Genomic DNA, 72,089 nt, shown 5'->3' with positions numbered 1-72,089 from the left:
TGCTGAGATGTTATGGAGGCCCAGGATGCTTCAATAGCGGCCTTAAGCTCATCCAGAGTGTTGGGTCTTGCGTCTCTCAACTTTCTCTTCACAATATCCCACAGATTCTCTATGGGGTTCAGGTCAGGAGAGTTGGCAGGCCAATTGAGCACAGTAATACCATGGTCAGTAAACCATTTACCAGTGGTTTTGGCACTGTGAGCAGGTGCCAGGTCGTGCTGAAAAATGAAATCTTCATCTCCATAAAGCATTTCAGCCGATGGAAGCATGAAGTGCTCCAAAATCTCCTGATAGCTAGCTGCATTGACCCTGCCCTTGATGAAACACAGTGGACCAACACCAGCAGCTGACATGGCACCCCACACCATCACTGACTGTGGGTACTTGACACTGGACTTCAGGCATTTTGGCATTTCCTTCTCCCCAGTCTTCCTCCAGACTCTGGCACCTTGATTTCCGAATGACATGCAAAATTTGCTTTCATCAGAAAAAAGTACTTGGGACCACTTAGCAACAGTCCAGTGCTGCTTCTCTGTAGCTCAAAAGTGGCTTTACCTGGGGAATGCGGCACCTGTAGCCCATTTCCTGCACACGCCTGTGCACGGTGGCTCTGGATGTTTCCACACCAGACTCAGTCCACTGCTTCCTCAGGTTCCCCAAGGTCTGGAATCGGTCCTTCTCCACAATCTTCCTCAGGGTCCGGTCTCCTCTTCTCGTTGTACAGCGTTTTCTGCCACATTGTTTCCTTCCAACAGACTTACCATTGAGGTGCCTTGATACAGCACTCTGGGAACAGCCTATTTGTTGAGAAATTTCTTTCTGGGTCTTACCCTCTTGCTTGAGGGTGTCAATGATGGCCTTCTTGACATCTGTCAGGTCGCTAGTCTTACCCATGATGGGGGTTTTGAGTAATGAACCAGGCAGGGAGTTTATAAAAGCCTCAGGTATCTTTTGCATGTGTTTAGAGTTAATTAGTTGATTCAGAAGATTAGGGTAATAGGTCGTTTAGAGAACCTTTTCTTGATATGCTAATTTATTGAGACAGGTTTTTTGGGTTATCAGGAGTTGTATGCCAAAATCATCAGTATTAAAACAATAAAAGACCTGACAAATTTCAGTTGGTGGATAATGAATCTATAATATATGAAAGTTTAATTGTAATCATTACATTATGGTAAATAATGAAATTTAACACTATATGCTAATTTTTTGAGAAGGACCTGTATGTTAAATAAAAAAGGCTGCTGTGGCCTACATATTCCAAAGAAATATTGGTCTTGTCTTTATTAGGGGGTGCGTGGGCTGAGTAGTTGGTGCTGGGGGAAAAGAAGGAGGGTCCAAAGAATTGTGTGGGTGAAGCGAGTTTTACTCCTTCTTATGCAACACCTTCGACAATACCAGTGTCATGGCTTCCTCTAAGGAGTTTGCACTTGTTGAATGCTTTGTCTTCACTCTGCATCCAATTCATCCCAAACCATCTTGATAGGGTTGAGGTCAGGTGATTGTGGAGGTCATGTCATCTTATGCAGCAGTCCATAGCTCTCCGTCTTGGTCACATAGCCCCTACATGGCTGTGGTAGCCATGTGGGGTGCCTTGAATTTTAAATAAGTCACCAGAAAATCACCCCCACGGCATCATAACTTCTCCTCCATAATTTACATTGGCACCACACATGTAGAAATCATCCACTCACCTCTCCTGCGTCTCACAAAAACATAGCAGTTGGTATCAAAATTTACTCCTCAGACAAGAGTAAAGATTTCCACTAATCTAATGTCCTGTTTTTGTGTTTCTTGGCACAAACAAATCTCTTGTTTGTGCTACTCAGTAGTGATTTTTTTGCAGCAATCTACTATATAATTCTCTAAGGGTCACTTCCGTCTTTCTGTCTGTCCTTCTTTCTTTCTGTCACGGATATTCATAGGTCGCGGCCTCTGTCTGTCATGGAATCCAAGTCGCTGATTGGTCTCGCCAGCTGCCTGTCAGCAACGGCCACAGTCCGATTAGTCCCTCCCTACTCCCCTGCAGTCAGTGCCCGGCACCCGCTCCATACTCCCCGCAGCCAGTGCCCAGCGCCCGCTCCATACTCCCGCAGTCAGTGCCCGGTGCCCGCTCCATACTCCCCGCAGTCAGTGCCCGGCGCCTGCTCCATACTCCCCGCAGTCAGTGCCCAGCGCCCACTCCATACTCCCCTCCAGTCACTGCTCACACAGGGTTAATGCCAGCGGTAATGGACCGCGTTATGCCGCGGGTAACTCACTTCGTTACCACCGCTATTAACCCTGTGTGACCAAGTTTTTACTATTGAGGCTGCCTATGCAGCCTCAATAGTAAAAAGATCTAATGATAAAAATGATTAAAAAAAATAAAAAATCATCATATACTCCCCTTCCGGCGCCTTTCCCGCTCCTCGCGACGCTCTGGTAACCGGTCCATGCATTGCGATCTCGTGAGATGATGACATAGCAGTCTCGCGAGACCGCTACATCATCATCTCGCGAGACCGCAATGCACTCTTGAGACCAGAGCGTGCGAGGAGCGTCGGTAAACGCTTCCTGGATCCAGGGGCCAACGGAAGGTGAGTATATAACTATTTTTTATTTTAATTCTTTTTTTTTTAACAGGGATATGATGCCCACATTGCTATATACTACATGGGCTGTTCAATATACTACGTGGGCTGGGCAATATACTACGTGGGCTGGGCAATGTACTACGCGGGCTGTGCAATATACTACGCGGGCTGGGCAATATACTACGCGGGCTGGGCAATATACTACATGGGCTGTGCAATATACTACGCGCACTGGGCAATATACTACGTGGGCTGCGCAATATACTACTCGGGCTGTGCAATATACTACGTGACTGGGCAATATACTACGTGACTGGGCAATATACTACGTGACTGGGCAATATACTACGTGACTGGGCAATATACTACGTGGCTGTGCAATATACTATGTAGCTGGGCAATATACTACGTGACTGGGCAATATACTACGTGGCTGGGCAATATAGTACGTGACTGGACAATATAGTACGTGATTGGGCAATATACTATGTGGCTGGGCAATTTACTACGTGGCTGGGCAATATACTATGTGGCTGGGCAATATAGTACGTGACTGGGCAATATACTACGTGAACTGGCAATATACTATGTGGCTGGGCAATATAGTACGTGACTGGGCAATATAGTACGTGACTGGGCAATATACTACGTGGTTGGGCAATATACTACGTGGGCTGTGCAATATACTACGTGGACATGCATATTCTAGAATACCCGATGCGTTAGAATCGGGCCACCATCTAGTTCACCTTTAAAGGTCTGGTTCTCGCAGTCTCCTATGGACAGTTGATGTTGAGATGTGACTGCTACTTCATGTCTGTGCATTATTTAGGGATTTAATCTGAGGTGCTGTCAATTTCCAGTTTCTGAGGCTGATAACGGATGAACTTATCTTCTGCAGCAGAGGTAATTCATGGTTTTTGTTTTCTGGGTTGGTCCTCGTAAAAGCAGTTTCATCATAGTGATTGATGGCTTTTAAGACTGCACTTGTTGAGGGTTTAGCAGTTTTTCAGATTGACTCAGGTACAGATGGAGTGCCATTTCTTTTTACTTACTTCATTGATGGATTTTTATCAAATTCTGGTTTAGAACAGTAGGGCTCAGCACTGTATGGAATAGTTAACACTTCTGCAAAGCATACCTGATGGTCATAAACACTTTCTGAAGGCCGGTGATTCCTCAAATGAACACTTGTTGAGTCATATCTGTTTAGTGGAAGCCATTCCAGGTGACGACATGATGAATTCACTTGAGAAAGGGTGAACATTTGTCATCAAAGTAAAAAGGGGCTACTTTGAGGACTCTAAGGTTTAACACAAATTCTGGTTTGTTTCACACATTTCTTTACTCGTCTTTTATATGTGTTCCTTCATCGTTTTCCTGTCTTCAGTCTGAATCGACAATGTGCACATTATGATGAGAATAAAGAAAACTATTGAATGTACAGATGCATCCAAAGTATTGACCAGTTATATATACAGCTCTGGCAAAAATTAAGAGACCACTGAAAAATGTTCAGTTTGTCTGATTATTCTCTTTATAGGTATATTTTTGAGTAAAATGTAAATTGTTCTTTTATTCTATAAACTTCTGACGTGTCTGAATTTCCAAGCAAAAAATTTGGTCAAAATAAAAAAAACAAACAAACAGTGCTTTCAGACCTCAAATAATGCAAAGAACACAAGATCATAATCATTTAGAAACAACAATACTAATGTTTTAACTCGGGAAGAGTTCAGAAATCAATATTTTATGGAATAACCATGATTTTTAATCACAGCTTTCATGTGTCTTGGCATGCTTTCCACCAGTCTTTCACAGTGCTTCTGGTGCAAAAATGTAAGCTGTTCTTTGTTTGATGGCTTGTGACTATCCATCATCCTCTTGATTACATTCCAGAGGTTTTCAATGGTGTCCACATCTGGAGATTGGGCTGCCCATGACAGGGTTTTGATATGGTGGTCTCTTAATTTTTGCCAGAGCTATATATATATATATATATATATATATACATATATATATATATATATATATATATATATATATATATATATACACACACACTGATCAAAAAAATAAAGGGAACACTTAAACAACAGAATATAACTCCAAGTAAATCAAACTTCTGTGAAATCAAACTGTCCACTTGGGAAGCAACACTGTTTGACAATCAATTTCACATGCTGTTGTGCGAATGGAATAGACAACAGATGGAAATTATTGGCAATTATCAAGACACTCAATAAAGGAGTGGTTCTGTGGGTGGGCACCACAGACCACATCTCAGTACCAATGCTTTCTGGCTGATGTTTTGGCCACTTTTGAATGTTGGTTGTGCTTTCACACTCGTGGTAGCATGACATGGACTCGACAACCCACACAAGTGGCTCAGGTAGTGCAGCTCATCCAGGATGCACATCAATGCGAGCTGAGGCAAGAAGGTTTGCTGTGTCTGTTAGCGTGTCCAGAGGCTGGAGGCGCTACCAGGAGACAGGCCAGTTCACCAGGAGACGTGGAGGGGGCCGTAGGAGGGCAACAACCCAGCAGCAGGACCGCTACCTCAGCTTTTTTGCAAGGAGGAACAGGAGGAGCACTGTCAGAGCACTGCAAAATGACTTCCAGCAGGCCATAAATGTGCATGTGTCTGCACAAACGGTTAGAAACCGACTCCATGAGGATGGTCTGCGTGCTCGACGTCCACAGATAGGGGTTGTGCTCTTAGCCCAACACCATGCAGGTCGCTTGGCATTTGCCACAGAACACCAGGATTGGCAAATTCGCCACTGGCGCCCTGTGCTCTTCACAGATAAAAGCAGGTTCACACTGAGCACATGTGACAGACATGACAGAGTCTGGAGACGCAGTGGAGAGCAATCTGCTGCCTGCAACATCCTTCAGCATGACCAGTTTGGCAGTTGGTCAGTAATGGTGTGGGGTGGCATTTCTTTGGAGGGCCGCACAGCCCTCCATGTGCTCGCCAGAGGTAGCCTGACTGCCAATAGGAATGGAGATGAGATCCTCAGACCCTTTGTGAAACCATATGCTGGTGCGGTTGGCCCTGGGTTCCTCCTAATGCAGGACAATGCCAGACCTCATGTGGCTGGAGTGTGTCAGCAGTTCCTGCAAGATGAAGGCATTGAAGCTATGGACTGGCCTGCCCATTACCCAGACCTGAATCCGATTGAACACATCTGGGACATCATGTCTTGCACCATCCACCGTCACGTTGCACCACAGACTGTCCAGGAGTTGGCGGATGCTTTAGTCAAGGTCTGGGAAGAGATCCCTCAGGAGACCCTCCGTCGCCTCATCAGGAGCATGCCCAGGCGTTGTAGGGAGGTCATACAGGTACGTGGAGGCCACACACACTACTGAGCATCATTTCCTTGTCTTGAAGCATTTCCACTGAAGTTGGATCAGCCTGTAACTTCATTTTCCACTTTGATTCTGAGCATCATTCCAACTCCAGACTTCCGTGGGATATTAGTTGTGATTTACGTTAATAATTTTTAGGTTTTATTGTTCTCAACACATTCCACTATGTAATGAATAAAGATTTACAACTGGTATATTTCATTCAGTAATATCTAGGATGTCGGATTTTAGTGTTCCCTTTATTTTTTTGAGCAGTGTATATATATATATACAGTTAGGTCCATATATATTTGGACAGAGACAACATTTTTCTAATTTTGGTTATATATATTACCACAATGAATTTTAAACAAAACAATTCAGATGCAGTTGAAGTTCAGACTTTCAGCTTTCATTTGAGGGTATCCACATTAAAATTGGATGAAGGGTTTAGGAGTTTCAGCTTCTTAACATGTGCCACCCTGTTTTTAAAGGGACCAAAAGTAATTGGAAAATTGATTCCAAGGCTATTTCATGGACAGGTGTGGGCAATCCCTTCGTTATGTCATTCTCAATTAAGCAGATAAAAGGCCTGGAGTTGATTTGAAGTGTGGTGCTTGCATTTGGAAGGTTTTGCTGTGAAGTAAACATGCGGTCAAAGGAGCTCTCCATGCAGGTGAAACAAGCCATCCTTAAGCTGCGAAAACAGAAAAAACCCATCCGAGAAATTGCTACAATATTAGGAGTGGCAAAATCTACAGTTTGGTACATCCTGAGAAAGAAAGAAAGCACTGTGAACTCATCAATGCAAAAAGACCTGGGCGCCCACAGAAGACAACAGTGGTGGATGATCGCAGAATAATCTCCATGTTGAAGAGAAACCCTTTCACAACAGCCAACCAAGTGACCAACACTCTCCAGGAGGTCGGCGTATCAATATCCAAATCTACCATAAAGAGAAGACTGCATGAAAGTAAATACAGAGGGTTCACTGCACGGTGCAGCCACTCATAAGCATCAAGAATAAAAAGGCTAGACTGGACTTTGCTAAAAAACATCTAAAAAAGCCAGCACAATTGTGGAAGAACATTCTTTGGACAGATGAAACCAAGATCAACCTCTACCAGAATGATGGAAAGAGAAAGGTATGGCAAAGGCATGGTACAGCTCATGATCCAAGGCATGCCACATCATCTGTAAAACACGGGGGAGGCAGTGTGATGGCTTGGGCATGCATGGCTGCCAGTGGCACTGGGTCACTAGTCAGTGGCGTAACTACAAAGTTAGGGGCCCCGGTGCGAACTTCCAAATGGGGCCCCCCCCTGCAGCCCTGCCATACAACTCAATGTAACCCCCATAGAATAATGGCCACACATGATGCTCAATACTGTATAACGGCCACCACACATGATGCTCCATACTGTATAATGGCCACACATGATGCTGCATACTGTATAATGGCCACACATGATGCTGCATACTGTATAATGGCCACACATGATGCTCCATAGTGTATAATGGCCACACATGATGCTCCATAGTGTATAATGGCCACACATTGCTCCATACTGTATAATGGCCAGACAGTGCTCCATACTGTATAATGACCACCCACACATAGTGCTCCATAGTGTATAACGGCCACACAGTTCTCCATACTGTATAATGATCCCACATAATGCTCCATACTGTATAATGACCACAAATGATGCTCCATACTGTATAACGGCCACACATGATGCTCAATACTGTATAATGACCCCCCTCCTGTATGCATGGCTCATCTCCCTCCTATCCCATATACATAGCTCATATTACCCCTCCTGCATGCATGACTCATATCTCCCCATGTATGCATGGCTCATATTCCCCCCCTGTATGCATGGCTCATATTCCGCCCCTGTATGCATGGCTTATATTCCCCCCTGTATGCATGGCTCATATTCCCCCCCCCTGTATGCATGGCTCATATTCCCCCCTGCATGGCTCATATTCCCCCCTGCATGGCTCATATTCCCCCCTGCATGGCTCATATTCCCCCCTGCATGGCTCATATTCCCCCCTGCATGGCTTATATTCCCCCCTGCATGGCTTATATTCCCCCCTGCATGGCTCATATCCCCCCCTGCATGGCTCATATTCCCCCCTGCATGGCTCATATCCCCCCCTGCATGGCTTATATTCCCCCCTGCATGGCTTATATTCCCCCCTGTATGCAGGCTTATCTCTCCGCTCCTGCTCGGCGCGCCGGCTTATGTCCTCCTTCATCCCCCGTCCCCCCGGCCCTCATACTCACCTGTCCCACTGCACGGCCGTGCCGACATCCCTCGTGCTCTGTCCCGACTCCAGGCGGCGGCGCCGGCGCAGCACCTTCTTCCTGCTTGAGCGGTCATGTGACACCGTTCATTAAGATCATGAATATGCGCATATTCATGATCTTAATGAGCGGTGTCACGTCACCGCTCAAGCAGGAACGAGCTGCAGTGCAGACGCCGAGACCATCGCTGGAGCAGGGTGAGTATTCAAGGCAGCGGCAGCGGCGGCGGCGGCGGGGGGGGCGAGGCCCTGTAGCGGGGGAGGCACTGCCAGTCCAAGCCTGCCTGCCGGGCCCGGGCCCCTGACCTGCCGGGCCCAGTCGCACTGGCGACCGCTGCGACCGCGGTAGTTACGCCACTGTCACTAGTGTTTATTGATGATGTGACATGGGACAGAATTCTGAGGTATTCAGAGACATACTGTGTGCTCAGATCCAGCCAAATGCAGTCAAATTGATTGGTCGTCGTTTCATACTTCAGATGGACAATGACCCAAAACATAAAGCCAAAGCAACCCTGGAGTTTATTAAAGCAAAGAAGTGGAATATTCTTGAATGGCCAAGTCAGTCACCTGATCTCAACCCAATTGAGCATGCATTTCACTTGTTAAAGACTAAACTTCAGACAGAAATGCCCACAAACAAACAGCAACTGAAAACCACCACAGTGAAGGCCTGGCAGGGCACCAAAAGGAGGAAACCCAGAGTCTGATGATGTCCATGAGTTCAAGACTTCAGGCAGTCATTGCCAACAAAGGGTTTTCAACCAAGTACTAAAAATGAACATTTTATTTAAAATTATTGAATCTGTCCAATTACTTTTGGCCCCTTTAAAAACAGGGTGGCACATGTTAAGGAGCTGAAACTCCTAAACCCTTCATCCAATTTTTATGTGGATACCCTCAAATGAAAACTGAAAGTCTGAACTTGAACTGCATCTGAATTGTTTTGTTTAAAATTCACTGTGGTAATGGCTATAACCAAAATTAGAAAACTGTTGTCTCTGTCCAAATATATATGGACCTAACTGTATATATATACATATATATATATATATATATATATATATATAATATAACTTGAAAAATATCCCCTTCTGCAGGCAGGTGCTGGCGACGGTGGCATGATCACATATGTAATTTGTATGTAATTCATTTCTTTCATGCTATCCTTAAATTCATTAAAAAAAAATCCGTTTTAAAATGGTGCCGGCTGCGCCTGCGCAGTAGCAGCTATTGGTAATCCTATTACTGCTACTGTGCAGGCGCCGGCAGCACCATCTTGCTAGAGAACAAAAAACCTCCTCCAAGATGGCGCCGCCATAGTGTCCTGAATGCCGAGAAAAAGAGCCAGATACTTATCCATCATGTAATGCCATCAAGGAGACGTCTAAATGGCTCCGAATTTATTATGCAGCAAAACATCGACCCCAAACATACAGCCAATGTAATTAAAAACGATATTCAGCCAAAAAAAAGAACAAGGAGTCCCGGAAGTGATGATAAAACCACAAAGAGACCTGATCTCAACATCATTGGGTCTGTCTTGGATTACATGAGGAAATGGAAGGATTTGCACAAGCAACATCCACAGATATGTGGTTAGTTCGACAACATGTTTGGAACAACCTCTATGCCGAGTTCCTTCGAAGACTGTGAATGACAAAGGGCCATCACAGCAAACATTGATTTGATTTATATTTCTCTTTTGTTCATTCCATTTGTATTTTGTTAATTAATAAATATCAACTATGAACACTTCTACATTTGAAAGCATTCTTACTGAGCAGCAATTTTACACACCTGCCTAAAATTATTTCACAGTACTGTATATATAGTACAATATACAGCAGAGTATATAGTAGAATATACAGTAGTATATAGTACTGCAGGACATATATAATATATAAAATACACACTTGATAGTAACTGACTAGTGTTACACACATAGTGCAGAATACAGCACAATATCTACACTCCACAACATTGAAATTACAACACCAAGAAGGAAAAGTTATGGAATTATAGAAATCACAGGACAAATATACATGTTACTGATCTAGAATTGAATTGAAATTCTGCTTTCCAAATATCTCAATTTATTCAGTATGGAGTCTGAGTGTCATTTGCAGAAATCCCGGCACTTACCGCCTAGGCTGCTATCAGTGAGGTTATTAATGATTGTCTGAGGAATGTTCTGGTGCACTGTAAATCATCAAGATCCGCTGCTTGCAGCTCCTTGTACAATTGCCGACCAACCAGTATATAGTAGTAGATGATACAGTACACAGCATAGTGTATAGTACAGTAGTATATAGTACAGCACACAGTGCAGTGTATAATATAGTAGTATATAGTACAGTACATAACACAGTATGTAGTATATTGTATAGCAGTATATATTAGTACAGCACAGTGTATAGTTTAGTAGTATATAATACAGTACCCAGCACATTATATTGTATATAGTGTAGTATGATATACTACAGTGCCCAGTAGTTTATAGCACAGTACACACCACAGTATATTGTATATAGTATGGTAGTATATAGTACAGTACATAGCACAGTGTATAGTACATGGTATAGTAGTATATAGTACAGTACACAGCACAGTATATAGTATATGGTATAGTAGTATATAATATAGTACACAGCACAGTATATAGTACAGTAGTATACAGTACAGTACACAGCACAGTATATAGTATATACTACAGTACATAGCACAGTATATACAGTAGTACTGTATAATAGTATATAGTGCAGCAGTGTATAATATAGTAATATACTAGTACAGCACATTGCTTAGCATATAGTACAGTAAACAGCAGTCTATTGTATAGTATAAAGTACAGCACAGTGTATAGTCTAGTAATATAAAGTACAGTACACAGCACAGTGTGTAGTATATAGTACAGTACACAGTAGTTTATAGCACAGAACACAGCAGTGTATAATATATAGTACAGTTTCTATAGTATAGTACACAGCACAGTATATATTATAGTATTTAGTACACAGAACAGTGTATAGTATATAATACAGTATACAGCACAGTATATAGTGTAGTATATAGTACAGTGCACAGCACTGTATATAGTATAGTAGTATATAGTACAGGACAGTGTATAATAATTGGTATATTAGTATATAGTACAGTGCACAGAACAGTGTATAGTATATAGTGTATTATATAGTACACATCAAAGTATATAGTGTAGTAGTATATATTACAGTACACAGCACAGTATGTTGCATAGTGTAGTATATAATACAGTACACAGCACAGTATATAGTGTAGTATATAGTACAGTACACAGCACAGTATATAGTGTAGTAGCATATAGTACAGTACACAGCAGTGTAGTATATAGTACAGTACACAGCACAGTATATAGTGTAGTATATAGTACAGTACACAGCTCAGTGTAGTATATAGTTCAGTACACAGCACAGTATATTGTATAGTGTAGTAGTATATAGTACAGTACACAGCACAGTGCAGTATATAGTACAGTACACAGCACAGTATGTTGTATAGTGCAGTTTCATATAGTACAGTGCACCGCACAGTATATTGTATAGTGTAGCAGTATGTAGTACAGTGCACAGTAGTTTATAGCACAGTACACAGAACAATGTATAGTATATACTACAGTTGTATATAGTACAATTCACAGCACAGTATATAGTACAGTATATAGTATAGAAATACAGTGGGGCAAAAAAGTATTTAGTCAGTCAGCAATAGTGCAAGTTCCACCACTTAAAAAGATGAGAGGCGTCTGTAATTTACATCATAGGTAGACCTCAACTATGGGAGACAAACTGAAAAAAAAAATCCAGAAAATCACATTGTCTGTTTTTTTAACATTTTATTTGCATATTATGGTGGAAAATAAGTACCGTATATACTCGAGTATAAGCCGAGATTTTCAGCCCAAATTTTTGGGCTGAAAGTGCCCCTCTCGGCTTATACTCGAGTCACGGTAGCGGTGGGGTCGGCAGGTGAGGGGGTGAGGGCGCTGAGGTATACTTACCTAGTCCCAGCGATCCTCGCGCTGTCCCTGCCTTCCTCCCCGTCTTCTGTGCTGCAGCTTCTTCCCCTCTTCAGCGGTCACGTGGGACCGCTCATTACAGAAATGAATAGGCGGCTCCACCTCCCATAGGGGTGGAGCCGCCTATTCATTTCTCTAATCAGCGGTGCCGGTGACCGCTGACAGGAAGAGGCTGCAGCACAGAAGACGGGGAGGAAGGCAGGGACAGCGCGAGGATCGCTGGGACTAGGTGAGTATGTTATATTTACCTGTCCACGTTCCAGCCGCCGGGCGCCGCTCCATCTTCCCGGCGCCTCCATCTTCCCGGCGTCTGCGCTCTGACTGTTCAGGCAGAGGGCGCGATGACGCGTATAGTGTGCGCGGCGCCCTCTGCCTGATGAGTCAGAGCAGAGACGCAGGGAAGATGGAGGCGCCGGGACCGGACGCTGGGAGCTGCAATCAAGAGGTGAGTATGTGGTTTTTTTTCTTTTTTATTGCAGCAGCAGCAGCGGCCATGGCACAGATATATGTGCAGCATCTATGGGGCAGTATGAACGGCACACAGCACTATATGGGGCATCTGTGCAGCATCTATGGGGCAGTATGAACGGCACACAGCACTATATGGGGCATCTGTGCAGCATCTATGGGGCAGTATGAACGGCACACAGCACTATATGGGGCATCTGTGCAGCATCTATGGGGCAGTATGAACGGCACACAGCACTATATGGGGCATCTGTGCAGCATCTATGGGGCAATATGAACGGCACACAGCACCATATGGGGCATCTGTGCAGCATCTATGGGGCAATATGAACGGTGCAGAGCACTATATGGCACAGCTATGGGGAAATAATGATCTATTTTTATTTTTGAAATTCACCGGTAAATGCTGCATTTCCACCCTAGGCTTATACTCGAGTCAATAAGTTTTCCCAGTTTTTTGTGGCAAAATTAGGGGGGTCGGCTTATACTCGGGTCGGCTTATACTCGAGTATATACGGTATTTGGTCAGAAACAAACAATCAAGATTTCTGGCTCTCACAGACCTGTAACTTCTTCTTTAAGAGTCTCCTCTTTCCTCCACTCATTACCTGTAGTAATGGCACCTGTTTAAACTTGTTATCAGTATAAAAAGACACCTGTGCACACCCTCAAACAGTCTGACTCCAAACTCCACTATGGTGAAGACCAAAGAGCTGTCAAAGGACACCAGAAACAAAATTGTAGCCCTGCACCAGGCTGGGAAGACTGAATCTGCATTAGCCAACCAGCTTGGAGTGAAGAAATCAACAGTGGGAGCAATAATTAGAAAATGGAAGACATACAAGACCACTGATAATCTCCCTCGATCTGGGGCTCCACGCAAAATCCCACCCCGTGGGGTCAGAATGATCACAAGAACGGTGAGCAAAAATCCCAGAACTACTCGGGGGGACCTAGTGAATGAACTGCAGAGAGCTGGGACCAATGTAATAAGGCCTACCATAAGTAACACACTACGCCACCATGGACTCAGATCCTGCAGTGCCAGACGTGTCCCACTGCTTAAGCCAGTACATGTCCGGGCCCGTCTGAAGTTTGCTAGAGAGCATTTGGATGATCCAGAGGAGTTTTGGGAGAATGTCCTATGGTCTGATGAAACCAAACTGGAACTGTTTGGTAGAAACACAACTTGTCGTGTTTGGAGGAAAAAGAATACTGAGTTGCATCCATCAAACACCATACCTACTGTAAAGCATGGTGGTAGAAACATCATGCTTTGGGGCTGTTTCTCTGCAAAGGGGCCAGGACGACTGATCCGGGTACATGAAAGAATGAATGGGGCCATGTATCGTGAGATTTTGAGTGCAAACCTCTTTCCATCAGCAAGAACATTGAAGATGAAACGTGGCTGAGTCTTTCAACATGACAATGATCCAAAGCACACCACCAGGGCAACGAAGGAGTGGCTTCGTAAGAAGCATTTCAAGGTCCTGGAGTGGCCTAGCCAGTCTCCAGATCTCAACCCTATAGAAAACCTTTGGAGGGAGTTGAAAGTCCGTGTTGCCAAGCGAAAAGCCAAAAACATCACTGCTCTAGAGGAGATCTGCATGGAGGAATGGGCCAACATACCAACAACAGTGTGTGGCAACCTTGTGAAGACTTACAGAAAACGTTTGACCTCTGTCATTGCCAACAAAGGATATATTACAAAGTATTGAGATGAAATTTTGTTTCTGACTAAATACTTATTTTCCACCATAATATGCAAATAAAATGTTAAAAAAACAGACAATGTGATTTTCTGGATTTTTTTTTCTCAGTTTGTCTCCCATAGTTGAGGTCTACCTATGATGTAAATTACAGACGCCTCTCATCTTTTTAAGTGGTGGAACTTGCACTATTGCTGACTGACTAAATACTTTTTTGCCCCACTGTATATAGTACAGTACACAGCACTGTATATCGTATAAGAGTATATAGTACAGTACAGTGTATAGTAATTGATATATTAGTATATAGTACAGTACACAGAGCAGTGTATAGTATATAGTGTAGTATATAGTGCAGTACACATCACAGATTATTTTATATAGTACAGTGCACAGCACAGTATATAGTATAGTAGTGTATAGTACAGTACACAGCACAGTATAGTGAATAGTACAGTACACAGCAGTGTATAGTTGTATAAAATACAGTACACAGAACATTGTATATACTATAGTAGTATATACTAGTACAGCAGTGTACAGTATAGTAGTATATAGTCTTTTCAGGTCAGGGGGATCGAGACTTTACATCTAGGAGTGAGAGGAGGCAACTATAAAAAAAAAAATTGGCACAGTGGGAGGCCAATACTGTGATGTCTAGGGGCCTGAACGAGTCTCTTAGTTTTTCTTCATTTTTATGAGGTATTCCTTTATTGTTGTTTATGCTAGTCCTTTTGTGAGGAGAACCTTTCCCATCCACTCCACCCATCTTTGTGGGCATTTTTCTGGATCCTTTTTATTGGTTGTTTTTATCCTTAATTGATATGTCTTTATAATCTGTTGTTATGTTGTTCGTTATTTCAGTTTTAACATTTATCTTGAAGTCACCACTGATCTATTCTACGCCGTATCCTTGGCGGCTTGATTGGACCTTATATCATCTTTAATGACATCTGAATTCATTAATTGAATGTATTGAATTTATCATCCTTTGTTGTTATCTTGTGTATCTATTTAACATACAGTATATAGTGTCTCCTCATGAAATTTTGCGATTCTCATCTGCATACTTGTAATGTGTCACCATAGCAGCATACACCTAACTTTACTGATCTATTGTATATTTAATAATCGTTTACTGCATTGGTGTCTTTCATAATTAACTGGTGTGATGTTTCCGACATATTTCAGCGGTCGTGCGCATGCAGCCTACACATCCGCCTCTTTCTGTGTTGGTGCAGCGTCAGTCATACCTCCCACACATAACCGTGGGATTTTTGGACTTGTTCCTCCCCCCCGTGCATGTGCGGTGACGTTTGACGTTGACTTCTGACACAGGACCTGTCGGTTGTCATGCGCATGCACCAGCAGAGCCGTTTTCATTGATTGAGACTGTGATCGGTAACGTGACTGGCCACCAATGATATTTTAAGGTCCTTGTGACTTTCAGTTATACACATCCCCTTGAGAAAGCAAGTACTAAGAGAAGCGAAAACGCGCGTTGGGGACTCATTTGGATCCAACCCAGTGTCTGTTGCCTGCTATACATACTGGTAAGTGCTGCTCTTTATGCCCAATGGGCTCTTGTGGTGATCTTTACTTGTTTGACTGTATTATGTATTGTGAATAAAATATAATCTTTTATACCTACATACTACTTAATTCTCCTTACATATAGTAACATAGTAACATAGTTAGTAAGGCCGAAAAAAGACATTTGTCCATCCAGTTCAATCCTTCTTTGCATATATGATATGGAGTTGGTGTTTTCCATAGTTTTTGGGTTCTTTTGCACTATTCAGTACTAACGTTCCGATTGACCAACATTTTACCTGGTATTGTTGCTCTAATATATAGTACATTACACAGCACAGTGTAGTATATAGTACAGAGTACACAGCATAGTATATTGTATAGTGTAGTAGTATATAGTACAGTACACAGTAGTTTATAGCACAGTACACAGAACAGTGTATAGTATATACTACAGTTGCATATAGTACAATACACAGCACTGTATATAGTACAGTAGTACAGTAGTAGTACAGTATATAGTACAGAAATATATAGTACAGTACACAGCACTGTATATTGTATATCGTATAATAGTATATAGTACAGTGCAATGTATAGTAATTGATATATTAGTATATAGTACAGTACACAGAGCAGTGTATAGTATATAGTGTAGTATATAGTACAGTACACAACACAGAATATTTTATATAGTATATTGTACAGTGCACAGCACAGTATATAGTGTAGTATATAGTATAGTTGTGTAGTGTATAGTACACAGCACAGTATAGTGAATAGTACAGTACACAGCACAGTATAGTGAATAGTACAGTACACAGTACAGTATAGTGAATAGTATAGTACATAGCACAGTGTATAGTTGTATAAAATACAGTACACAGAACAGAATATTGTATATAGTATAGTAGTATATACTAGTATAGCACAGTGTATAGTATAGTAGCATATAGTACAGTACACAGCAGAGTGTATAGCAGTATATAGTACAGTATAGAGCACATTGTAAAGTATATAGTGTAGTATATAGTACACAACACAGCACAGTGTATTGTATATAGTATAGTAGTATATAGTACAGTGCACAGCAGTTTATGGCACAGTAAACAGCACAGTGTATACTATGTAGTACAGTTGTGTTCAAAAGTTTACATACCCCGGCAGAATTTTTGCTTTCTTGGCCTTTTTTCAGAGAATATGAATGACTAGATGGAGGCCCGCTGCTATCACATCGGGAGGGCGGTAATGTCATGATGGGGGCAGGCTTTGCAGCGTTGAGAATTGCTCTTCAAAAGTCTCATTTGCCCATTGTTGTCTTCGATGTTGTGCCTTTGCTTCATTTCCTTTCATTGTCATACTTTTTAGGAGGAGCCATGTTGGCATTGATATTTGCTTTTTAAAGGGGTTTTCCCACGAACGAAAGTTCATTTAAAAAATTGTCTGTGTCTGGCCAGTACAGAACATACAACTCCTAGGCAGGGGAGGAAGCAAAAGACAATACTGACATTTCAGCAGATCGCAGAGGATACATTTTGTGAGGTAAAATATTGTTTAAAAACAGTCAGTGAAATGTTTTACTTGACAAAATGAATCCTCTGTGATCCCCTGCTGTAATGTCAGTAATGTCTTTTGCTTCCTCCCCTGCCCAGGAGATGTGGTATGTTCTGTACATGGCCAGACATAGACAATTTTTAAAATGAACTTTCATTTGTGGGAAAACCCCTTTAATGTGACCAGCTTCCCCTGCCTGTAGACACGTCGCGCATCTGCCGCCGGGATCAGCCGAATAAATCAGACTGCTGCCATCTTTGTGCAGACAGATATCGGCGATCACATTAACACTGCGGATGCGCTCCTCCTGTACAAAGATGGCGGCGGTCAGTGAATCATTCGGCTGATCCCGGCAGCAGCGTGTTCGCGACGGTGTTCCGCTGGTAGTACCGCGCAAGAGTCTGCGTACGGCGTATACAGTGTGTGTGTTGCGTATAGCATATACAGTGTGTGTGTGTGTTGCGTACGGTATATACAGTGTGTGTGTGTGGTGCGTACGGCGTATACAGTATGTGTTGCATACAGCATATACAGTGTGTGTGTGTGTGGTGCATACGGCATATAGTGTGTGTGTGTGGTGCGACGGTGTTCCGCTGGTGGTACCGCACAAGAGGCTGGTACCACCAGCAGTTTCCATATTCAGACACCCATCACTTGGGTGTCCCAATATGGCGGTCGGTGAACATCTGCTGGCTGGAATTCTGGGATCCGGACACTGTGTTCCAAATTATTATGCAAATTGGACTTAAGTGTCTTAAAGATTTAATTGTTTTGTTTTTTAAATAAATCCGTGGATGGTATTGTGTCTCAGGGCTCAATGAATCACTGAATTCAATCTTAAACACATGTGATAATTAGTTTTCCAGGTGATTCTAATTAAAGGAAAACTACTTAAAAATAATGTTCCACATTATTAAGCAGGCCACAGGATTCAAGCAATATGGAAAATAATAAGGATCTCTCTGCTGCTGAAAAGCGTTAAACAGTGCAATGCCTTGAACAAGGTATGAAAACATTAGATATTTCATGAAAACTTAAGAGTGAGCATCATACTGTGAAGAGATTTGTGACTGAAACAGAGCACAGACAGAGTTCATGCAGATAAAGGCATAATGAGGAAGGTTTCTGCCAGACAAATTCATTGCATTAAGAGAGCAGCTGCCAAAATACCATTACAAAGCAGCAAACAGTTTTTTCAAGCTGCTGATGCCTCTGGAGTCCCTCGAACCTCAAGGTGTAGGATCATTCAAAGGCTTGCTGTGGTGCATAAACCTACTATTCGGCCACCTCTAAACATTGTTCACAAGCAGAAACGGTTGCAGTGGGCCCAGACATACATGAAGAATAATTTTCAAACAGTCTTGTTTACTGATGAGTGTCGAGCAACCCTGGATGGTCCAGATGGATGGATGTTGTGAGTTCTGTTTTTGGGCTCCCTCTGGTGGTTACTGATGGTACTGGGTGACTTGTGTTCTCTGCGGTCTCTGGTGTCCACCTGTTCCATCAGGTTATGGGAGTTTCCTATTTAACCTGGCTGTTTTGTCATTTCCTCGCCGGCTATCAATGTAATCAGCGTGTCTTTTTACCTCTGCTCCCTGCGTCTGTTATCTTCAGGACAAGCTAAGTTTTGATTTTCCTGTTCCACGTTTTGCTTAATTTTTGTCTTAGTCCAGCTTGCAGAGATGTGATTCCTTGCTGCTGGTTGCTCTAGTGGGCTGAAATTACTCCTCATGTTCCATGAGTTGGCACATGAGTTCAAGTAATTTCAGGATGGTTTTTTGAAGGGTTTTTCGCTGACCGCGCAGTTCACTTTTGTATCCTCTGCTATCTAGCTTTAGCGGGCCTCATTTTTGCTGAATCTATTTTCATAACTACGTATGTGCTTTCCTCTCATTTCACCGTTATTACATGTGGGGGGCTGCTATTTCTGTGGGGTGTTTCTCTGGAGGCAAGTGAGGTCTGTGTTTCTTCTTATAGGGGAAGTTAATCCTTCGGCTGGCGCGAGACGTCTAGGAATCATCGTAGGCACGTTCCCCGGCTACTGCTAGTTGTGTGTTTAGGTTCAGGATCGCGGTCAGCTCAGGTTCCATCACCCTAGAGCTTGTTTTGTTTTTGTGCTTGTCCTTTTGTGATCCCCTGCCATTGGGATCATGACAGTATAGCCGGCCAGAAAAAATTGGTCATCGTTTTGGCTGAAGTAGGAGGAAAAGTAGTCTGAGGAAGTTTTTTTTTTTTTTTCCTCCTCTTAATACTTGAATGGCTCTGACCTCAGCTGTTTATCATGGACGTCCAGAGTTTGGCTTCCAGCCTGAATAATCTTGCTGCTAAGGTTCAAAATATACAAGATTTTGTTGTACATACGCTTATGTCTGAACCTAGAATTCCTGTCCCAGAGTTTTTTTCTGGAGATAGATCTAGTTTTCTGAATTTTAGGAACAATTGCAAGTTGTTTCTTTCCTTGAAATCTCGCTCCTCTGGAGACCCTGCTCAGCAGGTCAAGATTGTTATATCTTTCCTGCGGGGTGACCCTCAGAATTGGGCATTTGCATTGGCACCAGGGGATCCTGCGTTGCTCAATGTGGATGCGTTTTTTCTGGCATTGGGTTTGCTCTATGAGGAACCTAACCTAGAGATTCAGGCTGAAAAAGCTTTATTGGCTCTCTCTCAGGGGCAAGATGAAGCAGAAATCATCATGTAACTTTGACATAGTGGGAATAACCGAGACATGGTTAGATGAAAGCTATGACTGGGCAGTTAACTTACAGGGTTACAGTCTGTTTAGAAAGGATCGTAAAAATCGGAGAGGAGGAGGGGTTTGTCTCTATGTAAAGTCTTGTCTAAAGTCCACTTTAAGGGAGGATATTAGCGAAGGAAATGAGGATGTCGAGTCCATATGGGTCGAAATTCATGGAGGGAAAAATGGTAACAAAATTCTCATTGGGGTCTGTTACAAACCCCCAAATATAACAGAAACCATGGAAAGTCTACTTCTAAAGCAGATAGATGAAGCTGCAACCCATAATGAGGTCCTGGTTATGGGGGACTTTAACTACCCGGATATTAACTGGGAAACAGAAACCTGTGAAACCCATAAAGGCAACAGGTTTCTGCTAATAACCAAGAAAAATTATCTTTCACAATTGGTGCAGAATCCAACCAGAGGAGGAGCACTTTTAGACCTAATACTATCTAATAGACCTGACAGAATAACAAATCTGCAGGTGGTCGGGCATCTAGGAAATAGCGACCACAATATTGTGCAGTTTCACCTGTCTTTCACTAGCGGGACTTGTCAGGGAGTCACAAAAACACTGAACTTCAGGAAGGCAAAGTTTGACCAGCTTAGAGATGCCCTTAATCTGGTAGACTGGGACAATATCCTCAGAAATAAGAATACAGATAATAAATGGGAAATGTTTAAGAACATCCTAAATAGGCAGTGTAAGCGGTTTATACCTTGTGGAAATAAAAGGACTAGAAATAGGAAAAACCCAATGTGGCTAAACAAAGAAGTAAGACAGGCAATTAACAGTAAAAAGAAAGCATTTGCACTACTAAAGCAGGATGGCACCATTGAAGCTCTAAAAAACTATAGGGAGAAAAATACTTTATCTAAAAAACTAATTAAAGCTGCCAAAAAGGAAACAGAGAAGCACATTGCTAAGGAGAGTAAAACTAATCCCAAACTGTTCTTCAACTATATCAATAGTAAAAGAATAAAAACTGAAAATGTAGGCCCCTTAAAAAATAGTGAGGAAAGAATGGTTGTAGATGACGAGGAAAAAGCTAACATATTAAACACCTTCTTCTCCACGGTATTCACGGTGGAAAATGAAATGCTAGGTGAAATCCCAAGAAACAATGAAAACCCTATATTAAGGGTCACCAATCTTACCCAAGAAAAGGTGCGAAACCGGCTAAATAAGATTAAAATAGATAAATCTCCGGGTCCGGATGGCATACACCCACGAGTACTAAGAGAACTAAGTAATGTAATAGATAAACCATTATTTCTTATTTTTAGGGACTCTATAGCGACGGGGTCTGTTCCGCAGGATTGGCGCATAGCAAATGTGGTGCCAATATTCAAAAAGGGCTCTAAAAGTGAACCTGGAAATTATAGGCCAGTAAGTCTAACCTCTATTGTTGGTAAAATATTTGAAGGGTTTCTGAGGGATGTTATTCTGGATTATCTCAATGAGAATAACTGTTTAACTCCATATCAGCATGGGTTTATGAGAAATCGCTCCTGTCAAACCAATCTAATCAGTTTTTATGAAGAGGTAAGCTATAGGCTGGACCACGGTGAGTCATTGGACGTGGTATATCTCGATTTTTCCAAAGCGTTTGATACCGTGCCGCACAAGAGGTTGGTACACAAAATGAGAATGCTTGGTCTGGGGGAAAATGTGTGTAAATGGGTTAGTAACTGGCTTAGTGATAGAAAGCAGAGGGTGGTTATAAATGGTATAGTCTCTAACTGGGTCGCTGTGACCAGTGGGGTACCGCAGGGGTCGGTATTGGGACCTGTTCTCTTCAACATATTCATTAATGATCTGGTAGAAGGTTTACACAGTAAAATATCGATATTTGCAGATGATACAAAACTATGTAAAGCAGTTAATACAAGAGAAGATAGTATTCTGCTACAGATGGATCTGGATAAGTTGGAAACTTGGGCTGAAAGGTGGCAGATGAGGTTTAACAATGATAAATGTAAGGTTATACACATGGGAAGAGGGAATCAATATCACCATTACACACTGAACGGGAAACCACTGGGTAAATCTGACAGGGAGAAGGACTTGGGTATCCTAGTTAATGATAAACTTACCTGGAGCAGCCAGTGCCAGGCAGCAGCTGCCAAGGCAAACAGGATCATGGGGTGCATTAAAAGAGGTCTGGATACACATGATGAGAGCATTATACTGCCTCTGTACAAATCCCTAGTTAGACCGCACATGGAGTACTGTGTCCAGTTTTGGGCACCGGTGCTCAGGAAGGATATAATGGAACTAGAGAGAGTACAAAGGAGGGCAACAAAATTAATAAAGGGGATGGGAGAACTACAATACCCAGATAGATTAGCGAAATTAGGATTATTTAGTCTAGAAAAAAGACGACTGAGGGGCGATCTAATAACCATGTATAAGTATATAAGGGGACAATACAAATATCTCGCTGAGGATCTGTTTATACCAAGGAAGGTGACGGGCACAAGGGGGCATTCTTTGCGTCTGGAGGAGAGAAGGTTTTTCCACCAACATAGAAGAGGATTCTTTACTGTTAGGGCAGTGAGAATCTGGAATTGCTTGCCTGAGGAGGTGGTGATGGCGAACTCAGTCGAGGGGTTCAAGAGAGGCCTGGATGTCTTCCTGGAGCAGAACAATATTGTATCATACAATTAGGTTCTGTAGAAGGACGTAGATCTGGGGATTTATTATGATGGAATATAGGCTGAACTGGATGGACAAATGTCTTTTTTCGGCCTTACTAACTATGTTACTATGTAGAAATATATTGTCAGAAATTTCGGAAGTGGTCGGTGCTTACTCAGTGGAATGAGTGCACTCTGGCTGCAAAATTCAGAGATGGCCTTTCTGAGGCCATTAAAGATGTTATGGTGGGGTTCCCGGCGCCTACAGGTCTGAATGAGTCCATGACTATGGCTATTCAGATTGATCGGCGTTTACGGGAGCGCAAACCTGTGCACCATTTGGCGGTGTCTTCTGAACAGGCACCTGAGATAATGCAATGTGATAGAATTCAGTCCAGAAGTGAACGGCAAAATTATAGGCGGAAAAATGGATTGTGTTTTTATTGTGGTGATTCAGCTCATGTTATATCAGCATGCTCTAAACGCACAAAAAAGGTTGATAAGTCTGTTGCCATTGGTACTTTACAGTCTAAGTTCATTCTGTCTGTGACGCTGATTTGTTCATTATCATCCATTTCCGTCGATGCCTATGTAGATTCAGGCGCTGCCCTGAGTCTTATGGATTGGTCATTTGCCAATTGCTGTGGGTTTAGTCTGGAGCCTCTGGAAGTTCCTATTCCTTTGAAAGGAATTGACTCTACACCTTTGGCTATGAATAAACCTCAGTACTGGACACAAGTGACCATGCGTATGACTCCCGTTCATCAGGAGGTGATTCGCTTCCTGGTACTGTATAATTTACATGATGTCTTAGTGCTTGGTCTGCCATGGTTACAAACTCATAACCCAGTCCTGGACTGGAAAACAATGTCTGTGTTAAGCTGGGGATGTCAGGGGGTTCATGATGATGCATCTCCGATTTCTATCGCTTCATCTACACCCTCTGAGGTTCCGGTATTTTTGTCTGATTATCGGGAGGTTTTTGAGGAGCCTAAGCTCAGTTCGCTTCCTCCTCACAGGGATTGCGATTGTGCTATAGATTTGATTCCCGGCAGTAAATTCCCTAAAGGTCGTTTGTTCAATCTGTCAGTGCCAGAGCATACTGCTATGCGGAATTATGTTAAGGAGTCCTTGGAAAAGGGACATATCCGTCCATCTTCGTCCCCTTTGGGAGCAGGTTTTTTTTTTGTGGCCAAAAAAGATGGTTCCTTGAGGCCTTGCATAGATTATCGTCTTTTGAATAAGATTACAGTCAAATATCAGTATCCTTTGCCATTGTTGACTGATTTGTTCGCTCGCATTAAGGGGGCTAAATGGTTCACTAAGATTGATCTTCGGGGTGCGTATAATCTTGTGCGGATAAGGCAGGGTGATGAGTGGAAAACCGCATTTAATACGCCTGAGGGCCATTTCGAGTATTTGGTGATGCCTTTTGGACTTTCTAATGCTCCTTCTGTCTTCCAGTCTTTTATGCACGATATTTTCCGTGAATATCTGGATAAATTTATTATCGTGTATTTGGATGATGTTTTGGTTTTTTCTGATGACTGGGAGTCTCATGTTCAGCAGGTCAGGAAGGTGTTTCAGGTCCTGCGGGCCAATTCTTTGTTTGTAAAGGGTTCTAAATGTCTCTTTGGAGTCCAGAAGATTTCTTTTTTGGGGTATATTTTTTCCCCTTCTACTATTGAGATGGATCCCGTCAAGGTTCAGGCTATTTGTGACTGGACGCAGCCTACATCTCTTAAGAGTCTACAGAAGTTCTTGGGCTTTGCTAATTTTTATCGTCGCTTCATAACTAATTTTTCTAGTGTTGTTAAGCCTTTGACGGATTTGACTAAAAAGGGTGCTGATGTTACTGATTGGTCTCCTGCGGCTGTGGAGGCCTTTCAGGAACTTAAGCGCCGGTTTTCTTCTGCTCCTGTGTTGCGTCAGCCAGATACGTCGCTTCCTTTTCAGGTTGAGGTCGATGCTTCCGAGATCGGAGCGGGGGCGGTTTTGTCACAGAGAAGCTCCGATGGCTCAGTGATGAAGCCATGTGCGTTCTTTTCTAGAAAATTTTCGCCCGCTGAACGGAATTATGAGGTTGGTAATCAGGAGCTTTTGGCCATGAAGTGGGCATTTGAGGAGTGGCGTCATTGGCTTGAGGGTGCTAGACATCGTGTGGTGGTCTTGACTGATCACAAAAATCTGATGTACCTTGAGTCTGCCAAGCGTCTGAATCCTAGACAGGCTCGTTGGTCACTGTTTTTCTCCCGTTTCAATTTTGTGGTTTCATACCTGCCAGGTTCAAAGAATGTGAAGGCGGATGCTCTTTCTAGGAGTTTTGTGCCTGACTCCCCTGGAAATTCTGAGCCCACTGGTATCCTTAGGGATGGGGTGATTTTGTCGGCTGTCTCCCCAGACTGGCGACGTGCTTTGCAGGAGTTTCAGGCGGATAAACCTGATCGTTGTCCGCCGGAAAAACTGTTTGTTCCGGATAATTGGACCAGTAGAGTCATCTCCGAGGTCCATTCTTCTGTGTTGGCAGGTCATCCTGGAATATTTGGTACTAGAGACTTGGTGGCCAGGTCTTTTTGGTGGCCTTCCTTGTCGAGGGATGTGCGTTCTTTCGTGCAGTCTTGTGGAGTTTGCGCTCGGGCTAAGCCTTGCTGTTCTCGGGCCAGTGGATTGTTGTTACCTTTGCCTATCCCGAAGAGGCCTTGGACGCACATTTCCATGGACTTTATTTCGGATCTCCCTGTCTCTCAAAAAATGTCCGTCATATGGGTTGTGTGTGACCGCTTTTCTAAGATGGTTCATCTGGTACCCTTGCCTAAGTTACCTTCCTCCTCTGAGTTGGTCCCTCTGTTTTTTCAAAACGTGGTCCGTCTGCATGGCATTCCGGAGAACATCGTTTCTGACAGGGGATCCCAGTTTGTGTCTAGATTTTGGCAGACGTTCTGTGCTAAGATGGGCATTGATTTGTCCTTTTCGTCTGCATTCCATCCTCAGACGAATGGCCAGACGGAACGAACTAATCAAACTCTGGAAACTTATTTGAGGTGTTTTGTTTCTGCTGATCAGGATGACTGGGTTTCCTTTTTGCCGCTTGCCGAGTTTGCCCTTAATAATCGGGCTAGTTCTGCTACCTTGGTGTCTCCTTTCTTTTGTAATTCGGGGTTTCATCCTCGTTTTTCCTCTGGTCAGGTGGAGCCTTCTGATTGTCCTGGAGTGGACATGGTGGTGGATAGGTTGCATCGGATTTGGAGTCATGTGGTGGACAATTTGAAGTTGTCCCAGGAGAGGGCTCAGCAGTTTGCTAATCGCCGTCGCCGCGTGGGTCCTCGACTTCTTGTTGGGGACTTGGTGTGGTTGTCTTCTCGTTTTGTTCCTATGAAGGTGTCTTCTCCTAAGTTCAAGCCTCGGTTCATCGGTCCCTATAGGATCTTGGAAATTCTTAACCCTGTGTCGTTTCGTTTGGATCTCCCGGCATCGTTTGCTATTCATAATGTGTTCCATCGGTCGTTGTTGCGGAAGTATGAGGTACCTGTCGTTCCTTCGCTTGAGCCTCCTGCTCCGGTGCTGGTGGAGGGTGAATTCGAGTATGTTGTGGAGAAGATCTTGGATTCTCGTGTTTCCAGACGGAAACTCCAGTATTTGGTCAAGTGGAAGGGTTATGGTCAGGAGGATAATTCTTGGGTGATTGCCTCTGATGTTCATGCTGCCGATTTGGTCCGTGCTTTTCATAGGGCTCATCCTGGTCGCCCTGGTGGTTCTCGTGAGGGTTCGGTGACCCCTCCTCAAGGGGGGGGTACTGTTGTGAGTTCTGTTTTTGGGCTCCCTCTGGTGGTTACTGATGGTACTGGGTGACTTGTGTTCTCTGCGGTCTCTGGTGTCCACCTGTTCCATAAGGTTATGGGAGTTTCCTATTTAACCTGGCTTTTTTGTCATTTCCTCGCCGGCTATTAATGTAATCAGCGTGTCTTTTTACCTCTGCTCCCTGCGTCTGTTATCTTCAGGACAAGCTAAGTTTTGATTTTCCTGTTCCACGTTTTGCTTAATTATTGTCTTAGTCCAGCTTGCAGAGATGTGATTCCTTGCTGCTGGTTGCTCTAGTGGGCTGAAATTACTCCTCATGTTCCATGAGTTGGCACATGAGTTCAAGTAATTTCAGGATGGTTTTTTGAAGGGTTTTTCGCTGACCGCGCAGTTCACTTTTGTATCCTCTGCTATCTAGCTTTAGCGGGCCTCATTTTTGCTGAATCTATTTTCATAACTACGTATGTGCTTTCCTCTCATTTCACCGTTATTACATGTGGGGGGGCTGCAGTAGCCGGGCACGTTCCCCGGCTACTGCTAGTTGTGTGTTTAGGTTCAGGATCGCGGTCAGCTCAGGTTCCATCACCCTAGAGCTTGTTTTGTTTTTGTGCTTGTCCTTTTGTGATCCCCTGCCATTGGGATCATGACAGATGGAGTAGTGGATGGCTGGTGGATGGCCACCATGTCCCAACAAGGCTGCGACGTCAGCAAGGAGATGGAGGAGTCAAGTTTTGGGCCGGAATCATGGGGAAACAGCTGATAGGGCCCTTTAAGGTTCCTGAAGGTGTGAAAATCACTTCTGCAAAGTATGTAGAGTTTCTGACTGACAACTTTCTTCCATGGTTTAAAAAGCAGAAAAGTGCCTTCAGTAGCAAAATCATCTTCATGCATGACAATGCAACATCTCATGCTGCAAACTCATTGGCTGCTATGGGCAAAAAAGGAGATAAACTCATGGTGTGGCCACCATTTTCCACTGACCTCAACCCTATAGAGAACCTTTGAAGTATCATCAAGCAAAAGATCTATGAGGGTAGGAGGCAGTTCACATCCAAACAGCAGCTTTGGGAGGCTATTCTGACTTCATGCATAGAAATGCAAGCAGAAACTCTCCAAAAACTCACAAGTTCAATGGATGCAAGAATTGTGAAGGTGATATCAATGAAGGGTTCCTGTGTTAACATGTAACTTGGCCTGTTAGGAGGATTTGGAGTTAAATAGCTTTCTTGTTCAGTGAATGTGACCTAATGCTGCAAATTCCACTAATGAGCATTTTCAGTTCTTTAACCCCTTAGTGACAGAGCCAATTTGGTACTTAATGACCGAGCCAATTTTTGCAATTCTGACCACTGTCACTTTATGAGGTTATAACTCTGGAACGCTTCAACGGATCCCGCTGATTCTGAGATTGTTTTTCGTGACATATTGTACTTCATGTTAGTGGTAACATTTCTTCGATATTACTTGCGATTATTTATGAAAAAAACGGAAATATGGCGAAAATTTTTAAAATTTTGCAATTTTCAAACTTTGTATTTTTATGCCCTTAAATCAGAGAGATATGTCACAAAAAATAGTTAATAAATAACATTTCCCACATGTCTACTTTACATCAGCACAATTTTGGAAACAAAATTTTTTTTTGTTAGGGAGTTATAAGGGTTAAAAGTTGACCAGCAATTTCTCATTTTTACAACACCATTTTTTTTTAGGGACCACATCACATTTGAAGTCATTTTGAGGGGTCTATATGATAGAAAATACCCAAGTGTGACACCATTCTAAAAACTGCACCCCTCAAGGTTCTCAAAACCACATTCAGGAAGTTTATTAACCCTTTACGTGCTTCACAGGAACTGAAACAATGTGGAAGGAAAAAATGAACATTTAACTTTTTTTTGCAAACATCTTAATTCAGAACCATTTTTTTTATTTTCACAAGTGTAAAAACAGAAATGTAACCAAAAATATTGTTATGCAATTTCTCCTGAATACGCCAATACCCCATATGTGGGGGTAAACCACTTTTTGGGCGCACCACAGAACTTAGAAGTGAAGCAGCGCCGTTTGACTTTTTCAATGCAGAATTGGCTGGAATTGAGATCGGACGCCATGTCACGTTTAGAGAGCCCCTGATGTGCCTAAACAGTGGAAACCCCCCACAAGTGACACCATTTTGGAAACTAGACCCCTTAAGGAACTTATCTAGATGTGTGCTGAGCACTTTGAACCCCCAAGTGCTTCACAGAAGTTTATAACGTAGAGCCGTGAAAATAAAAAAATCGCTTTTGTTTACACAAAAATGATCTTTTCGCCCACAAATTCTTATTTTCACAAGGGTAACAGGAGAAATTAGACCACAAAAGTTGTTGTGCGATTTCTCCTGAATACGTCGATACCCCATATGTGAGGGTAAACCACTGTTTGGGCGCACCGCAGAGCTTGGAAGTAAAGTAACGCCGTTTTACTTTTTCAATGTAGAATTGGCTGGAATTGAGATTGGACGCCATGTCGCGTTTGGAGAGCCCCTGATGTGCCTAAACAGTGGAAACCCCCCACAAGTGACCCCATTTTGGAAACTAGACCCCTTAAGGAACTTATCTAGATGTGTGGTGAGCACTTTGAACCCCCACGTGCTTCACAGAAGTTTATAATGAAGAGCCGTGAAAAAAAAAATCGCATTTTTTCTACAAAAATGATCTTTTTGCCCACAAATTTTTATTTTCACAAGGGTAACAGGAGAAATTAGACCACAAAAGTTGTTGTGCAATTTCTCCTGAGTACGCTGATACCCAATATGTGGGGGTAAACCACTGTTAGGGCGCACCGCAGAGCTTGGAAGAGAAGGAGTGCCGTTTTACTTTTTCAATGTAGAATTGGCTGGAATTGAGATTGGACGCCATGTCGCTTTTGGAGAGCCCCTGATGTGCCTAAACAGTGGAAACCCCCCACAAGTGACACCATTTTGGAAACTAGACCCCTTAAGGAACTTATCTAGATGTGTGGTGAGCACTTTGAACCTCCATGTGCTTCACAGAAGTTTATAACGTAGAGCCGTGAAAAAAAAATCGCATTTTTTTCTACAAAAATGATCTTTTTGCCCACAAATTTTTATTTTCACAAGGGTAACAGGAGAAATTAGACCACTAAAGTTGTTGTGCAATTTCTCCTGAGGACGGCGACGATACCCAATATGTGGGGGTAAACCACTGTTTGGGCGCACCGCAGAGCTTGGAAGAGAAAGAGTGCCGTTTTACTTTTTCAATGTAGAATTGGCTGTAATTGAGATCGGACGCCATGTCGCGTTTGGAGAGCCCCTGATGTGCCTAAACAGTAGAAATCCCCCACAAGTGACCCCATTTTGGAAACTAGACCCCCCATGGAACTTATCTAGATGTGTGGTGAGAACTTTGAATGCCCAAGTGCTTCACAGAAGTTTAGAATGCAGAGTCGTGAAAATAAAAAATATTTTTTTTTCCACAAAAAAGATATTGTAGCCCCCAAGTTTTTATTTTCACAAGGGTAACAGGAGAAATTGGACTGCAATAGTTGTTGTCCAATTTATCCCAAGTACGCTGATGCGCCATATGTGGGGGTAAACCACTGCTTGGGCGCACGGCAGAGCTCGGAAGGGAAGGAGTGCCTTTTTGGAATGCAGACTTTGATAGAATGGTCTGTGGGCATTATGTTGCGATTGCAGAGCCCCTGATGTACCTAAACTGTAGTAACCCCCCACAAGTGACCCCATTTTGGAAACTAGACCCCCCAAGGAACTTATCTAGATGTGTGGTGAGAACTTTGAATACCCAAGTGCTTCACAGAAGTTTAGAATGCAGAGTCGTGAAAATAAAAAATATTTTCTTTTTCACAAAAAAGATATTGTAGCCCCCAAGTTTTTATTTTCACAAGGGTAACAGGAGAAATTGGACCACTAAAGTTGTTGTCCAATTTATCCTGCGTATGCTGATGCCCCATATGTGGGGGTAAACCACTGTTTGGGCGCACGGCAGAGCTCGGAAGGGAAGGAGCGCCGTTTTGGAATGCAGACTTAGATAGAATGGTCTATGGGCGTTATGTTGCGTTTGCAGAGCTCCTGATGTACCTAAACAGTAGAAACCCCCAAGTGACCACGTTTTGGAAACTAGACCCCCCAAGGAACTTATCTAAATGTGTGTTGAGAACTTTGAATGCCCAAGTGCTTCACAGAAATTTATAATGCAGAGTCATAAAAAAATATATATATATATTTTTCCACAAAAAAGATTTTGTAGCCCCCAAGTTTTTATTTTCACAAGGGTAACAAGAGAAATTGGACCCCAGAAGTTGTTGTCCAATTTATCCCGAGTACGCTGATGCCCCATATGTGGGGGTAACCCACTGTTTGGGCGCACGGCAGAGCTCAGAAGGGAGGGAGCACCATTTGACTTTTTGAGCGCAAAATTGGCTGTCGTGTTTGGAGACCCCCTGATGTAACTAAACAGTGGAAACCCCCCAATTCTAGCTCCAACCCTAACCCCAACACACCCCTAACCCTAATCCCAACCTGATCCATAATCCTAATCACTAACCCTAACCATAATCACAACCCTTACCACAAAACAACCCTAATGTCAACCCTAACCATAACCCTAATCAAAACCCTAAATCCAACACACCCCTAATCCTAATCTCAACCCTAACCTCAAACCTAACCCTAATCCCAATACACCCCTAATCACAACCCTAACCCTAATCCCAAACCTAACCCTAATCCCAAGCGTAACCCTAATGCCAACCTTAACCCTAATACCAACCGTAATCCAAACCCTAACCCTAATCCCAACTCTAACCCTAACTTTAGCCCCAACCCTAGCCCTAACTTTAGCCCCAACCCTAACCCTAGCCCTAAGGCTACTTTCACACTTGCGTCGTTTGGAATCGGCCGCAATCCGTCGTTTTGGACAAGAAACGGATCCTGCAAATGTGCCCGCAGGATGCGTTTTTTGCCCATAGACTTGTATTGCCGACGGATCGTGACGGATGGCCACACGTCGCGTCCGTCGTGCACTGGATCAGTTGTGTTTTGGCGGACCGTCGGCACAAAAAAAACGTTCAATGAAACGTTTTTTTGTACATCGCATCTGCCATTTCTGACCGCACATGCGTGGCCGTAACTCCTCCCCAGGACATAGATTGGGCAGCGGATGCGTTGAAAAACTACAGCCGCTGCCCACGTTGTGCACAATTTTCACAACGTGCGTCGGTATGTCGGGCCGAGGCATTGCGACGGCCCCGTACCGACGTAAGTGTGAAAGAAGCCTAACCCTAAATTTAGCCCCAACCCTAACCCTAAATTTAGCCCCAACCCTAAATTTAGCCCTAACCCTAGCCCTACCCCTAGCCCTAACCCTACCCCTAATTTTAGCCCCAACTGCTGTTCTCTTGCCGGCCGGCAGATGGAGACAGATGGCGGGCGCACTGCGCATGCGCCCGCCATTTTCTTCTGCCGGCGGCCAGGAGAAGCAGCAAGAGGATCCAGGGACACAGGTGAGTATTGTAGAGTCCCCGAATCCCCCTATTTCTCTGTCCTCTGATGTGCGATCACATCAGAGGACAGAGAATTACACTTTACTTTTTTTTTTTTGCAGTCGCCGGTAAACAGTTAATTACCGGCGATCGCAAAACAGGGGTCGGTAAAACCGACCCCGATCATGCTCTTTGGGGTCTCGGCTACCCCCGGCAGCCGAGACCCCAAAGATTCTCGCGGGGCCGGCCGGCGGGCGCACTGCGCTTGCGCCCGCCATTTTTAAGATGGCGGCGCCCACCGGGAGCCACGAGGAGCACCGGGGGAGATAGGTAAGTATTGGGGGGCCACCTGGGACCCCTTTTCTCTGTCCTCCGATGTGCGATCACATCGGAGGACAGAGAAATTAAAAAGAGATCGCTTTTTTTTTTTTTTTGCGATCGCCGGTAAACGGTTAATTACCAGCGATCGCAAATGCGGGGAGGGTAAAAAACCCCCCGAATCATGTTCTCTGGGGTCTCGGCTACCCCCGGCAGCCGAGACCCCGGAGAAAATCCGACTCTGGGGGGCGCTATTTACTTTTTCCACAGCGCCGTTAATTAACGGCGCTGTGGTTTAAGTACCCTTAGCGGCCGCCATTAAAAGGCGTATCGGCGGTCGCTAAGGGGTTAAAACATATCAAATGTTTAGGAATTCTACTGTGCCTAATAATTTGGAACAGTGCATTCTGAGCTTTTATTCATTTTGGAGATTATACTGTTATCATTGGGAAGTTTCTTCAATAAAATTCAATGTATACTCTAACGGGTGATGACTTTTATTAGACTGACTGTCATTTGCACCGACCATTTTGGAAAATCTGAGAAAAATGTAAGTATATATTAAGATAACACCAAAACTTTTTCTCCTGGTTAGTGGTTGGGTGAAGCTATTTATTGTCAAACTACTGTATTTTCTCTTTTTCAATCATAATGACAGCCCTAAACATCCAAATGACCCTGATAAAAAGTTTACATACCCTGGTGATTTTGGCATGATAACATGCAAAGAAGTTGACACTAAAGGTAACATCCTCACCTGTGACCTGTTTGCTTGTAATCAGTGTGTGTGCATAGAAGCTGAGTGAGTTTCTGGGATCCAGACAGACTCGTGCATCTTTCATCCAGCCACTGACGTTTCTGGATTGTGAGTCATGGGGAAAGCAAAAGAATTGTCAACGGATCTACGGGAAAAGGTAGTTGAATTGTATAAAACAGGAAAGGGATACCAAAAGATATTCATGGAATTGATAATGCCAGTCAGCAGCATACAAACTGTGATTAACAAATGGAAAATCGGGTTCTATAAAAACAAAACCACAGTCAGGTAGACCAACAAAAATGTTGCCCACAACTGCCAGGAAAATTGTGTGGGATACAAAGAAAAACCCATAAATAACATCAGTTGAAATACAGGACTCTCTGAAAACTAGCGGTTTCAAGATGCACAATAAGGAGGCACTTGAAGAAAAATGGGCTGCATGGTCGAGTCGCCAGAAGAAAGCCATTACTGCGCAAATACCACAAAGTATCTTGCCTACAATATGCAAAACAGCACAGAGACAAGCCTCAAAACTTCTGGAACAAGGTAATTTGGAGTGATGAGACCAAAATTGAACTTTTTGGCCACAACCATAAACGTTACATTTGGAGAGAGGTCAGCAAGGTCTATGATGAAAGGAACACCATTCCTACTGTAAAGCACAGAGGTGGATCCCTGAAGTTTAGGGGATGTGTGAGCTACAAAGGCACAGGAAGCTTGGTCAAACTTGAAGGAAAGATGAATGCAGCACATTATAAGCAAATACTGGAGGCAAATTTGCACTCATCAGCCCAGAAGCTGCACATTGGACGTACTTGGACATTCCAACATGACAACAATCCAAAACACAAGGCCAAGTCGACCTGTCATTGGCTACAGCAGAACAAAGTGAAGGTTCTGGAGTGGCCATTTCAGTCTCCTGACCTCAATATCATTGAGCAACTCTGGCTAGATCTCAAGCACGTTGTTCATGCTAGACAGCCCAGGAATTTACAGGAACTGGAGGTTTTTGCCAAGAAGAGTGAGCAGCTTTACCATCTGAGAAAATAAAGGACCTCATCCAGAACTACCACAAAATACTTCAAGCTGTCATTGATGTTAGAGGAGGCAATACACGGTACTAAGAAATGGGGTATGAGAACTTTTGATCAGGGTCATTTGGATGTTTTGGGTTGTCATTATGATTTAAAAAGAGAAAACACAGTAATATTACAATAAATAGCTTCACCCAACCACTAACCATGAGTGGAAAAAAAGTTTTTGTGTTATCATTCATATTCTCTGAAAAAAGGCCAAGAAAGCAAACATTCTGCTGGGGCATGTAAACTTTTGAGCACAACTGTATATAGTACAATGCACAGCACAGTATATAGTACAATAGTATATAGTACAGTACACAGCACAGTATATAGTACACTGTGTGCAGAATTATTAGGCAAGTTGCAGTTTTAGAGGATTATTTTTATTGTTGATCAACAACTATGTTCTCAATCAACCCAAAAAACTCATAAATATCAAAGCTTAATATTTTTGGAAGTTGGAGTGTTTTTTTTAGATTTGGCTATCTTAGGAGGATATCTGTTTGTGCAGGTAACTATTAGGCCGGCGTCACATAACCTCAGATGAACTCGAGCGTGGGAATTTTTCTGAATATTTTCTCACGCTCGAGTTCATCTGAGGTTATGCCAGCAGGGGGCGCAGCACCACAAGTCTAGGTAGCTACATTCTCCTGCTTTCCATTCATTCCCCAGTTTTTACAGGCAGGGGCGGCTGCATTAGCAGGCTCCTGCTTGTAAAATTATTTAACCCCTTCAGATGGATTTGCAGCGTGGGACAAGACTGAATGATGGAAGGTATGGGATATTGTTGATTTTTTATTTTAACTTTGTTTCAGGTGACAAGGGTCTTCAATTGGATTGAGAGTATAAGTAACTATTACAACACCCTGTGTCTTTATTTCAATAAAATACTTTTTTCCTAATGTGTGTTTTATTAACCATTTACTACTATTAGATTAATAATGGAAAGGTGTCTTATTGACACCTCTCCATTATTAACCTGGCTTAATGTCACCTTACAATAGCAAGGTCAGTCTTAAGATATTTCTTGGCCTAGTCTTGATGTTTTATCTTATGTTTCTTGTTCAAAGGTGGTCGTTTTTCAGCCTTCCTTACCTTGGCCATGTCCCTGAGCATCGCACACCTTGTGCTTTTTGTTACTCCAGTAACGTTGCAGCTCTGAAATATGGCAAAACTGGTGGCAAATGGCATCTTGGCAGCTTCACGCTTGATTTTCCTCAATTCATGGGCAGTAGTGATGAGCGAATATACTCGTTACTCAAGATTTCTCGAGCACGCTCGGGTGTACTCCAAGTATTTTTTAGAGCTCCGAGATTTAGTTTTCTTCGCCGCAGCAGGATGATTAAGGCTGCCGTCACACGGTCAGTATTTGATCAGTATTTTACGTCAGTATTTGTAAGACAAAACCAGGAGTGGGTGATAAATACAGAAGTGGTGCATATGTCTCTATTATACTTTTCCTCTATTTGTTCCACTCCTGGTTTTGGCTACAAATACTGATATAAAATACTGACCAAATACTGCTAGTGTGACGGCAGCCTTACAGTTTCTAGCCAGCTTTATTACATGTGGGGATTCCCTAGCAACCAGGCAATCCCCACATATACTCAGCCTGGCTAACAGATGTAAATCATTCAGCTGAGGCGATGAAAACGAAATCTCCGAGCACTAAAAAATACTTGGAGGACACCCGAGCATGCTCGGGAAATCTCGAGTAACGAGTATATTCGCTCATCACTAATGGGCAGATATTTTGCGCCTTTTTTGCCCAACATGCTTCTTGCGACCCTGTTGGCTATGTGCCATGAAACGCTTGATTGTTCGGTGATCACAATTCAAAAGTTTGGCAATTTCAAGACTCGTGCATCCCTCTGCAAGACATCTCACAATTTTGGACTTTTCAGAGCCCGTCAAATCTCTCTTCTGATCCATTTTGCCAAAGGAAAGAAAGTTGCCTAAGGGTATGTGCACACATAGTTTGGAGCTCTGCAGATTTTTCTGCAGCAGATTTGAGAAATCCGCAGGTAAAAGGCACTGCGTTTTACCTGCGGATTTTATGCGGATTCCACCTGTGGTTTTACACCTGCGGATTCCTACTATGGAGCAGGTGTAAACCGCTGCGGAATCCGCACAAAGAATTGACATGCTGCGGAATGTAACCCGCGTTTTTTTCCGCAGCATGGGCACTGCGGATTGCGTTTTCCATAGGTTTACATTGTACTGTAAACGCATGGAAAGCCGCTGCGGACCCGCAGCAAAATCCGCAACGTGTGCACATAGCCTAATAATTAAGCACACCTTGTATAGGGTTTTGATGTCATTAGACAACAGCCCTCCTCATTACAGAGATGCACATCACTTGATTTACTTAATTGGTAGTTGGCTCTCAAGACTGAACAGCTTGGAGTAGGGCAACATGTATAAAAAGTATCAGGTGATCAAAATTCAACTTGCCTAAGAATTATGCACACAGTGTAATATATACTACAATACACAACGCAGTATATAGTATAGTAGTATACATTATAGGACACAGCACAATTTATTGTACATAGTATAGTAGTATATACAGCACAGTCTACAGTATAGTAGTATATACAGTAGTACAATACACAACACAGTATATAGTACAGTAGTATATAGTACAATACACAGCACAGTGTATAGTATATGATATAGTAGTATATAGTACACTACATAGCACAGTATATTGTATATAGTATAGTAGTATATAGTACAGTACACAGCACAGTGTATAGTATATAGTAGTATATACTAGTACAGCAGTCTACAGTATAGTAGTATATAGTGCATTACACATCACAGTATATAGTATAGTAGTATATAGTACAATACACAATGCAGTATATAGTATAGTAGTACACAGTACAGTACACAGCACAATGTATAGTATATAGTAGTATATACTAGTACAGCAGTCTACAGTACAGTAGCATATAGTACAATACACAACACAGTATGTACTACAGTAGTATATAGTACAGTGTACAGCAGCAGAATATAGAACATTAGTATATAGTACAGAACACAGCACAGTGTATAGTATAGGGTATAGTAGTATATAGTACAGCACAGTGTATAGTATAGTAGTATATAGTACAGTACACAGCATAGTATACAGTGTAGTATATAGTACAGTACACAGCACAGTATATTGTATATAGTATAGTAGTATATAATACTGTACACAGCACAGTATATTGTGTATAGTAGTATATAGTACAGTACACAGCACAGTATATAGTATATGGCATATTAGTATATAGTACAGTATACAGCACAAGATATCGTACAGTACTATATAGTACAGTACACAGTGTATTGAATATAGTAATAGTACAGTACACAGTATAGAGCACAGTACACAGCACAGTATACAGCACTGTACACAGAATACAGCACAGTATACAGAACTGTACACAGCACTGTACATGGTATATAGCACAGTACACAGTATATAGCACAGTATACAGCATAGTACACAGTATATAACAAAGTACACAGTATACAGCACAATATATAGCACAGCACACAGTATACAGCACAGTACACAATATATAGCACAGTACACGGTATATAGCACAGTATACAGCATAGTACAGTATATAACACAGTACACAGCACAGTATATAGCAAAGCACACAGTATACAGCACAGTACACAGCACATTTCACAGTATATAGTACAGCACACAGTATACAGCATAGTATATAGCACAGTACACAGTATACAGCACAGTATATTGTACAGTACACAGTACATTTCACAGTATATAGCACAGCACACAGTATACAGCATAGTATATAGCACAGTACACAGAATACAGCACAGTACACATATATACGCTACACTCGGGCAGTGACTGACGTGGAGCCGCAGCGCTGAGTTCGGAAGTGAATGGGGGCGGGACGCATGCGCAGTGCAGCTCTGGCTGTGTCTCTGTCCCCGGGTCCCTCCCGTGTGTGTCCCGGTCCCCGGTCCCTCCCTCCCTCCTTCCCTCCCGGTACCGGCTCCATCCCCCCCACCCCCAGCCAGGCGGATGTGCTTCAGGAAGCGACCGGGCTCCGGTGCTGCCCAGATTGTAAGTAGCAGCTGCCCAGCGGATGGGAGATCAGAGCATGGGGCTCCGGGAGGGGGTCCCCGAATCCTTCCCGCAGCCCGCACCGGCATACGGGTCACCGAGTGCGGGGGATTCTCGACCAGGGTGAAGGAGATGTAACTGTGCTCCCACTGACCATCCAGACTTACACTAAACCTCCTTCCCCTGCATCCTAAAACTACCCCCATTCCGGGCACAGAGACATTACTGCTCTGTACACCCAGCCTTGCATACACTGTGCCCCCAAACTACCCCCACACCGGGCACAGAGACATTACTGCTCTGTACACCCAGCCTTACATACACTGTGCCCCCAAACTACCCCCACACCGGGCACAGAGACATTACTGCTCTGTACACCCAGCCTTACATACACTGTGCCCCCAAACTACCCCCACACCGGGCACAGAGACATTACTGCTCTGTACACCCAGCCTTACATACTGTGCCCCCAAACTACCCCCACACCGGGCACAGAGACATTACTGCTCTGTACACCCAGCCTTGCATACACTGTGCCCCCAAACTACCCCCATTCCGGGCACAGAGACATTACTGCTCTGTACACCCAGCCTTACATACACTGTGCCCCCAAACTACCCCCACACCGGGCACAGAGACATTACTGCTCTGTACACCCAGCCTTACATACACTGTGCCCCCAAACTACCCCCACACCGGGCACAGAGACATTACTGCTCTGTACACCCAGCCTTACATACTGTGCCCCCAAACTACCCCCACACCGGGCACAGAGACATTACTGCTCTGTACACCCAGCCTTGCATACACTGTGCCCCCAAACTACCCCCATTCCGGGCACAGAGACATTACTGCTCTATACACCCAGCCTTGCATACACTGTGCCCCCAAACTACCCCCATTCCGGGCACAGAGACATTACTGCTCTGTACACCCAGCCTTGCATACACTGTGCCCCCAAACTACCCCCACACCGGGCACAGAGACATTACTGCTCTGTACACCCAGCCTTACATACACTGTGCCCCCAAACTACCCCCACACCGGGCACAGAGACATTACTGCTCTGTACACCCAGCCTTACATACACTGTGCCCCCAAACTACCTCCATACCGGGCACAGAGACATTACTGCTCTGTACACCCAGCCTTACATACACTGTGCCACCAAACTACCCCCATTCCGGGCACAGAGACATTACTGCTCTGTACACCCAGCCTTGCATACACTGTGCCCCCAAACTACCCCCACACCGGGCACAGAGACATTACTGCTCTGTACACCCAGCCTTACATACACTGTGCCCCCAAACTACCCCCACACCGGGCACAGAGACATTACTGCTCTGTACACCCAGCCTTACATACACTGTGCCCCCAAACTACCCCCATTCCGGGCACAGAGACATTACTGCTCTGTACACCCAGCCTTGCATACACTGTGCCCCCAAACTACCCCCACACCGGGCACAGAGACATTACTGCTCTGTACACCCAGCCTTACATACACTGTGCCCCCAAACTACCCCCACACCGGGCACAGAGACATTACTGCTCTGTACACCCAGCCTTACATACTGTGCCCCCAAACTACCCCCACACCGGGCACAGAGACATTACTGCTCTGTACACCCAGCCTTACATACACTGTGCCCCCAAACTACCCCCATACCGGGCACAGAGACATTACTACTCTGTACACCCAGCCTTACATACACTGTGCCCCCAAACTACCCCCATTCCGGGCACAGAGACATTACTGCTCTGTACACCCAGCCTTACATACACTGTGCCCCCAAACTATCCCCATTCCGGGCACAGAGACATTACTGCTCTGTACACCCAGCCTTACATACTGTGCCCCCAAACTACCCCCACACCGGGCACAGAGACATTACTGCTCTGTACACCCAGCCTTACATACACTGTGCCCCCAAACTACCCCCACACCGGGCACAGAGACATTACTGCTCTGTACACCCAGCCTTACATACACTGTGCCCCCAAACTACCTCCATACCGGGCACAGAGACATTACTGCTCTGTACACCCAGCCTTACATACACTGTGCCCCCAAACTACCCCCATTCCGGGCACAGAGACATTACTGCTCTGTACACCCAGCCTTACATACTGTGCCCCCAAACTACCCCCACACCGGGCACAGAGACATTACTGCTCTGTACACCCAGCCTTGCATACACTGTGCCCCCAAACTACCCCCATTCCGGGCACAGAGACATTACTGCTCTGTACACCCAGCCTTACATACACTGTGCCCCCAAACTACCCCCACACCGGGCACAGAGACATTACTGCTCTGTACACCCAGCCTTACATACACTGTGCCCCCAAACTACCCCCACACCGGGCACAGAGACATTACTGCTCTGTACACCCAGCCTTACATACTGTGCCCCCAAACTACCCCCACACCGGGCACAGAGACATTACTGCTCTGTACACCCAGCCTTGCATACACTGTGCCCCCAAACTACCCCCATTCCGGGCACAGAGACATTACTGCTCTATACACCCAGCCTTGCATACACTGTGCCCCCAAACTACCCCCATTCCGGGCACAGAGACATTACTGCTCTGTACACCCAGCCTTGCATACACTGTGCCCCCAAACTACCCCCACACCGGGCACAGAGACATTACTGCTCTGTACACCCAGCCTTACATACACTGTGCCCCCAAACTACCCCCACACCGGGCACAGAGACATTACTGCTCTGTACACCCAGCCTTACATACACTGTGCCCCCAAACTACCTCCATACCGGGCACAGAGACATTACTGCTCTGTACACCCAGCCTTACATACACTGTGCCACCAAACTACCCCCATTCCGGGCACAGAGACATTACTGCTCTGTACACCCAGCCTTGCATACACTGTGCCCCCAAACTACCCCCACACCGGGCACAGAGACATTACTGCTCTGTACACCCAGCCTTACATACACTGTGCCCCCAAACTACCCCCACACCGGGCACAGAGACATTACTGCTCTGTACACCCAGCCTTACATACACTGTGCCCCCAAACTACCCCCATTCCGGGCACAGAGACATTACTGCTCTGTACACCCAGCCTTGCATACACTGTGCCCCCAAACTACCCCCACACCGGGCACAGAGACATTACTGCTCTGTACACCCAGCCTTACATACACTGTGCCCCCAAACTACCCCCACACCGGGCACAGAGACATTACTGCTCTGTACACCCAGCCTTACATACTGTGCCCCCAAACTACCCCCACACCGGGCACAGAGACATTACTGCTCTGTACACCCAGCCTTACATACACTGTGCCCCCAAACTACCCCCATACCGGGCACAGAGACATTACTACTCTGTACACCCAGCCTTACATACACTGTGCCCCCAAACTACCCCCATTCCGGGCACAGAGACATTACTGCTCTGTACACCCAGCCTTACATACACTGTGCCCCCAAACTATCCCCATTCCGGGCACAGAGACATTACTGCTCTGTACACCCAGCCTTACATACTGTGCCCCCAAACTACCCCCACACCGGGCACAGAGACATTACTGCTCTGTACACCCAGCCTTACATACACTGTGCCCCCAAACTACCCCCACACCGGGCACAGAGACATTACTGCTCTGTACACCCAGCCTTACATACACTGTGCCCCCAAACTACCTCCATACCGGGCACAGAGACATTACTGCTCTGTACACCCAGCCTTACATACACTGTGCCCCCAAACTACCCCCATTCCGGGCACAGAGACATTACTGCTCTGTACACCCAGCCTTACATACACTGTGCCCCCAAACTACCTCCATACCGGGCACAGAGACATTACTGCTCTGTACACCCAGCCTTACATACACTGTGCCCCCAAACTACCCCCATACCGGGCACAGAGACATTACTGCTCTGTACACCCAGCCTTACATACACTGTGCCCCCAAACTACCCCCATTGCGGGCACAGAGACATTACTGCTCTGTACACCCAGCCTTACATACACTGTGCCCCCAAACTACCCCCATTCCGGGCACAGAGACATTACTGCTCTGTACACCCAGCCTTACATACACTGTGCCCCCAAACTACCCCCATTCCGGGCACAGAGACATTACTGCTCTGTAAACCCAGCCTTACATACACTGTGCCCCCAAACTACCCCCATACCGGGCACAGAGACATTACTGCTCTGTACACCCAGCCTTACATACACTGTGCCCAAACTACCCCCATACCGGGCACAGAGACATTACTGCTCTGTACACCCAGCCTTACATACACACATAACCCCAAAATGTGCACATAAGAGAGCTGACTACCCTGCCTACTTTTTTTTTATCCTAACAGGACCCTAGCAACCCAAATTACACCACACTGGGCCCATGAGAGGCACTACTACCACCCTGTCTGGCCATCTATGCATACACTGTGTCCTCCCTCCTGTGCGCAAATCTACCCCTACACAAGAGAGACTTAACTTCCCTTCATGCCACCTTACCTCACACTGTACCCCCTGTTCCTCTGACTACCCCACACTGGGCATGAGAGAGACCTTAATACCCTGAATGTCGCTTATACACACAATTACCCCCCTTGTGTCCTAAACTTCCCCTGCACTGTCCATATGCCCCAAACTACCCTCACTGTGCGCTAGGCAGACGTTACTACCCTCTGGGTCACTTACACACGTACACTACATCCTGCATGTGAAAATCCCCTCATACGGGGCACTCCAGAGACATTAGTACCTTCCATGTCACTTATACACTGTAGCCCCTGCATCCCAATCTACCCCCCACAATACTCAGCGGGTTTTACTACCTTCAGTGCTACTTATACCTACACAGTACCCCTGGTGCCCCAAACTACGCCCTAACTGCTCACAGGAGGCATCCCTTCTACCTACATAATCCCCCGCACACAGGGCACAGGTAATACACTAATACAATCTGTGCCCACCACTAAGCCTACCCACTGGCATAATGCCAGGCATTGGTACTGGGCCTGCCATCCTGTACCTTGCACCCTCTGTATTACCACTCCAGGCACGAGAGACGCCATGCCACTTACCTATCCCTGTACTACAGCTTCCTACGACCCCCACACCAGGCCTGGAGGCGTCTCTACCCCTCTCCCACCGAAGTACTCTCAGAACAGTCATTACCTCCTACCCTTCCCCTACATGCCATAAATTCTCCGGAGTCTTGTCCATGCCAACCTATATTCCAGTCCAAAAATTCACCTACTAGATCCAAACTGCACCCTAACATACCCCCAAAACTACTTTTGCGGATCACCATAGTGACTTGGTGGTTTTTATCTCAGTCCTGGTAGACCCCTAAGTTATGCAGTGTTCTTCGTGGTATGTGGCTGGAATGGGGTGTAAAGATTTGGAGACCTCCATCATCATCACTACCAGCCAATCATAAATTACTAGCCCCCAGGACCTCTATAACCCCTTCCCATCAGATCCTGGCCCCGTGTACAGGGACTTGCAGTTTGTAGTGGGGGGGCATCTCATGTTACATAGTAACATAGTTAGTAAGGCCGAAAAAAGACATTTGTCCATCCAGTTCAGCCTATATTCCATCATAATAAATCCCCAGATCTACGTCCTTCTACAGAACCTAATTGTATGATACAATATTGTTCTGCTCCAGGAAGACATCCAGGCCTCTCTTGAACCCCTCGACTGAGTTCGCCATCACCACCTCCTCAGGCAAGCAATTCCAGATTCTCACTGCCCTAACAGTAAAGAATCCTCTTCTATGTTGGTGGAAAAACCTTCTCTCCTCCAGACGCAAAGAATGCCCCCTTGTGCCCGTCACCTTCCTTGGTATAAACAGATCCTCAGCGAGATATTTGTATTGTCCCCTTATATACTTATACATGGTTATTAGATCGCCCCTCAGTCGTCTTTTTTCTAGACTAAATAATCCTAATTTTGCTAATCTATCTGGGTATTGTAGTTCTCCCATCCCCTTTATTAATTTTGTTGCCCTCCTTTGTACTCTCTCTAGTTCCATTATATCCTTCCTGAGCACCGGTGCCCAAAACTGGACACAGTACTCCATGTGCGGTCTAACTAGGGATTTGTACAGAGGCAGTATAATGCTCTCATCATGTGTATCCAGACCTCTTTTAATGCACCCCATGATCCTGTTTGCCTTGGCAGCTGCTGCCTGGCACTGGCTGCTCCAGGTAAGTTTATCATTAACTAGGATCCCCAAGTCCTTCTCCCTGTCAGATTTACCCAGTGGTTTCCCATTCAGTGTGTAATGGTGACATTGATTCCTTCTTCCCATGTGTATAACCTTACATTTATCATTGTTAAACCTCATCTGCCACCTTTCAGCCCAAGTTTCCAACTTATCCAGATCCATCTGTAGCAGAATACTATCTTCTCTTGTATTAACTGCTTTACATAGTTTTGTATCATCTGCAAATATCGATATTTTACTGTGTAAACCTTCTACCAGATCATTAATGAATATGTTGAAGAGAACAGGTCCCAATACTGACCCCTGCGGTACCCCACTGGTCACAGCGACCCAGTTAGAGACTATACCATTTATAACCACCCTCTGCTTTCTATCACTAAGCCAGTTACTAACCCATTTACACACAATTTCCCCCAGACCAAGCATTCTCATTTTGTGTACCAACCTCTTGTGCGGCACGGTATCAAACGCTTTGGAAAAATCGAGATATACCACGTCCAATGACTCACCGTGGTCCAGCCTATAGCTTACCTCTTCATAAAAACTGATTAGATTGGTTTGACAGGAGCGATTTCTCATAAACCCATGCTGATATGGAGTTAAACAGTTATTCTCATTGAGATAATCCAGAATAACATCCCTCAGAAACCCTTCAAATATTTTACCAACAATAGAGGTTAGACTTACTGGCCTATAATTTCCAGGTTCACTTTTAGAGCCCTTTTTGAATATTGGCACCACATTTGCTATGCGCCAATCCTGCGGAACAGACCCTGTCGCTATAGAGTCCCTAAAAATAAGAAATAATGGTTTATCTATTACATTACTTAGTTCTCTTAGTACTCGTGGGTGTATGCCATCCGGACCCGGAGATTTATCTATTTTAATCTTATTTAGCCGGTTTCGCACCTCTTCTTGGGTTAGATTGGTGACCCTTAATATAGGGTTTTCATTGTTTCTTGGGATTTCACCTAGCATTTCATTTTCCACCGTGAATACCGTGGAGAAGAAGGTGTTTAATATGTTAGCTTTTTCCTCGTCATCTACAACCATTCTTTCCTCACTATTTTTTAAGGGGCCTACATTTTCAGTTTTTATTCTTTTACTATTGATATAGTTGAAGAACAGTTTGGGATTAGTTTTACTCTCCTTAGCAATGTGCTTCTCTGTTTCCTTTTTGGCAGCTTTAATTAGTTTTTTAGATAAAGTATTTTTCTCCCTATAGTTTTTTAGAGCTTCAATGGTGCCATCCTGCTTTAGTAGTGCAAATGCTTTCTTTTTACTGTTGGCGCGTATGATGCAATGTATAGGTGTGTGTGGTACATGTACCAGAATGGAGACCATCATTGTGCTCATACATTCATACCGTGATGACCCCCCATGATTTATTTTTTCCTTTTTTTGTTTTCCAGTGTTCAGGGTCCTAAAGCCTCTTGTTTTATTTTCTTACATTCGTCATATAAAATCTAGGGGTTAACCTGGAAGCCTCTATACGTAGTGTCTGAGCTGTGAGGGTCCGATGATGTCCTATGTGGTGCTGTGCCTACATGTGAGTGTAGTGCCCACCTATGGGCAGCGCGGGCAGTTTTAGTGCACGTCCATGTGCGCAGGTGGGGGAGGCTGTAGTGCAGCGGCCGGCACATCTGTAATATCGGGTGAAGCAGTTAATTGTCCCGGTGCCTTGTTGTGTATACAGCGCCGTGTTGTGCAGGAGGCGAAGTGTTGGACCTCGCAGTGTTTTGGGTTGAAACTTAATAAGTAGCAACTTATGGAAATCTCCAATCGGCGCCAATAGGGTTTTATCCAAATTGAAAATCAGTAAATAGCTGCCGTATGTCAATAGTATCCCAGGATCTGATAAATGCCTGAAAGTTCCCTTTTAGGAATAATATTTGACCCCTTTGCACTATTACTAATTGAGCACATTTATTGTTCAGGTATAAACACGGTTCTCCATAGGGACCAAAGACAAGAAGAGTGCGGCCCTTTGCTCCATGTTATAATGTCCTCCATACTCTGCCGCTCCTTTCTATAAAAATGGAGAAACGTCCTAGATGCACTGACAACTCAGACCATACAATCTAGAATCAGCACCCCCTACTGGTAATACATGAAAGCACTTTTGATTTATGGATCTGTTCTATAGAAGTGCGATTGCTTGGGACCTAGTAGCAGGTAGGGTAGGCCTTCTATTTTTGGTGTTTGGGGTCAAACCCATTGACTTAGGTAGGATCTGATGTTCAAGTGGCCTTCAGGGTCTGGACCCTAAAGTCCTGTGGTCATTTCAGTATTTGGGCCCGAGAATCAGGGATGTGGAGCCGGTAAGCCAAACCTCCGACTTCTTAATTTCCCTTTGTCCTGGCCCCACAGCACCAGTCACTATTGAACATGTACATAAAGTGCAGCACAGCTTAATCTCCACAGCACTGGTCAATACTGAGCATGTGCATAAAGTGCAGCACAGATTCATCTCCACAGCACTGGTCACTACTGAGCATGTACATAAAGTGCAGCACAGATTCATCTCCACAGCACTGGTCACTACTGAGCATGTACATAAAGTGCAGCACAGATACATCTCCACAGCACTGGTCACTACTGAGCATGAACATAAAGTGTAGCACAGATTCATCTCCACAGCACTGGTCACTACTGAGCATGTACATAAAGTGCAGCACAGATTCATCTCCACAGCACCGGTCACTACTGAGCATGTACATAAAGTGCAGCACAGATTCATCTCCACAGCACTGGTCACTACTGAGCATGTACATAAAGTGCAGCACAGATTCATCTTCACAGCACCGGTCACTACTGAGCATGTACATAAAGTGCAGCACAGATACATCTCCACAGCACTGGTCACTACTGAGCATGTACATAAAGTTTAGCACAGATACATCTCCACAGCATCGGTCACTACTGAGCATGTACATAAAGTGCAGCACAGATTCATCTCCACAGCACTGGTCACTACTGAGCATGTACATAAAGTGCAGCACAGATTCATCTTCACAGCACTGGCCACTACTGAGCATGGACATAAAGTGCAGCACAGATTCATCTCCACTAAAAGCCGAGGTCCTTAGATCAAGAACACATTTATAGGACATTTCATAACTTTCCCAAATTCTTATGAAAACACTTACAGCACATCCTGCATTGTACTACCGTGCCCAATGTATTTTATATTTCAGGAGTTAGTCCATTTTGTACCGTTTCCACCAAAATGGACTCCAACTTCTCAGCTCTGCCAAGAATTATGTGACCTTTCAATGTCTGGGTCCGAGAATCGCTTGGCCTTCAGGGTCTGGGCCCTAGAATCCTAGAATCACATGGCCCTTCGGGGTCTGGGTGTGAGAATTATGTGGCCCTTTGGGTTCTGGGGACAAGAATTGCATGGCCCTTTGGGGTCTGGGCCTGAGAATCATGTGGCCCTTTGGTGTTTGGGCCCGAGCATCGCATGGCCTTTTGGGTTCTGGACCCAAGAATTGTATGGTTCTTTGGGGTCTAGGACCTAGAATCATGGCACCTTTCTGAACCTTGGCCTGAGATTAATTTTGCCCTTTAGTGTCTGAGCTGGAAACTCTAATGGCCTACTAGGTCTGGGCCTGAGTCTGTAATAGACAGAAAGGTTGGCCGTCCTTTTCTGGTACTCACGCGCTGATGTGTTAATGTAAATGACATATGATAATTGCACACTCTTATGTGCTCTGCTTTTACTGGACAACCCCTTAACTAAACCACGAGCGCCAACCAGACCTCACTCATCGCAGCCTTGGAAAGATCTTGGTGGTACATAAAGCAATATATTTCCTGCAAACTTGTCAGGCGGTGGCTTTGGGCACAGGGGTCCTAGGTGGTAACTCTGTACCCACATGACAGACTATGGGTGAGGGAGTTGCACTTTCGTGGTCTGTTCTCTGGAAGTTTCCTGTTTCTTGCCTCTACATTAGGTGCTCAGTCGAGTGGAGTGTTAACTCTCTCAGAACCTTATCTGTCTTGATTGGCAAAGATCGTCAGGCTCACAGGTGGCTTAGGATGGTCCTGCATGTGACCACCAGGCACTTCATGGTGAAGCCAGCACACTCACAGGACGCCCTGAGGAGCACGCTGACAATCGAGGTTTTGGGGTCTGGCTTTTTTTTTTTTTTTTTTTTTTTTTGAAAGTTCCTGTAATGGGGGCCGTTATTGGTTATCACTCAGGATCTGCTGGATATGAATAAATCTATTTTAGACTTCAGAGTTTAGCATGGAAACAATACTTTGTGCTGCTGAGAAAGTCGTCATTTTTACGACATGAGAGGGAAGATATTTCTCGCCCATCATGGGGAACTGCCGGAATGTAAGAGGATCAAAAGGCAATATTCGCACATTATATAAACCATATAAAGGGCCATTGAGAACTGTCTACTCATCCCTCCACCGATAAATAGATTTTAATTTCACCCTTTAAAATAGATGGCTGTGCATCCCGAGGCGACTTCCTGTCTGATGTTATCCGTTACGTTAGGCGGAGGGTTTCTGGGTGTATTGTGTGATACGGTTTATTACAGGGATCTACTAGTATTAGATTAGTAGCCCAGTCCCTGTATAATATTGGGGTCTGCAGCTCTCTAATATTCTTCATATATCAGTTGGTCACTGTTTTTAAGATCTCTGCTTGCTGTCAATGAAGACTGTCAAACTAAAGAGCATGGTCCTATGAGGATGGGCTTAGGCACACACAATTTCACCCCTTTTAATCTGCACATAAGGCTGCATTCACACCCCCGTATTGTGGGTCTGAGTGCCGTCCATGGAAAAACGGACAGCACTCGGATTAATCTTGTGTAATTGGGCTGTTCCGATATTACGCAGACAAAATATCAGCGGGAAAAAATCTTGGCATGTGTCTTCCCTCCCATATTTTGGATGAGACTCGCCTATACAAGTCTGAGTCCGCAAAAAAATCGGATCCCATTCGAACCACCATATGGCCTCGGATGTTTCCGGATGCACCGCCATTATTAACATAGGAAACTGAATTTGATCTTTTAAATGTTTTTTCTCTGCTGATGGATGTGATACCGGTGACCGAACAGAGGGAAATTCTCCATTGTTTTACTACATGAAAATTGGATGATTTTTTTTTCCCTATTGACTTGTGTGGCCTTAGTGTAAGGGCTCACTCCGACGTCCATTTTTTGTGTTTTTGACGGATAGCACTTGTACCTGTAGTAGTCTATGGGGCTGTTCTTCACATGTTCCTCGGACCTTGTGGTCCACAAAAAAGCTAAGGGCTCACTCCGACGTCCTTTTTTTTTCGTGTTTTTGAGTGATAGCACTCGTACCTGTAGTAGTCTATGGGGCTGTTCTTCACATGTTCCTCAGACCTTGTGGTCCACAAAAAAGCACGGAGCCCTGTCCCCGATGTTGATCCTAGTGTCGAATCCAAATCACCAATGCAAGTCTATGGGGTCCTCGAAAAAATTTGACATTTGGGTGCTGTCTGTGTTTCATGTACATGTTTAATAGGTTTTGTTTTTTTGTTTGCTTCTCTTTCAAGAAAAACTTACGAAACTTTGAATAAACTCTGATGGCAAAAGGTGAATAAAATCACTAGGACTGGACCGGTTTTCTCGTCTGAACGAGCCCTTACTCGGGTGGATTTTGTTTTGGATTTGAAGTAATATCTGTGGATGGATTTGTGACTCACTGACAATCCGATCAGATCTTTTGGATTAAGAAGATGATCCGTATATTGGCTTCACAGTCTGTCCTCACCTTACCCCCAGTTTTGGTGATCTGGCCACTTTTGATGACGTGGTGTTGACGTGTGACCTCTGCTCATCATCACTTGACCCAACGTTCTGGAACCCACCAAAGAATCCTCAGACAAGATGGAGAATTAGGGTTCTAATTGTGGTCCTCTTCCATCATCTTGTGGGGGGTATCGTGGGTTATATATATTTCTGTGAAGGAGGAAGACGAGGACAATAATGGACTGAACAAACCTGAGAAGTTTCAGCAGAACAGGAAACGGTCACTTTGTATTGCGCAGGGAAGGAAGAGGTAGAGGAACTTTCTCAAGAGCTTGCAATTGATCCACAGCTGGATCAGGCTCTGTATTCTACTTACTGTGAAAAAAGGAGGAAACTGCATTGTCTGTGGCGTGAATGTGCGAGGGAGGAAGCGGTCGGGTCTGTGCATTGTTCACGTACCACCGCGCACACAGGACCGTGTTGTGCAGGATTCTTCTCATCCCTTTCTTTGTTCTATCTGCTCCTTGTAAAGCTGAGTGATTAGATATAAATGCTTTATGGGCTGTCACCCAGCTTTCCCAGAGCCCTGCAAGGCAAATCTACCTGATTACGTGCAACCCAGGAGCAGGAGATGCTAAACTGGACAGATTTGGCTTTCAGGGACGTGGTAAAGCAGGTTGAAAACCAATATGACTTGTTACAGTTTCTAACGCAGCTGGTTGTCATCTGCCTCTGTCCCTATGGATGACTGACCGCCTTAGTTGTTTCCCTACCGCAACCATTAGTGGTCAGCAGCAGATACTGCGCCCCAGTCACGGGACAGTCCGCCGGGTGTTTTTGTACATGTTCGCTGTGCACTGGTTTCGCTCTGTAGCGGAAGTTTAGTTGTCAGGAAGTTGCATTCTCACCACAGGATGTCATAATCACTTCTCTTCCACACCCTTAGTGTTCCTATTCTCTCCCATCCCTCAGCCGGGGTGAGAACTGTGGCCGGCAGCAGTCTCTGTGCTCTACTCAATGGGCATCGGAGAACGGGGGCAACAGATGCATCCACTGGGAGAGCAGTCCATGGGATGCAAGGTGGGTGATCGTCATTTTCTTCACAGGATTGAGGGGGCTCCGCATGGTTCATGGACAAATGAGATGGATTTGCATAAGGTGCCACAGACCTAGAATCTAGATGGAGGTCTGCAGGTGGCTTGAGCTAAATAGGACAGTGGTTTCTTGTGTGATACTTTGTGTATGACTTTAAGGCTACATACAGATGTTGAAGTGCTGTGTTTGTTGCATGCAGGGCTGTGGAGTCGGAGTTATCGTCCATTTTGGTGGAGTTGGTATAAAATGGACCAAGTCCGACTTGTAAAATACATAATATATTGGGTACAGTAGTACAATGTCTGTTCTGTTCCTAATCTAAGGGTCTCGGCTTTTAGTTGAGATGAATCTGTACTGCACTTTATGCACATGCTCAGTAGTGACCGATGCTGTGGAGATAAATCTGTGCTGCACTTTATGTACATGCTCAGTATTGCCCAGTGCTGTGGAGATGAATCTGTGCTGCACTTTATGTACATGCTCAGTATTGCCCAGTGCTGTGGAGATTAATCTGTGCTGCACTTTATGCACATGTTCAGTAGTGACTGGTGCTGTGGTGTCGGGAGTCAGAGGTTTGGCTTACTGACTCCACAGCCCTGGTTACATGTGGATGTAGTAGTGCTACATTTGTTACATGGGGATATATCAGTGCTAGGTTTGTCAGTTAATTATGTGGGACTACATTGTATTGCTTTGTAATAACTTATGCACCTATGGGAAAACTGCTGATGATGCAGTGATATCTCAGTATGAGTTGTGCTGGATGTGACAGTTGTGTTGCATCTTACAAATTCAGCTCTACTACTTGTTCGAAAGGTCTTAGCACTACATTGTTTGAGCATTATATTGACTCTGAGTAGCGATACTGCAGTATTTGTATTGTCAGTTTGAGTAAAACGACATAGAACACATCATAAAATAACACTTAGTGCCAAATTACATCTTCAGCCAAGCTGCCCCTGCCCGACTTGACGTTGCTGCCCCTGTTTGACATTCCTGCCCCTGCCCAACTTGACTCAGCTTCTCCTGCCCGACTCCGCTGCACCTGCCCGGCTCCGCTGCACCTGCCCGCCTCGGCTGCACCTGCCCAGCTCGGCTGCAGCTGCCCGCCTCTGTGCCCACCTGCCCGACTCTGCTGCTCCTGCCCGACTCTGCTGCTCCTGCCCGACTCGGCTGCATCTGCCCGACTCGGCTGCACCGGCCCGACTCGGCTGCACAGGCCCGACTCGGCTGCACCGGCCCGACTCGGCTGCACCTGCCCGACTCGGCTGCTCTTGCCCGACTCGGCTGCTCCTGCCCGACTCGGCTGCACCTGCCCGACTCGGCTGCTCCTGCCCGACTCGGCTGCACCTGCCCGACTCGGCTGCACCTGCCCGACTCGGCTGCTCCTGCCCGACTCGGCTGCTCCTGCCCGACTCGGCTGCTCCTGCCCGACTCGGCTGCTCCTGCCCGACTCGGCTGCTCCTGCCCGACTCGGCTGCTCCTGCCCGACACTGCTGCACCTGCCCGACACTGCTGCACTTGCCCAACTCAGTGCTGCTGCACCTGCCCGTCCCGGCTGCACCTACCCAACTCAGCTCTGCTTCATCTGCCAAACCCCACTGTAGTAATACCTTGTAAATTAATCACTACTAGATTTTCGCTAGTGAACTGCTACATAGCCGGTCTCTGGTTCACGAGTCTGCAGGGAGCGCTGGAAATTTGGGGGAAGTTGTCGGCACTGTGTTTTCCAGGGGCTTCCTCTTATCAGCTTGGGATGTTACATTGTCATGTTCCGCCTATGTAGCGCATTTATATCTGCAGTAGTATAGGCGAGGTGAGTTGGCTGTTTGGTTTGGCCATTGAGATCTTGGTACCGCATTCCCACGTCACATCTAATGATTTCATATGGTGTCTCAGCAATTCGGGAATATAGTCACAAATGTTTCCAAATGAGGCGCTGGTCTCCGGTCACACGCGACTTTCTTGCCACGGTGGGAATACGACTACAATCTGGCTGTCGTACAGAAGGGGCACAAATGGTCGTGTGACACGTCACAACTCGGGATGAGGGACTACTGTGAGCTGTGTGACATGATGAGCCCTGACTAACCCAGCTCTGCTTCATCTGGAAGGAAAATAAATCTGATCAGTGAATTATTTCTGCAATTTGTGAACATGGCCCAATTCTCAGACTCCTTCTTGCACTCAGTACCTGAGACCACGCAAGGGATTCCTCTGAGACCACCAATATTACTCCCAACTTCCTTCTGTGCCCCGCGGCCAAACTTTTCCGTCACGGGGTGGGTGCACTTGATACAGCGGCCTCCATAAGACGCCTGTCTGCTTTGGGTGGCGCTGTCCTATCCACCCATGGTGTGCACCCTATAGATGACAGGGCACCTGCCTCTTAAAGTGTTAAATGATGCAAAATTTAGAATAGCAGAAAACATGAAAATGGGTTAACTTTTTTTTTCTGTAAGAGGAAGCTGTGCAAGTTCCTCTTGCTATTAGCGGTCTAGGTTCACAAAGATAAGTTTCCAATCCAGCGTTGGCAGCATGACGGGTAACGCCAGTAGCAGACATGATTTTAAAGGAGGCGACGACCAATCAAATGTGTTTCTGTTGGGTTCTTTTTCGTCCATTTTAAGCAAATGCGTCATCATGTTCCGTGTTCTGGATCTTTTCCCGCATGTATTTTTATTGCAGTTTTTAGTGGAAGATGTAAACGGAGAATAGGACATGTCCTGTCAAATCTGCCAGTTGGCTGTGTTACTTGCAGGTGGCTGAAGAAGTAAGCTCCGCCCCTTTGTCTCCTGACGGTTTCTTAGGAGTTAGGGCTGAGGGGAAGTGCGTCATGTGACTTTTCGCCTGTGAGAAAGATCAGCGAGGGTCGAGGCTTATCTGTCGCCACTTACAAGGAGCTGTCCCATGGGATGCCATGTTTTTATCTGTAATTTTATAGGCATCACTGGGTAACGATTTGACTTGGCAACTTGTGGGTCATGCGGAGCAGCGCTGCACCTTCACACAATGATTTACTGTGATCTTTTGTAAGTTACGTTTGGGTGATTTGCATAGATTAGGTCGCAATTTTCATAGGGGGCGATAAAAAGGCCGATGTTTGTGTGACAGGACAGAAGGTTCCATTAGAAATCGTCTTCCAAGAGGATGAGTAGCCGGTGTATGTGCTGTGGCTCTACGGTAAGGCATCCCTAAGTAGGGGCGGCTGGGGGTCCACAGGTTAGAGGGGCTTCATCATTGCCTCTGCAGTTTCTTTTTTATGCTGGTTGCTGGCCATGATGTCAGGAGAATGGAAAGCTGAAGACTTGGATATTTCTTGGACATCTAGATGGAAAGGCCATGCACAGTTTGGCATCAAGTTCTGGAGTGAACTGGAGGTTGTCTAACATTTTCCGTGAGTGGAGGACGTGTATAGACAAAGGTGTATTGTGCCCAATATCTGGGGATGGGTTTCCAAGAACCTTGTGTCATAGCCCAGAATCCACAAGTTCTGTCATTTATTGTCTCACTAAAGATCACGTCGTACCACAGCAGAGCTCGGGTCCGGGCGGCTCTTATGAGGGGCAGGCTTTCACACAGATAATGTTTATTTCTCTGTTTTAAACCGAAAAATGACACTTGGGGTACAGAACAGTGACACTTGGGGTGCAGGATAATGACAACTGGGGTACATGGACACTGAAACTTGAGGTACAGGACAATGACACTTGGGGTACAGGACAATGACACTGACACTTGGGGTACAGGACAATGACACTGACACTTGGGGTACAGGACAATGACACTTGGGGTACAGGACAATGACACTTGAGGTACAGGATAGTGACACTTGGGGTACAGGACAATGACACTGACACTTGGGGTACAGGACAATGACACTTGGGGTACAGGACAATGACACTTGGGGTACAGGACAATGACACTGACACTTGGGGTACAGGACAATGACACTTGGGGTACAGGATAGTGACACTTGGGGTACAGGACAATGACACTTGAGGTACAGGATAGTGACACTTGGGGTATATGATAATGACACTGACACTTGGGGTACAGGACAGTGACACTGACACTTGGGGTACAGGACACTGACACTTGGGGTACAGGACAGTGACACTGACACTTGGGGTACAGGACAGTGACACTGACACTTGGGGTACAGGACAGTGACACTGACACTTGGGGTACAGGACAGTGACACTGACACTTGGGGTACAGGACAGTGACACTGACACTTGGGGTACAGGACAGTGACACTGACACTTGGGGTACAGGACAGTGACACAGTGACACTTGGGGTACAGGACAGTGACACAGTGACACTTGGTGTACAGGACAGTGACACTTGGGGTACAGGACAATGACACAGTGACACTTGGTGTACAGGACACTGACACTTGGGGTACAGGACAGTGACACTGACACTTGGGGTACAGGACAGTGACACAGTGACACTTGGTGTACAGGACACTGACACTTGGGGTACAGGACAATGACACTGACACTTGGGGTACAGGACAATGACACTGACACTTGGGGTACAGGACAGTGACACTGACACTTGGGGTACAGGACAGTGACACTTGGTGTACAGGACACTGACACTTGGGGTACAGGACAGTGACAGTGACACTTGGGGTACAGGACAGTGACACTTGGGTACAGGACAGTGACACTGACACTTGGGGTACAGGACAGTGACTCTTGGGTACAGGATGACACATTGACATTTGGGGGTACAGAACAGCAGCACTGAAACCTGGGGTTCCGGACAATAGCACTTGAACACATGGGGTACACAGCAATGGTGGGTTTCCAGCTAATATTGATTCTCTCCCTCAGTACACAGGGCCTGACCCCAGCGAGTCTCCCATGTCACGATATGACAGGAAGCAGCCCACCCGGAACCACCGGTCCAATCCCTGCTGCCTCTGCTGGTGTTGCTGCTGCAGCTGTTCCTGGTGAGTGGCGGTGTCGGTGTTGTCGCCTCTTTCCACTTTCTTCTGTGTCTCATATACCCCAGCACTGACTATTAACTCCGTAGTGGCCTTTCTGCCCTCTGTGCCCAGACGTATCTAAGGGATTTTAATTCCTCTTATTTTCTTTCTAGGAATGAAGATCGCAACAGACGCAGGCGATTATCTCGAGACACCAAACTGGAGCCGGTATCTCACTGCGAGGTCTGGTAAGTTGGGCAGAGAAGAGGTTACAGATGGAGAGTCACATAGTGGAGGCCTTCTGAGGAGCAGCACAGAGTATTTCAGAAGAAAACTCTGTGGGGGACAGTGAAAGTGAGGACAGGCCATTGTCACCAGAGGGGAAAAGAGGCTGCAGATTTGTAGTGTAAGGAGCGGGGTTCTCAGGCAGCACAGAGTATTTAAGCTTGAGCCTATAGGGTAATTGAGGTTGGGTGACTACTGATGACTGATGATTTGTCTCAAATGTCCTCATTTTATAGCTCAAAACCGTCCTCAGAAGAGGTGCACAGCTGGGGTCATTCATTCGAGAAGCTGATGAAAAACCCGGCCGGTCGCAACGTGTTCCGGGAGTTTCTCCGCACAGAGTACAGTGAGGAGAACATGCTGTTCTGGCTGGCGTGTGAGGAGCTGAAGAAGGACAACAGTAAGCACAGCACCGAGGAGAAGGCACGCACCATCTACGAGGATTATATCTCCATCCTGTCACCAAAAGAGGTACCAGCTCTCACTAAAAGCAAGCTCCATGGACTGATCATTCACAACCAAAGCTGCACTCAGGCTGACAGAATCCAAAGTGCAGCCAGTGGTACCTAGACTGCAGCTCTGGATGTGACTGGAGTATAACACATTATGTAATCCAGGTCAATGCAAAATAAGGAAAGAAGCAAATGTGAACGAACATTACATGAGAATTGAAAAGGGTTTGTCCCCTTTTTTGTAGCCAAAAGTAGCTTCATACTTAAGGGGGTATTCCCATCTCCAAGATCCTATCTCAATATGTAATAGGTGTAATAATAACAATATTAGCAAATACCTCCAATTAGAAATGTATAGTTCTTCTGATTAGCTGTGTCCCTTACCCCGTGTACAGGGCATTGCAGTAGCTTAGGTATCCATGGTTATGACCGCTCATATATAGTAGTGACAGTTAGTAGTTAGTGGTCTTTACCATAGATACCTAAGATGCTGCAATGCCCTGCACATGGGGTAAGTGACCTAGCAAATCAGATGAACTATATTACATTTCTTATTAGAGGTATTTGCTAATATTACTATTATTACACCTACTACATATTGAGATAGGATCCTGGAGATGGGAATAAAGTATAATAATAATAATATGCAGTTGTGAAACATTTGCATATTGTGTCTGAATATGGATTTTGCATTCAAATCGCAGACAGAGTACATTGTGTCTTCGGCGTGTGTACGCTCAGGTACTACAGCGACACTACAGAGTTGTTTGGGGACACATCTCTTCTTTCCTATGTTTTTTTTTTTTTTTTTCTCCCTCGTTCCACATTGAGCTGTTTGTTATTCAGGCTCGTGAATCATTACAAAGCCTAGAAAACATCGACCAGTGAAAGGAACAGCTTGTCCTTGGGTCGGCCATAGTCAGATCAATCAGGGGAATGGAATTGGCAGTCTCTTCTGCCCTCTTGTGGCCATTTAACTAACTGCTCATAATTCCCTGGATAGATTGACTGTAACAGGGTGATTTGTGCCTCTTAATTTTTATTTTTTTTTATCTTTTAAGACCTACACATCTTTTAATAAATTATGTTCAGTTTGTTTTATTAATCAATTTTAAAAACACAAAAAAAGAAACATTCCATACGACCAAATATATTCTGATCAAATAAGTCACGCAGGACTTCACAAAACTTGTAATGATAACAATATTCATGCGGAAATATAGACAAGTCGCTCCATATTGCAGCTGCAAAAAAGAAACTAACTGTGAGTTCTTCCATCCTACAAATATTAACCATCTCGGCAAACCATTCTGACATTAGGGGAGTGTGGGTAGTTTTCCCAATGTCTTGGAATGACTGATAGCGCTCCAGTTAAATAAAATCAGAGACTATCTTTCTTTTAAGAACCAATTGAGGAGGGAAAATAGAAAGAAGAGCAATCTTAGAACTCCAAACTCCTACCCGTAACCAAAGAGTAATTTGAAAAAACCTTTTCCCAGAATGGCTTTATTCTACTGCAATCCCACCATATATATGCATCATATTACCTCCAACATGTCATGAACAGATGGAAAAATAGCATGCAATATTGAGGGTTAATGATACAATCTTGTAATAATTTTATAGTTTTTTTTTTTCCTGGGCAGGACAAGCGATTGATAATTTATGTGTAAATAGAAATCCTTTCTCCCACTCTGACTGAGATTTCCCAGGTTCCCGTTTCCATGCCAAATGATAGCCCATTTTCCCCCTGCAATCCTCTCTGAGGTAGCTGTATATAACTGAAATCTCATGTGAGGTATTTTTTATTAAATTAATGTATAAGTTCACAAATACGCTATGTGGTCAATATACAAACCTATACTCGCACTATACAGTGGGGCAAAAAAGTATTTAGTCAGTCAGCAATAGTGCAAGTTCCACCACTTAAAAAGATGAGAGGCGTCTGTAATTTACATCATAGGTAGACCTCAACTATGGGAGACAAACTGAGAAAAAAAAATCCAGAAAATCACATTGTCTGTTTTTTTAACATTTTATTTGCATATTATGGTGGAAAATAAGTATTTGGTCAGAAACAAAATTTCATCTCAATACTTTGTAATATATCCTTTGTTGGCAATGACAGAGGTCAAACGTTTTCTGTAAGTCTTCACAAGGTTGCCGCACACTGTTGTTGGTATGTTGGCCCATTCCTCCATGCAGATCTCCTCTAGAGCAGTGATGTTTTTGGCTTTTCACTTGGCAACACGGACTTTCAACTCCCTCCAAAGGTTTTCTATAGGGTTGAGATCTGGAGACTGGCTAGGCCACTCCAGGACCTTGAAATGCTTCTTACGAAGCCACTCCTTCGTTGCCCTGGCGGTGTGCTTTGGATCATTGTCATGTTGAAAGACCCAGCCACGTTTCATCTTCAATGCCCTTGCTGATGGAAGGAGGTTTGCACTCAAAATCTCACGATACATGGTCCCATTCATTCTTTCATGTACCCGGATCAGTCGTCCTGGCCCCTTTGCAGAGAAACAGCCCCAAAGCATGATGTTTCCACCACCATGCTTTACAGTAGGTATGGTGTTTGATGGATGCAACTCAGTATTCTTTTTCCTCCAAACACGACAAGTTGTGTTTCTACCAAACAGTTCCAGTTTGGTTTCATCAGACCATAGGACATTCTCCCAAAACTCCTCTGGATCATCCAAATGCTCTCTAGCAAACTTCAGACGGGCCCGGACATGTACTGGCTTAAGCAGTGGGACACGTCTGGCACTGCAGGATCTGAGTCCATGGTGGCGTAGTGTGTTACTTATGGTAGGCCTTGTTACATTGGTCCCAGCTCTCTGCAGTTCATTCACTAGGTCCCCCCGCGTGGTTCTGGGATTTTTGCTCACCGTTCTTGTGATCATTCTCACCCCACGGGGTGGGATTTTGCGTGGAGCCCCAGATCGAGGGAGATTATCAGTGGTCTTGTATGTCTTCCATTTTCTAATTATTGCTCCCACTGTTGATTTCTTCACTCCAAGCTGGTTGGCTATTGCAGATTCAGTCTTCCCAGCCTGGTGCAGGGCTACAATTTTGTTTCTGGTGTCCTTTGACAGCTCTTTGGTCTTCACCATAGTGGAGTTTGGAGTCAGACTGTTTGAGGGTGTGCACAGGTGTCTTTTTATACTGATAACAAGTTTAAACAGGTGCCATTACTACAGGTAATGAGTGGAGGAAAGAGGAGACTCTTAAAGAAGAAGTTACAGGTCTGTGAGAGCCAGAAATCTTGATTGTTTGTTTCTGACCAAATACTTATTTTCCACCATAATATGCAAATAAAATGTTAAAAAAACAGACAATGTGATTTTCTGGATTTTTTTTTCTCAGTTTGTCTCCCATAGTTGAGGTCTACCTATGATGTAAATTACAGACGCCTCTCATCTTTTTAAGTGGTGGAACTTGCACTATTGCTGACTGACTAAATACTTTTTTGCCCCACTGTACATCTGCACATTGAAATTAAAGAGACATGGACTCCAATATTGCTGTAAAGGTTAAAAACGTAAGGTACTTACCGAATATACTTGAGTATAAGCCGACCCAAGTATAAGCCGAGGCACCTACTTTTGCTACAGAAAACTGGGTAAGCTTATTGACTCGAGTATAAACCAGATATGCATTGTCCCCTCATCCCTGTCCTGTCCCGTTATGTGGCTCCCCCTGTCCTAGTATGTGGCTCCCCCTGTTGTATGCGCATGGCTCGGCTCTCCCGGTCCCGCATGGCTCGGCTCCCCAGGTCCCGCATGGCTCGGCTCTCCCGGTCCCGCATGGCTCGGCTCCCCAGGTCCCGCATGGCTCGGCTCCCCAGGTCCCGCATGGCTCGGCTCCCCAGGTCCCGCATGGCTCGGCTCCCCAGGTCCCGCATGGCTCGGCTCCCCAGGTCCCGCATGGCTCGGCTCCCCAGGTCCCGCATGGCTCGGCTCCCCAGGTCCCGCATGGCTCGGCTCCCCAGGTCCCGCATGGCTCGGCTCCCCAGGTCCCGCATGGCTCGGCTCCCCAGGTCCCGCATGGCTCGGCTCCCCAGGTCCCGCATGGCTCGGCCCGTTATACTCGCCATACTCACCGTCCTCGCACCTGCATCTCCGTTATTCCGGCGCCTCTCCTCTCCTTAGCAGTCACGTGGTACCGCTCATTAAGGTAATGAATATCTGCTCCACGCCTATGGGAGTGGAGATGCATCTATATTCATTACCTTAATAAGTGGTACCACATGATCGCTCAGGAGAGGAGAGGCGCCGGGACAACGGATATGCAGGGACAGAGATGCAGCGACGGAGGGTGAGTATGATCTCTTCTGTTAACCAGCGGCTGCAGCTGTCAATGTGCCACAGCCGACGGCTCCTGTCACCCGCTGCTCCACCGGCTTTTTGGACCTGGACTCGTGTATAAACCGAGGGGGGCATTTTCAGCTCAAAAAATTGTGCCAAATTCCAAAAGTGCAAAAGTCATTCAACCACCTCAAGGTGTACTTAAATATGGATGGCATTTATCAACTTATGCGTGCTACTTGTAATATGTTGCCATGTAGCCCTTGTCTTATGCCGGAGTCACACTACAGCGAGATACGGCCGAGTCTCGCAGGTTAAAAACAAGCTCTGGCACCGGCACTCCGGAGGGAAGCGTGCGGCTCCATGTATTGCTATGCAGCCGCACGCTCCACTCTAGAGTGCCGATGCCAGAGCTTCGTTTTAACCTGCGAGACTTGGCCGTATCTCGCTGTGTGTGTTCCCGGCCTTATACTGATCCTTTGCGTACAAGAACATAACTTCTGTAATACTGCTGTGTACAAGAATGTAGCTACTATATTACTGCTCCTATGTACAAGAATATGACTACTATAATACTGCCTCCTATGCATAAGAATATACTATAATACTGCTCCTATGTACAAGAATATAACTACTATAATATTGCCCCTATGTACAAGAATATAACTACTATAATACTGCTCCTCTGTACAAGAATATAACTACTATAATATTGCTCCTATGTACAAGAATATAACTATCATATATACTCGAGTATAAGCCGAGATTTTCAGCCCGAGTCATGGAAGACGGGGGTCGGCGGGTGAGGGGGAGCGACGCCTGTCAAATACTCACCTGCTCCCGGTGCTCCTGATGTGGTCCCCGCATGTCCCACGTCTTCGGGAGTGGCAGCTTCTTCCCCTGTTCAGCGGTCACTGGTACCGCTCGTTAAAGTTATGAATATGGACTTCACTCCCACAGGGGTGGAGCCGCATATTCATTACTGTAATGAGCAGTGCCACGTGACCGCTCACTACAGGAAGAAGCTGCCGCTCCCGGAGACGTGGGACATGCGGGGACCACATCAGGAACGCCGGGAGCAGGTGAGTATGTCATTCACCTTTCCGCGTTCCACCACCGCCGAGTCTTCCGCGTCCTCTGCAGTGACCGTTCAGGTCTTTTTTTTTTTTTAGTGCAGCAGCATTACATGTGGCACAATGCTATATGGAGCATCTATGGGGCCATAACTGCATGGAGCATTATATGGGGGGGCGGCACGGTGGCACAGTGGTTAGCACTGCAGCCTTGCAGCGCTGGGGTCCTGGGTTCTAATCCCACCCAGGACAACATCTGCAAAGAGTTTGTATGTTCTCTCCGTGTTTGCGTGGGTTTCCTCCGGGCACTCCGGTTTCCTTCCACGTTCCAAAGACATACTGATAGGGATTCTAGATTGTGAGCCCCAGTGATGATAATGTGTGCAAAACTGTAAAGCGCTGCGGAATATGTTAGCGCTATATAAAAATAAAGATTATTATTATCTATGGGGCCATAACTGCATGGAGCATTATATGGAGCATCTATGGGGCCATAACTGCATGGAGCATTATATGGAGCATCTATGGGGACATAACTGCATGGAGCATTATATGGGGCATCTATGGGGCCATAACTGCATGGAGCATTATATGGAGCATCTATCTATGGGGCCATAACTGCATGGAGCATTATATGGGGCCATAACTGCATGGAGCATTATATGGGGCATCTATGGGGCCATAACTGCATGGAGCATTATATGGAGCATCTATCTATGGGGCCATAACTGCATGGAGCATTATATGGGGCCATAACTGCATGGAGCATTATATGGGGCATCTATGGGGCCATAACTGCATGGAGCATTATATGGGCCATCTATGGGGCCATAACTGCATGGAGCATTATATGGAGCATCTATCTATGGGGCCATAACTGCATGGAGCATTATATGGGGCATCTATGGGGCCATAACTGCAAGGAGCATTATATGGGGCATCTATGGGGCCATAACTGCATGGAGCATTATATGGGGCCATAACTGCATGGAGCATTATATGGGGCATCTATGGGGCCATAACTGCATGGAGCATTATATGGGGCATCTATGGGGCCATAACTGCATGGAGCATTATATGGAGCATCTATCTATGGGGCCATAACTGCATGGAGCATTATATGGGGCCATAACTGCATGGAGCATTATATGGGGCATCTATGGGGCCATAACTGCATGGAGCATTATATGGGGCATCTATGGGGCCATAACTGCATGGAGCATTATATTGGGCATCTATGGGGCCATAACTGCATGGAGCATTATATTGGGCATCTATGGGGCCATAAATGCATGGAGCATTATATGGGGCATCTATGGGGCCATAACTGCATGGAGCATTATATGGGGCATCTATGGGGACATAACTGCATGGAGCATTATATGGGGCATCTATGGGGCCATAACTGCATGGAGCATTATATGGGGCATCTATGGGACCATAAAGAACTGCATGGAGCATTATATGGGGCCATAACTGCATGGAGCATTATATGGGGCATCTTATGGGGCCATAAAGAACTGCATGGAGCATTATATGGGGCATATTTGTATATGGAGCATCTTATAGTGCCATAATGAACTGTATGGAGCATTATATGGGGCCTATTTTGTATGGAGCATCTTATGGGGCCATGATGAACTGTATGGAGCATTATATGGGGCTCCTGATTCAATATGGATATTCAAACATACTTACCCTACTGATGTCTCAATTAATTTTACTTTTATTGGTATCTATTTTTATTTTTGACATTTACGGGTAGCTGCTGCATTTTCCACCCTAGACTTATACTCAAGTCAATAAGTTTTCCCAGTTTTTTGTTGCAAAATTAGGGGGGTCGGCTTATACTCGAGTATATACGGTACTATAATACTGCTCCTATGTACAAGAATATAGCTACTATAATGCTGGCCCTATCTACAAGTATGTAAGCACTGTTATACTGCCCTCTGGTGTTCCTGTGTATGCGCTGACTTGCTTTTTTTCGCCCCCTGCAGGTCAGTCTAGATTCTCGGGTTAGAGAAGTGATCAACCGACGGATGCAGGAGCCCTCCTCTCACACGTTTGATGACGCTCAGTTGCAGATTTACACCCTGATGCACAGAGACTCGTACCCACGATTCCTTAATTCGGGCATTTACAAATCCCTCCTGCAGAACATTTCACGCTCCAGTTCGGAGTCGTAGGTTGGAACCGCTCCAGGGGCTGCAGGGACAGATCCAAATGCACATTTTCTAGAAGCTGTTGGGAGCAAGAAGGGGCCAATAACGGGACAGATGGCGCAGGGCCTCTTTCCTCCAGTCACTTTACGAGCTCCATCCTGCCTCAGAATCCGGAACGGCACGAAGCCTCAGCTTCCGCAGCTTGGAGAGCTATGAACGCCGCCTTCACCTCACGCCTCTCCTGACCTCCCACCGCCCCTCTGTCCACTGTAGACTGTGCGCAGGAAGACAAAGGGGTATTAGGTACTGTATGGGGGGAACTTACCTCAGGACTGAAATACTACTGAACTCCCCAGGGGGGTCCTGAGAGGGGTCCCAATATTTCATATTGCCTTTCGTGGTGGATAGGGCTAGGTATGGCAGCTTGGAGGGGTAGTGTGTTTTATGACCTCCCAGCTTTGCAGTTCAGTACTGGAAGGATTAGAGATCGGGAACTGCTCCGGCACCCCCTCCTTGTTCAGTGTCATAATCAGAGGGGGAGGTACGATTTTACTCAACTATTGGGGATTCCTACGAGGTTTGATTTTACATTTCTGAGTGTTGGGGAGTGGGTGTTAGGTTCATCTGGTTGATATTGGGGGAGGGTGGGTAACAGTCTCCTGCTTTGGATACATATGCATTATATTACACATGATACACAATTTGCCAACAACATGCAAGGGGGGAGGGGCGTCTGTTTACAGTGTGGAAACGATGAAGCCCTATTACTTTGCGCAGAGACGTCGTTCGAGGATCGGTACCATAATCTGCCTCCTTATGGAATATTCATTCGTTAATGGGGTTTATATCAGGTTTGGGGAGGGGGTTTTGTCACCTCCCACCCCTCCTGCTTGCCAAAACTTCCTGAAGCTACCAAATACTCCAGCACTCCTCAAGCAGATGTGATGTCACCGTCTAACAGTGTTACTTTTCTTTCAACACCTCCATGGAAATTTTAACAGACTTTTTATAAAAATATATATATATGTGCAAATATATATATTATATCTATATAACATGATGTGGCTTTTATGTGTAATCCTGGAGACAAAGGCGCTGCCTTGTCTTATCACGCCCTCTGCTGGTGCACAAAGAAACTGCAGCCTATCTGGTCTGCGCCATGCTTCTTATATTCTTTGTATTACAGCTCCCTCTGGTGGTCAGCGATGTATATTTACTATGTTAGAGCTGCCTCTGCTGGTCAGAAATATATATTCCCTGTGTTATAGCGCCCACTGCTGGTCAACAATATATATTCCCCATTTTATACTCTGCTGGTTAGCAATATGTATGTATTCCCTAAGTTATAGCTGCCTATGCTGGTCAGCAATATGAATATTACCAATACCATGGATGGCAAGAAGAACAAACAAATCAGTCTTGGAACAAATCAAGCCAGGTATGTCACTCGAATTAAGGATCTCCACACTAAGACTTGCCTACTTTGGACACATTATACGACAAAAGCAATCACTGGAGAAGGACATCATGGTGGGAACAAAAGGAAGAGGAAGACCAGCAACCCACTACTTGATTCAATCAAGATAACGGCGGGGGGAAGACCCTGGCGGACTTATCTAGGCTTGCACAAGATGGATCTTTCTACAGATCATTCATCCATCGAGTGACCATGGCTAGCGATCGAGCCGAAGGCGGTTAATAATAATGTTATAGCTCCCTCTGCTGGTCAGCAATATACAGTCATTTCCCCACTGACACAAATTTTGGCTTTCACATTTTGCTTTTTCATTGTTTCAAGATCTTTTAGTTGAATCATTCTGTGGTTACTGAAGGACAATTATCTTATCATTTTGGACCAGACATCCCCTTTAAAGGCTCTTTTTAGGCTGCGTTCACACATTGTTTTGTTGTGATTTTTGAAAATTGCGATAAAACGTTACGATTCTACCACGATTGCAGAAAAAAAGCACAACTGTCACAACATGTGAACATAACCTTGGGGTGAGATATTTCAGGTAGCAAGTGATTAATCAGTTCTTGATATTCAGGTTGTGAAAGCTGGAAAAATAGGCAAGCTCAAGAGTCTGATCTGCTTTAAAGAGGGTAAAAATGGGAAAACTAGGTCAGAGTATCTCCAAAATGGCAGGTCTTATGGGGTGTTCCTGATATGAAGTGGTTAGTACCTACTTAAAGTGAGGAAAGAAAGAACTGGTAACAATGGATTATAGGCTCCCAAGGCTTAATGCATGTGGGGAGCAAAGTCTGGTCCGATCCCACAGGAGAGCTATTATTGCATAAATTGCTGAAAAGTTCCTGCTGGTAATGATAACAAGGTGTCGGATTATGCAGAACCTACCAGCTTGCTGTCTGTGGGGCTGAAGATTGGCCACGAGTGCCTATTCTTATCCTTGGTCACCTCTGAAAGTTCCCATAATGGCCACAGGAGCATCCAAACTAAACCACAGCTCAATAGAAGTTGGACACATGGTCTAGTGCAGGGGTCTCAAACTCGGCTGGGTATATGGGCCGCACACAGAAAAACATTTCGTTTCGGGGGCCGCATTATTTGCATGACAAAATGATATTTTTAGTGATTCCATTTTTTTTTATACACCTTTTGAACTGGTCCCTATGTTGTAGTAATGTGCCCCATGCTGGTCCCTATCTTGTAGTAATGCCCCATGCTGGTCCCTATCTTGTAGTAATCTGCCCCATGCTGGTCCCTATCATATAGTAATGCCCCATGCTGGTCCCCATCTTATAGTAATGTGCCCCATGCTGGTCCCTATCTTGTAGTAATGCCCCATGCTGGTCCCTATCTTGTAGTAATCTGCCCCATGCTGGTCCCCATCTTGTAGTAATGTGACCCATGCTGGTCCCCATCTTGTGGTAATGCCCCAGGCTGGTCCCTATCTTGTAGATATGGCCCATGCTGGTCCCTATCTTGTAGTAATCTGCCCCATGCTGGTCCCCATCTTGTAGTAATGTGCCCCAGGCTGGTCCCCATCTTGTAATGCCCCAGGCTGGTCCCTATCTTGTAGATATGGCCCCATCCTGGTCCAATTCTTGTCGTTATGTCCCCCATCCGTGTCCCCATATTGCAGACATTTGCCCCCATCCAGGTTCCCCCATATATTGCAGACATGTCCCCCATCCAGGTACCCCCCCATATATTAGACAAGTCCCACATCCAGGCCCCCTCCCCATATATTGGAGACATGTGCCCCATCCAGGTCCCCCCATATTGCAGAGGTGCCCCCCCCCCCCCATTTTCACATAAACATAACAGAGAAGAAAAAAAAAAGATTCTTCTCACCTGTCCTCCATTCCCTCGTCGTCCTTTCTGCTCCTTTGGCCCGCTGGCACATAGACCCCGTAACGACTGCGCTCACTCCAGCAGCCGCCGACATCCGCCCTGTAGTTCGGTGTATTGCCCTTAGAGACCGGCTCTCTGCACAGCAATACTAGTGTCAGCCGGCCTATCAGAGGCGCAGCAGCGTATGATGTCACTGCCATGCGCAGATAGCAGCTGGCCTCTGATAGGCCGGCGGCTGACACTAGTATTGCTGTGCAGAGAGCCGGTCTCTGCGCGGCAATACATTGCACTACAGCGCGGATGTCGGCGGCTGCTGGAGCGAGCGCGATCGTTAAAGGGTCAATGTGCCGGCAGGCCGCATGAAGCAGCCGGAGGGGCCGCATGTTTGAGACCCCTGGTCTAGTGAATCACGCTTTCTTTTACATCATGTGGTTGCAGTGGTGTAAATAGAGTCCGTTGGGTCGGTGCAAGATTTGGACAGGGACCCACATCCTTTTATATAAACAGTCATTGCCAAAAGTGTTGGCCTCAGGGCTGTGAAGCTGGTACGCCAAACCTCCGACTCCTGAATTTCCCTGACTCCGTCTCCACCGCACTGGTCACTACTGAACATGTAGAGTAGAAACCAGACGTTTGCATACACTATCTAGGAAAACACATATGCATGTTTTTTTCAATATCTGACATGAAATCAGAATAAACCTTTCCCGTTTTAGGTCAATTAGGATTACCATAATTATTAATATTTGCCAAATGCCAGAATAATGAGAGAGAATGTTTTAGAGCATTTTTATTACTGCAACGTCAAAAGTTTGCATGTGCAGCGCCCCAGGGTCCTGGTCGTTGCAGTAATGTCATTCTTCCACCAGGGGGAGTGATGTTACGTCTGACGTCAATAAAGGAGATCACTTTACCAGGTATCACAAACCACTCAACACACTTCACACTCCAGTCTGCCAGGGGGAGCTATGCTCCTATCAGGGCACTCCTCACAATCAGGTAAAACTGGTGGGCTGGACAGGAAGTAGTGAGAAGCGAGCTGGGTTTCACCCAGGCAGCACCAGTCTGGCGGACGCTGGCTGGGCTACACTCAGTAAGCTGCTATCTGAGCTCCACTCAGGTAGTGGGTCCCTGACAGGGGTGGGATCCTGTCAGAGGCCTAGACAGAAGGACACGGAGCTGCACCTGCTTACCAATGCGGCAGCATCCAAAGAAAGAGACATTGAAGGGAATTGCGTTGCTGAGAGTGAGAAACGAAGTCATAGCAAAAGGAGAGGAAACCAGAAGGAGTTCTGCCCTGTAAAAGGCTGCCTCCTTTCTGAGGCGCAGAAGCCGGTAGCCGGAACACCGAGGGAGTCATTGTCTCCAAGCCTGGCTCCAGAGACCGGCAGGACAGCTAGTTCCATATTAGTTGCCCGACCTTATACCCAGGAGGCATGGTGGCAACTGTGGGGGTCGGGGCGTGATAGGGTCCCTGTAAAAAGCCTCAGGCCATCAGTCATACGGGTTTGTCCTTTCCTATCCATTAGGGGGACAGAGAGAGAAAGAGACATAACATCTAGAACATCTACAACACTCAGGCGCTAGAGGAAGGCTATTAATTTCCACCTGGATAAGGGGACTCTGGATTTGCCTTCAGACCGGCCGGATTCTGCCTGCCCTGTGATCTGGTGCTCTGGACTGTGGATGCTGAAGCCTTCAGTAAAAAGGTAAAGAGACTGCACCCTTGTGTCCTCGTTCTTCACTGCGCCTCACACCATCCACCATCTACACTCTGGGAAGCCCTGGGGACATACTTCACCTGTGGGAAGGTATACCATCTAGCTGCCATCACATCACCCCAGCGGACCCCTAAGCAACGTCGGTCACCCTGACCGAATACTACAGGTGGCGTCACGAACATTATCCCTTTAAAGACCTTTCCCCCCTTTTTTACAACGGATGTCCCTAGGGCCACGGACCTGGTCAGCCACCGTGACATCCCCCTTAAGAACTGAAGGGCCCGGCTCCGAGTACCCCACTGCCTTACTGGGGGCGCTCCAAATTTTGGCATCGCGAACAAGATCTACTTAAGCCTGAAAATCGGGTCATGTGCGCCTAAGAACTGTGATTTGCTTAAAAGACTGTGTATTGCCATTTGCTGCCAAAATTGCCACCATTACAGCACCACAAGGAGTGTAAGAGAAGAAGGGCGTGGCGTTGTGGGTGTAAATGAACTGAGAAGCACGAAAAATAATGGCCGCCCAGTCCAAATATCTCTGTACCATGAGGACGTGTCCGTCAGTGGTCGAGATCCGCCTCCTGATCCTCAATGGCGGGCGGAGACAAAGAAATAGAAACCGCCGAAGGAGGAGAGAGCAGGAAAAGGACGAGGAAGGAGCCAGCCACGTGGAGGACGCCATGGCCAGCCACCCGGAGCCAGAGCGTGGGTCGGAGCAGAGGACTCCCCCAGCTACCTGGAGAGGCACCGCAACCAGGTCTCCACCGCTGATGCTGACTCCCTGCAGGCTGGAGTGGACGAGCTCATTGAACAGCTTCTGCAGCTGCAGGTGAAGACCAAGGCCCCGTACCGGACACCGCCTGTGGAGGACCCACCGGCACCACCACCAACATTGCTGCAGACGCCGACATCGAGAACACCGCTGTGGCAGGTAAGAACACTGCCCCTGCCCCGGTTACCGAAGACCTTCTGATAGACCCCGTAGCAGCGCCACCTCCTCGCGGTACCCACCGCCTGCAGCGTCTCGAACCTTGGGACCAGGCCACGGGGATGGAGCAGTTCATGCAGGCCCCAATCGCGCCTACCACCCAGATGGGTGAATTATATGCAGAGCGGACTGTGAACCGCTGGGTGAATCCCGAATCAGACTTTATGGGGTTCCCCAGGGAAGGCAAACAGAAAGGAAAGACTGTGGAGGTTTTGAGTTGGGAGGACTACCAGGCCCAGCTTGCCCGTAAGTGGGAGGAAAAGGAAGAGAGACACCATGCCCAACATAGAGCCTTCGATAAACGCAACCTGCAAATCAAAGCCCAGGCCCGCAAGGACCGTACCATCAACGAGGTCCCGCGTAGGCAGGGCACAGTGGTAGCCTTTAAACTCCAAGGAGGATGGGGCTTTATCAAGGAGCAAGGACTATATGCCGAAGTCTTTGTGAATAGGAGGGACGTAGAATCACACCTCTGGGAAGGCCACCCAGACAGAGACTTATACCCGGGAGACAATGTCACCCTACACCAGACATTTCGGTGAAAAAGGCTGGTTTGTGATGTGCACAAGAAAAGAGACACTGTGACACACCATGCCAGAGCTCCAGCTGTGCTGACTCCTGTAACCACCGCGTCCCCATGTGTAAGGGCCAGTGCGACCACCACTACCACCACTGTTACTCCAGCATGGACTGTTATTAGGACCACCACATGCACCGTCACAACTACTACCACTGTTGTGGCTACAGAGCTAACTCCTGTGGTGGCCTGTGCTTTAGCTACCCCTGAACAGAACACTGTGGGTACTCAGACCCCCATCTGGAGTGAGGGAGCTCCTTATGTAGCACCTGGTAGCTGCCAGTATCCAGCAGGGCTACCTCCACCAGTGCTACCTCCAGAACTGCAATAAAGCCTCGGAACACTGGCTGAATGTAAATAGTTCTTAAAAATATTTATTTTGTCTGCCTTTGAACCCGTCTAGGGTTAACTTTTAAAGGGATCCCCTGTTTAAAGGGATCCTTTGTTTACAAAGTTGCCTTTTCCTTTTGCCTTAAAGAACTGCAGAATCATGGACTGTTGCATGATCACAAACTGTCCACTGTACATAGTTTGCACCTTTTTAAAGGTGCTTTCTACTGGTTTTACAAAAGGAGGCTTTTACAGAGACTGCCTCTTAACAGAAACTGCTGTTAAATCTTGCTGTAATAATTACTTTGCTTTACAGACCTGAAGAAAAACCCGTTGGTGTGGCAGAATTCCGGGT

At 45.4% G+C, this 72,089-nt stretch overlaps 1 protein-coding gene across 3 annotated transcripts; it reads left to right on the top strand.

The window, feature by feature from the left end:
- The first annotated feature begins 38,349 nt into the window (after positions 1-38,349).
- Positions 38,350-65,863, top strand: RGS19 (regulator of G protein signaling 19). 3 transcript variants are annotated; one of them, XM_069751100.1, is made up of 5 exons: positions 38,350-38,506; positions 56,427-56,545; positions 56,695-56,769; positions 57,043-57,277; positions 64,639-65,863. In XM_069751100.1, exons 1-5 carry the CDS (start codon positions 38,465-38,467, stop codon positions 64,825-64,827), a joined length of 660 nt encoding a protein of 219 aa, XP_069607201.1. In that variant the 5' UTR covers positions 38,350-38,464; the 3' UTR covers positions 64,828-65,863. The 3 variants fall into 3 exon arrangements, with proteins under 3 accessions (XP_069607201.1, XP_069607202.1, XP_069607200.1); XM_069751101.1 differs by lacking the exon at positions 38,350-38,506 and adding an exon at positions 50,701-50,796 and having other exon boundaries at positions 64,639-64,969; XM_069751099.1 differs by lacking the exon at positions 38,350-38,506 and adding an exon at positions 51,415-51,566.
- The last annotated feature ends 6,226 nt before the right edge of the window (positions 65,864-72,089 follow it).

Source organism: Ranitomeya imitator, chromosome 2 (genome assembly GCF_032444005.1).
Source record: "Ranitomeya imitator isolate aRanImi1 chromosome 2, aRanImi1.pri, whole genome shotgun sequence".
Lineage (NCBI taxonomy): Eukaryota > Metazoa > Chordata > Amphibia > Anura > Dendrobatidae > Ranitomeya > Ranitomeya imitator.
This window is presented reverse-complemented; position numbering and strand designations above follow the sequence as displayed.

Coding starts and splice junctions, on each gene's coding strand:
- RGS19 (XM_069751099.1), top strand. CDS start 51,504: ATGGGCATCGGAGAACGGGGGCAACAGATGCATCCACTGGGAGAGCAG. Junction 56,770..57,042: donor GTATCTCACTGCGAGGTCTG/GTAAGTTGGGCA, acceptor CTCATTTTATAG/CTCAAAACCGTCCTCAGAAG. Junction 57,278..64,638: donor CCATCCTGTCACCAAAAGAG/GTACCAGCTCTC, acceptor CGCCCCCTGCAG/GTCAGTCTAGATTCTCGGGT.